Raw genomic sequence first — 71,237 nt, 5'->3', positions numbered from 1 at the left:
ATACTTTATTTATGAATCTAATGATATAAGGAAGATATTGGATAACGAGAAATTAAACGAGTTTTATTTTTTTAATTAAGATTTTCTATACGAGATGTTAGTAATTCTTTTAATATGATTTTTAATAAATATGTTTTCGATGAGTTACTTTGATTTGACACATGTTTATCAAATATTTTGGAAATGTAACAAATTATATTATATTATTGAGATGGATTTGAAAATTATAATTTATTGTGTGTGATATTTTAGAAGTATGGTCTTCTAATAAAATATATAAATATAAAATTATAATTTACTTGAAAGTTGATTCTGCGCCAAACAAAAACAATCAAATGATATAAAATAAATAAATTGGAACACACATATAGAGTTCGATAAGTTAAAAGAAAAAAACTAATCTAAATCACCAAAAGATGAAAACAAAAGAGGGAAACTACTTAAAAAAACATCTTTCTTATTTACTTAAACATGTGAAAACCTTAAATTATTCACATTTAAAAGGAATTAGGTAAATATTTATTATTTTAAAAGAAAATTTAATCAATCAAGAATGGTCTTCATTCTACTATTGTCTACTAACTAATAGGATCTTATTAAGAAAAACATTATAATAAGTTTTTGAATGGGATAAAAAACACACAAATAATGTAGAGAAATTTTTGTTTAGAGATTATGTGATTTATGAAATAAATAATTAAATAGTTTATATTAGATTTTATATACTTAAATATAATTAAAGATTTTCACTTTTATTCACTCAATAAACTCAGTCTTTCTAAATAAAATAAAAATGTCCGAATTTTTCAAACATGGTTTCAAACTAATAAATATATGTGGTGAGATAGAGTGTAATTTTGAAAAGTATTTAAAAATAATCATAAAAACATTATTTAACCTAAAAATGACAATGTAAATTGACTTTCCCAATATAAGAATTTTGTGGACTAATTTTGTTGATTCGCAATACATAACAAATAAATATGTTAAATACTTCATTAACAAAGATACATATAAATAAATTATTATTTAAATTAAAAATTTCTATAGTAGTTAATTAATACTAAATACAGACAATATAACTGTTTTAAGAATTCAAAGAATGAAAAAATAACAGTTGTGTGTAACTTAAAAATGAAAATAAGATAAAAAAAGAATTGTGAGTTATATATATGAGCCCACTCTGTCTCGTCATGACTCACGGATTGCGAATTGTACATAACGGACTTGTACGAATCAGCATCAGCATATCAAACTACTTGACATTCTCATCCACTTGATATATAAAACTATTCAATAATACATTCACATATTATTTTTCTACTTTTCAAGATTCCAAACATGAATTGTAAGTGTCGAAGAAAACAAACATCCTTTAGATTAAAATAATCCAGTTATGATCTTAAGAATTGAACCGGTGCAGACTATTTTTAATAATATAATAATATATATTATGATTTTAAATTACTTGGGTCGTACTTTTGTGCAGGAACATGTCAAGTTTACATGCTAGCTGTTTTTTTATTTTTTTTTAAATATAAAAGTTTATATTTTTATAACCATTTTCCTTTTATTTATATGTCTATATAATCAAGCGTTTCTGGCAAAACAGCAATACCAAAAGCCATGATCTCTTTCGTAGTGTTTGGGTTCCTCACGCTCCTTTTCACCTTCACATTGCTCACACAGTTGAGAAAGCCCTCTGCTGAAAAGAGAAGGCTACCTCCGGGGCCAAAGAAACTACCTTTCATTGGCAACCTCCACCAGCTTGGAACGTTGCCCCATCGATCCCTTCAACACCTTTCACGTAAGCATGGACCTCTCATGTTCTTGCAGCTAGGTTCCATACCAACCTTGATAGTCTCTTCTGCTGACATGGCGAAAGAGATTTTCAAAAACTATGACTCTGTTTTCTCTGGGAGGCCTCTAGTACACGCTGCAAACCGCCTAGGATACGGCTCAGCCGTGAGTTTTGCACCGTACGGTGAGTACTGGAGGGAAATGAGGAAAATCATGATCTCAGAGTTACTGAGTCCGAAGAGGGTTCGATCGTTTGAAGCTGTGAGATTTGACGAGGTCAAACGTATTCTTGAGGCTGTTTCTCTGTCCCCTGGTCCTGTCGATCTGAGTGAACTTACTCTCTCATTGACCAACAACGTTGTTTGTCGAGTTGCTCTTGGCAAAAGGGAAAAGGGTACGGGTGATTCAAATAAGGTTTACAGAATGCTTAAAGAAACGCAAGAAATGTTGGGAGGGTTCTTTGTGGATGACTTCTATCCACATTTGGGGTGGCTGAACAAATTCAGCGGCCTTGAAAGCAGACTAGAGAAGAATTTCAGAGACATGGATCGGTTTTACGACGAAGTGATCAAGGAGCACGTTGATAAGTCTCGTGAGACGGCAGGAACAGAGCATGAAGATGTTGTGGATGTGCTGCTTCAAGTTCAGAAGGATCCGAATCAACCCATTGCCATCAGTGACCAACAAATCAAGGGAGTACTAGTGGTGTGTTTATTAACAAGAGAAATTATTATTTCAACATATAACTTTTTTTTAGATTCTTTTTACACTATCTTTCCTTATTTTTTTTCTTCTGAAAAACTATAAAAATTTATTTTTTTAAAATTATTTTATCCTTTTTTAAGTACTTAAATAAATCTGTGTCATACTACTCTTACTCTATTAATTACTATTATACAAAGGATGGAACACCAACAAGTTAATAACTATTATATTAATATTTTTATTATTTTTTAATTAGATTACTTATATATATATATATATATATTATAATTAATACGAGTTTTAAAATGGATATTAGTTTAAGGATATCAAATTATCATTTCTTATTTATTATTTATTTTTTACCAACATATATTTCACATGTAATAGGATATCATATCTTTGATTATTCTCATTGCATCTCTCTATATATTTTATAACTCAGTCTTATTTAAGAGTAAAACTTGATAACTTTTTTGTATCTGAAGTTAAGATGTCTTATTTTATAATTTTTTTGAGGATCACCTTCTTATATAATTTTTTAAGACTATCTTACTAGTTTTGTTTCAATATATGAAACTTATAAAAAACTTATACTTTTATAATTTTCACTTATATCAATAATTTGAATTTTTAGAAAACAAACGAAATTTTTTAATCTTATATTCTATAATATTATTTGAAATTATATCATATTAATAAAATTTTAAAATTTAATTCTTAAGCTTAAAACTCTTGGACTAAAATTGATTATCCACTTATATATATTTTTATCACTTTATTTTGTTACTACGTGTGAAATAAATAGATGATATTTGCTTGTCATTTCTGGGATTTTTAATCGAAATCTTGTCGGCCAGAAAGCACAGAAAGCACGTGGAACAAATGGATGACAAACAAAGAAATTAGAAATCAAATGAATTTTTATGAAATAATGCAAAAATAAAATATAATTTTGTATAAATATGAATAATGATATATTTTGACACATTTTTATATTTATATAATATAAAAGTAATATAATCATAAAAAATATTTTTTTATATTTAAAAAAATAAAATAAAAAGCTTAGTATCGAATGTAAAATATTTATGTTTCTAAATATCATTTTTCATAAGATATTTGTTTCATCTAAAAGAAAAATACAAAGCGTCGGCGTTGATTTCTGTGGTCCTTTCTCTTTCAAAGGAAGATGTGGAAGGATTTGATTTCCACTCTTTTGTGGATCTTTTCTTGGAGACTTTTTTTAAAAGAATTTCAGCCACAAAATAAAGTTGACTTTAATTCAATTAGAATTAGGAGAAAAAAGAAAACTAGGCATGTTGATACAATGATTAATAGAAGACATGACACTTTTGATTGGTTAGTACAACTGAAGTAGTGCTCATTACTCACTAATCTGATACAAATAATAATTTTTGTGATTGAAAATACATGTAGGACATATTTGTAGCAGGAACTGATACTGGTGCAGCAACAATGATATGGATAATGTCCGAGTTGATTAGGAATCCGAAAGCAATGAAAAAGGCACAAGAAGAAGTAAGAGAAATTATGGAGGGAAAGGACATGGTAGAAGAGATTGACCTCCCAAAGCTCTTGTACCTCAAGTTAGTTGTGAAGGAGGCACTGAGACTCCATCCCCCTGCGCCATTGCTTGTACCAAGAGAGACAACAGAGGCCTGCATCATCAGAGGGTTTCAAATCCCTGCCAAAACGAGAGTGCTTGTCAATGCAAAATCAATAGCAATGGATCCAGCTTGTTGGGAGAATCCAAATGAGTTCTTACCAGAGAGGTTCTTGAACAGCTCAGTAGATTATAAAGGGCAACACTTTGAGATGTTGCCATTTGGGGTAGGCCGAAGGAGTTGCCCTGGAGTGAACTTTGCCATGCCTCTTGTTGAGTTAGTGCTTGCAAATCTTCTGCTTCGTTTTGACTGGGAACTGCCTGTTGGACTTGGAATACAGGACTTGAATATGGAAGAAGCAATTGGCATAACCATGCACAAGAGAGATCACCTTTGGCTGAGAGCCACCCCCTTTCACGTGTAGCGCTTTTCTTCTTTTTCTTCAATGTTCAGCTTTGAAAACGGTGATTGTTCATGTTATAATTTAAGAAATTAATAAATATAAATCTTTCGTTAAAAGTTTCAAGGTAAGTTTGTTGATAAGTGGAGATGGAAGAAAATGCTGTGGAGAAGTTAACATTTAGATGTGTCTCTCTTGATCACATCGGTGTAATGTAAACATCTAAACAGCTTCTGTCTAGTAGAGAGATCTATGGTTAATTAAGGTTGATTTTTGGTTGGTTATACTCTGCTGGAAGTGTTGTGTAGGTTGTACACGATCTTTGAAAAACAAGAATGCTCTTATTGTTGGTATGGGAAAGTGAATAGGTGATGCCTAAAGTGTTAAGTAGACCTTTCTTTAATAGTCAATTAAAGAAAAGGAAAAATGGTCTTGTGACTATAGTCAAGTCAAGTAATGTAATGTACATTTAAGGGAAGTGGTTGAGATGAAAAATGTGATGAAGGCGAAATCATGGTTTTGAAAAACAAAAATTGAACCTTTTTAAAAAGTAAATCGGTCTTCTGGCTGATAATTTTATTAAGATGGTATAATAGGAGGTGAGAAGGGTGTGCAAAGATTCCATTAAATGGGTTTACCAATAAATTCCAGCACCATTAGTCCCATTAATTGCAGCCAACTAATTTGCACATGCAATTGCTTTTAGTTGCCAAAATTATCCAAGAAACATATCTATTCCCGTGATTACTAACGACCAATAAAGGCATTCTGATGCATGGTAGCTCCGCAATGGCTTCAGTAGGCAAACCATCTTACAGAAGACTGAAAAATGAAGAATTGGAAGAAGAGATAGTAAAGAAAGAAGTGAAAAAAGCAAGGGCGTGGCTTAAGTTTCGGGCTCTAGCGGGTAGAAGAAGGCCAAGGCTTCGTGTTGCAGCACTGAGAATATTTCTTAGAAAAAGAAGCAAGTTTCTTTCTAAATTCAGGGTTCGGTGGCGCAAGGCCTTGAAGAGATTGAGGAATGGACAGAGTCACATGAATGATCTGTTTGGAGGAAATTTGTTGCTGATGCAGGCAAATCTTGCTCCTTTCGATTGCGGTAAGAAACCTTACATGGCTCATGGCCTTCAACGATCACCCACGATCATCCTCTAAGATTTTTAGTTTTCATCCTATAAGAAAATTTATATTTCTGTTACTCTCTCCCATTACTATTTATGCAACAATCAAAGATAACAAAAATAAATAATAGTGTTCTAAAAAGAATTCTATAAATTATAAACTATCGTTTTCTTTTGGGGTAGATGGGTTATATGCCATTTTTTCTTTTCTTCTTCTTGTTCCTTAATGTGGACATATGGAACCACACTAAGAATAACTCACTTTATAACCGACAAGTTGTTTTGTTAAAAAAAATATAAGGACATACAAATATTTTTAAAGCTTAAACTAAAATAGTTAATTGATTAAAGTTTTGTGGAGGAAAATTTATTTAATAATAAACTTATTTAAACCTAAAAAGTATGTATTTAATACAATATGTTATTTACCTTAAATAAATAAATAAGTTATTTTATTAGAGAATCATAAGTCTTTCCTTAATTGTATTTATTTGATTTAGCTAAAATAAATAAATTAATTTATTGGAGAATCATGCTATGTTACACTCTTTTTATAGCTGTATTTATTTAAGGGGATATGGTAGAAAGAAAAGAATTTTCAAAGAATATATTATGGAAGTGATTGATAGGTTAGTTGATATGTGATAAACTCTTATAAGTTTCAAGTCTTGTTATATTATAAGTGTTTAATAAATTAGTTAATAAACTAATTAAAAAATGTAAAGTGATATAAAATAATATAACGGCATAAGTTTTAAAATATATAAATGAAAATTTTGTTTCAAAATAAAAATATACTATTTAGATTTTTTTAAACCAGTTAAATTCTAATTATTTTTTTAATATTCCTATTTATATTTTAAAACTTGTATAATTTTTTTTTATTTGTCTTCTGTTTAAACAAGTTGTATATATATATTTTTTAATTTTTATTGTTCGTAATTTTCAAATAACAGCATTTCATAAATTATTTATTTCTTTATTTAAAATATTAAATCTTTTTAATTTGAACTGTGTTAAAAAAAGTTATTTAAATAAATCTGGTATTAGAACACAACAATACTGAATTGCATAGAAATGATTCACTTTTATTAACAGTGATCTTGACTTAATAGCCAATCAATGCACCTTTACGTTCGCACTACAATTGCAAAATAGTCCATTTAACGAAAATCAAGGCTAATGGTAATAGAAACAACAATAATTTAAAATACATAAATACTCTTAAAGACTAAGAATTCTTAGTAAACTAAGATATTATTCAAAACAGAAAAACTGCACCAACACTTCTTATTTCCTCCCTTCAACTAAGTTCTATGAAAGGTTTAGTTTATGTCAGAAATGTCACTTCGAATAGCTTTCGAAGTTTTTGAAAAAATTCAATCTTATTCTTATCCGCCATCTAATTTTGACTTTTCTAATAAACTAAGTCAATTGTATCTTTTTGGTAAGATTTTTTAATAAATGAACTTGTGGCCACACATAATAGGATTTTTGGACAACTTAACGATTGAGTTGTTATCACACATCACAGTTGTAAAATCTTCATAAAAATATCCCAACTCTTTCAAGATTTTTTTCATCCAAATTCTTTGACAAACACCGATAGCAACTGCTACAAATTATGCGATGGTTGATAAATAGACTGTTTTTCCTAACATAATGAGACAACAGTTGAACTCATTAGAAATACATAATCAGATCAACTCATCATCTCTTATGGTATTGTAACAAATTTCATAATGCACGTATGACTCTGTTTTTAGTTGATACATTTTAACAATGTGTATCGAGTTTTAATAGATAAAAATATTCTCATATATCATAGATTCTAAGTTTTAAAGTTAAGGTATTTTAATAATTTTCATTCTCAAAACTAAAAAAAAAACCCAAACCCTTAGTCATCTCTCTCATTCCTCTTAACCATTTTTCTTTCATCTCTCTCACTCCAACATTTTCTCTGTCATCCCTATGTAGTTCCAATTGAAAAAATCAGAAACACTTACACTTAAACAATCTTACAAAAAATGATTTTATAATGGATTTTCATTTTATAATTTTTGTCTTATCTAATTTTATTCAATTTTCACAAGCGTAAATGAATTGGTAATTGACCAGGAAAAAATCAGAAATACTCGCTATTAAACAATTTCTTACAAAAAATGATTTTATAATGAGTTTTCATTTTATAATTTTTGTCATATCTAATTTTATCTAATTTTCACAAGCATAATGACATCAAAGGAATTGGTAATTGGCCTAGAAAAAAATCAGAAACACTCATTGTTAAACAATTTCTTACAAAAAATGATTTTATAATGAGTTTTCATTTTATAATTTTTGTCGTATCTAATTTTATCTAATTTTATCTAATTTTTACAAGCATAATGACATCAAATGAATTGGTAATTGGCCTGAAAAAAATCAGAAACACTCGTTGTTAAACAATTTCTTACAAAAAATGATTTTATAATGAGTTTTCATTTTATAATTTTTGTCGTATATAATTTTATCTAATTTTCACAAGCATAATGACATTCGAAGGAATTGGTAATTGGCCTGGAGGATTTTTTTTAGAGATGATGATTCAACATATGCAAATGATGAAATTAGAGAGGTTAGTGAAGATGGTGAAATTGAAGAGATCTTGAATGAACATTTGCCTGAAAAAAGGTTGAAGTGAGAAAGATGAAAGAGAAAGGGTTGAGAGAAATGAGAGAGGTGAGTAAGGGTTCAGGGTTTCTTTCTTTTTTTTAGTTTTGAGAATGTTTAACCTTAAAACTTAGAATCCATGATATATAAGAGTATTTTTATTTTTGTCTACTAAAACTCGGTACACATTACTAGAATGTACCAACTGAAAAACAGGCGCGTACACACGTTACCAAACCTCTATCTATATATATAAATATATATATTATTCTTGTTTAGATATTTTAATCAATTAGTATACTTGTTAAAAATACTTTGATATTTAAATTAATTTATTATTTAATTGATTTAAAAATTAGTGTTGTAATAAATACATAATAAAAAGTTCCAACCATCCTAACTTTTACATGCATTTATAGGTTTTTTATGAACTTATTATTAAGATCGAACAAATTTTGATCTAATTCTGTTAAACCTAATTATCAATTTATTTAGTTTAACTGAAAGATTATTTAATTCTAATAGATACTAATAAGTTTTCCCTCAACTTAAAAGATAGAATAAATCAGTTCATAGATACCATTTATGCATATACAATATAAAATTAAAAAAAAAAACTGACATAACCTAAGAGAACATTAGTGGGGTTCCAATCTAACATATACTAATAAACATGTTTTACTTAAGAACATAAACTCTTTAACAGGGACCGCAATAATGATCCATCACTAATACTATTTCAGAAGGAGAAAAAAATGGTTTTGTTTGACTTTAGAAAATAGAGATGAGAAATGTGTGAAGCTTATTGAGTCCATATTGAGGATAAATACGGTAAACAATTACATAACGTAATTACTTTAATAATGGGGGAAAGTCAAATAGATATGTCCACTATAATAGGTTGTATGCTCAACAAAATCTATAGTGTGCATTGTTTTGGAAACTAAGCTGATTTAACAAATTCAATAGATTAAAAAGTGACTAAAGTGTTAGCAAGAGGATAAAATCTATACACATAATCTAATTTCTCTTTTTTTTTTTTTCTAAATCAAACCGTCTTAAAATATTATTTCATTCTCTTTTTTAAAAATCAAACAAAAACCTCTTTTACCACGTTTTTGTATATGTTTCTGTCTGGTATTTTCATTCACTATATTTCTTTACAAATTGTTCAAAACAAAAAAGGGTGTTTCACTCTACACTTATAAGGATTTCATCTTGTATCCTCAATTTTTATAAATTAGGTTGTTGTGCATTAAAATTTTGACCGTTTGATGATGCATTGAATGAATGAGTGTTGAATATATATTTCAGTATTTACTTTTTTTCATTGTACCCCATTTCATTTCTTCCTCTCATTCCTTCTTTTAGTGGTCTTTCAGATAGATTGAGAGAGACTTTTCGCGAGATTGTTCATGTTCGAGACAACTGGAGTGTTAATGTTGGGTTAGTGGTTGACATTTGAGTTGGGAAAATGTTTTTTTTTTAAATTCTTACATAAAACAGATACCTAAATTTATAATAAAACTCTCGACTTATAGTCGAATATCAAAATCCGATTTTTTTATGAGATTTCGGTATACAATAGAGTATGAATCGACGTCTAAAGAAGAAAAAATCAAATTTAATAATAAAACATATATCGGATACAGAACCCAAAAAAACAAAATTGAATCTCGAAATATGATTCTCCTTGTAGATCCATATGGGTTTTGAAGTTCTTTTATTTAAAATGTTATGCATGATTTAGACCAATCTATTTGGTGTGTCTATGAATGATATTAAATAAATTTAGCATAAATTTTCTAAAAAAAAAGCCTCCATTATATTTGGCTTATGCTAAAAAAAAATTGTATTTTGTCATGAATAACACCTATCCATTCTTTGTACTATAAGTTGACGATGTACAAACTAGCTGTACTCATAATTAACCATGAACTATAATTGATATTATATAATTCATTTGACAATAAACCTAAAATTTGGTGTTTTATTTTTAAGTTTTGCGATCATTCAATTTAAGTATTATTATTTTGGTGTTTTATTTCTTAAGTTTATTACATTATTTTATTAATTTTATAATTTAATTATAAATTTTTAATTTATTCTATTAGTTTTTCATTTTTAAATTTTTTTTATAAAATAAATTGTATGACTTTCTTTAATTTATTAAAATAAAACTGGTATGTAAAAAATTGATATGAAAAATTTAAATAATTTTTTAGGTAGTTTTAAATAAATATTAAATATTAAACAAATCAAACATTAAATTCTATAAAATTATAAAATTTTTAAATAAATATTAAATAATTACAAACAATTAATTTTAATTCAAAATAAATTTAATTAATTAAAATATTTATATAATTATAAAATCCTAATATTTCATTGAAAAAAGTAACAAAATATCTTAAAATTATAAAAAATTAAAAACCTGTAAAACAAATAAAACATTAAATAATTAAAAGCAAAAATTTTAATCAATTTAATTAATTCATTAATATATTATTAAAAATAAAAAACTATAAATTCTATAAAATTTTAAAAAAATAAAATAAATATTAAATATTTACAAACTAAATTATTTAATTTAAAATAAATATAATTAATTCAAATATTTATATAAATAATTAATTAATTAAAATAAAACAATTTAATTAAAATTAAAATAAACAAACTAGAAAACAAAAAACAAAAAACAATTCAAATCAACAAAATTTAATCAAAATATAAATTATTAATTAATTAAAATAAATATATGCATCAAATAATAAAATTTATTAACAATTAAAAAACAGCTTCTACAACCCACATCTACAGCCTAATTTTACATATACAAATATGCTATAAGGAAAAAAATATTAACAAAATGCACTTAATAAGCTGAAGCTGGAAGCTATCCACGAAGAAGAAGAAGCGAACCTGGATGTGGAGAAAAAACCAAAGTTGTATTTGGAAAAAAAGAAAAAAGCAAAGAAGAAAGAAATTGAGATTCGAAAGATAAACAATAGTTTTCGAAAAAAGAGATATTTGTTGAAAGGTGAAAGTTGTTAAAAGAATCTGAAAAAAAAAAATCTTCTCCTTTTATTAAAAATTAGGAAAACATTTTTTTAACAAATTTTTTTTACAATTTTTTTACAAAGGTCACATGTAGTTTATTATTGATTCGCTTTAAATATTTTTTTTAAAAATAAATTTAAACAAACCAATAAAACAGCCTCTATTGTAAAAATTTTGGAGCTATGAATATGACTTTAACTTTGTTTTTATTTTATAGAATTTTGATAGGTTAATGCATCTAGAATAAACTATAATAATATGACACAAAAATTCAGACATTTAAGTTTTTACTATTTTAAATTTTATCATTTTCATTCATGTGAGATTTATATTTTTTGTTTCTTTTTCTAATTCAAAGCATTGATTTTTGAATTGATAAAAATATGCACATGCACTGTGGATGAACATATTTTCTATCAAACAACCACATTTGTTTATGCACTGTGGATGAACATATTTTCTATCAAACAACCATATTTGTTTTTGTGGTTATTAATTTGTGTTTAATATTTTTATATGATTATTAACCACACATTCACTTTCTTTTAATATGTTTTATCTGTACTAGGTTTGTTGAAAGAAGTTAATGTCCTCTTTTTTTTTTCCCATAATTTAACATAAAATTATTTGAATCTTCCAATTGTATTACAAGTCGCCAATGCAGGTTTTATTTTAAGTCCTAGACTATCAATTTTAAGTCAGATATTTTATTATTTATTTTTTATTTTGGAAGTATTTATTATGTATTGGAAATTTAAAATATATATTCGGTTTTGAAAATTTGTGTATTGTGTAGGTTTTGGTTTCGTGCCAAAACAAAATTAATTTAAAAAAATACTTAAATTCGTTGTTTTTTTATTTAGAAATTTATTAAAATTTAAGTTAGTTGATTTACACCATATTTTAAATTTAAATATATATATATATATATATATATATATATATATATTATTTGGATACTTCAATTAATCAATGAAATATATATGCTAAAAATAGTTCAATATTTAAATCTGTCAGAACTCATTTAAAACCCACTAAAAACTCTAAGTAGTGGAAAACAAGTGTCAAGAAAGGGATTTGGAAATCAGAAAGTGGAAAACATGTGGCTGCAGGAGAGTGGACGTTCGTTTTTTATGACGGCAGTAGTTAATGCCAAATTTCAAATGTTGTGCCATTTCTCTGCATGCTTACCTTCTCCTCCAAATCTCTGAACCCATTTTTTCCTCTTTCTCTCTAAAACCTTCTTCATCTTCTCTCTAAGAAATTATCATCTTTTCTTTCTCCGATCATCACTTAGGCACCATTTCCGCTCTTTCGGTGTCAAGGGCTTTCGATTGAACCGATCGATTTGCGAATCTGAGCTGGAAAGTTCTTCTCTTCACTCAGCCGTGCGGTTTCCTGGACATGCAAACCAAGTTCTGATTTCATATGTTGATCACTCTTCTAAAATGAGTGGTTCTGATAGTGTTTTGATTTTTACTTGGTTTAGTTTTGGAAATTGTTGAGCGTTGAGGGTAGAAGGACTTATAGAGGTGCACCAGTAACCATATCTGGAAGCGCTCAGTCACGTAAGAGTTAAGGGAAGCTTATTTAATTTAATTTTATTCTTGCTTGGAATGATGACATATTTGTGTGAATATTGGATGAATATGAAGTATGATTGTTACTATGTTTTGGCTGTATGAATGTATGAAGATAAATGTTGAGAAATGTATTGATAAGAGTATGAGTTCTAAGTCTGGAGTTTCATGTGAAAATTGATGTTCGTCAATGAAGGTCTTTGACCGTGGGGTTTTCTTGTGGACTCGGTTGAAACAGGATTCTTTCATTTGGAAAGAATTCTAGTTGAGGACGAATGTCTTAATTTTGTAATATTTGTACATGAGCGTTCGGCCAAGGGTAGTCGTTCCTTGGTATTTGGTTATAAACTTAAGTATATCTATATGTATTTGTATATTTCGTTCGTTTGTGAACACTATTTAAATGGTATCTTATTATATTTATCAAGCCTTTCTTCTATAAGTTTAATAGTGCTCAGTCTTACACCAAGCGCTCGTACTAAGTAGTGTTCGGTCTTACACCAAGCGCTCGTACTAAGTAAGTGCTCGGTCTTACACCAGGCGCTCGTTCTCGTTTCCGTAATCTATCTTTATAATAAGAGCGTTCGTCCAAACTCCATAGAGTTCGCTCTCTACAATGCTCAGTCTTCAACTGACATTCGGTTTCCTTGAGGTTTAGCTCATTAAGAAGCTAAGTATTTATTGGCGATCGATTTCTTCATATGATTCCGTCAAGTACTATTATTTGGTGTCCTTCAATACCTGTCTCAATTGGTTTCGGCCTAGAGTTCTAGCACTCGGCCTAGGCTTTATGGTGTTCGGTTTGAACTCTCAAGAGTCAGTTTATTAAATTGGCTCACTTGATAAACAACATTCAATTTTATTAGTCTCTGAGAAGTATTATTATATTCGGTCTTTTTCACAACTAGTGAGTAACTCTCTCAATTTGATTATGTTTGAGTTGGAGACATCTCGGTCTCACTCCAAGTGTTTGGTCTTGTTCTGGATTAAAAACTAACATGCGATATTTAGTATCCTAAGGAATCATTATTCAAATTGGTTTAGTTGAGGTTTTAATAATGAAAGATGATAGAATACGATATGGATGAAATGATTTTGGTTATGGAAGAGTGTTCCGGGGAGGAATATCTCATGATTTGATATTGGAATGGTAAAGTATGAATGTGGGCACGCTAAGCTGGCGGTTCATGTGTGGGAATAGCAGGAGGTCCTCGTCCTTATGGTTAATTTGGACGGAACAGACTAACCTCGGGTGGCAGCTGTTGAGGGTATCTCAGTTACTACATCACCCGGGTGCACGAACGTCGTAGCTACGCAGAATTCATACAATCCGGACAGTCAGAGTCTAGTATTAGGCTTTGCATGAAAGAGTTAATGAGTTATCTTGTTTAAATTGATTGAGTGAGATATATGTTGATAATTGAATTAAATTACATAAGCTTACCCTATTTCCTGTCTTGTCCGTTTTGTACGTTCGGTGGTTGTCCTTCTGTTGCAATGATCATCCGTGTGGATGTGAGCAGAAGGAGAAGCTTTGCTGGAAGAGGCGCTGGAAGAAGAAAGTTTGGTCGAGGTAGATGTTAAGACCGAACAGTCGAGCCGTTCGGTCAATAGTTAGTTTCTTTGTGTGATAACCGTTCGATCATCTGTTGTTTTCTTCTTTTGTATGACCGTTCGATACGTCTTCTGTAAACTGTTCGGCCATAAGCATACGTCTCATCTTTTGTAAGACTGAAATATTATTAATATGTGATTATTCCCTTATATAGTTTTTATATTGTATTTTTGGAATGTTACAAAGTCAGTTTAATATTTAATTGGTTTAGGAATTAATATTATAAGGCTTAATACCTCTTTTGGTCTCTCGAGGGAGGGGTTGTGTTCAAAATGGTCCTACCTTTTTTAAAAAGTAACAATTGATCCCAACTTTTGAAAAAACGGTTCAAGTTAATCTTTTTTGCTAACGGCGTCAAAAATTAAACGGTGCAGCGGCTCCCTGGACAAAACTCAATGATGTGTCAATTTTATGTGATTGCGTGACCTTATTAGATTTATTAATATGTAAAATTGAAATTGAGAGAAAATAAATTGAGTACGTGACAACAGGTTTTACGAGAGAGGTTAAAAAAAAGAGGAGTTAGGGTTAGAATGAAAATCGCCGTTTGAGATTAAACTTTTTGGTGAAAACTTTGTTGAAATTGAAGTCTCGTTGAAGGTGAAATTTTAAGAACAAATTGAAAAGCGTAACTCAGGTTAGAGCGAATTGAAAAGCGTAACAAGTATTGCTGGCACGACATAAAGGAAAAGGGAAAGGATCTTGGAAGGGTGGAAAATCCTCAAAAATGAACAAAGATCGCAAGACTAGTGATGTAGGTGAAATAAAATAAATTGAAGCACAGAGCAACACTGATCCTGACACTGTATATTTGAAATTAGAAAGGAATTATTTTTTAGGAAGGCTAGAATAGTTTTGCTAGTTCCGGTGCAATAATTCATGAGTAAGGGTTTTAGCTTCTTCTTCTTCATCATTAGAGTACCCCAATATTCAATCTCGTATCTCCTAGTAGGGCTTTACCCATGGATTCTCTTCCAAAACTGCGCCACTCTAATATCACTCTCAATCACCACACTTTACCATTTCCCACGGTCTTATCATCTTCTCTCTTTCCACTCTCGACCTCCATCACAGTTTTCCTCTTCGTCGTCGTTCAGGTTGCCTTCCATCAGAGCCTCCATTTCATGCTCCTCAAACGGCCCCGCGTCTCCCTCCTCCAAAAACGCCCTCTCTCTATCCTCATTTTTCCAAACCCTAAACTCCTTCCTTGCCCCCCTCGCCCAACCACAACCACCTGCATCGTCATCGCTGCCACTGCCTTCTTCTTCATGCACTTCCACCACATGCTTGCCACCGCCGTCACTCTCTCCCCGCCCGCTGCCGACTCTGAGATTGCGCTCACCGAGGAGGAAGCCGAGAGAGTTCTGGAGGAGCTGCTCAGCGCCAACCTCGTAAAACCTGTTTACTCAATTTATTTTCTCCCACTTTTAATTTACACGTCAATGAATTTAATACTGACACGCAATCACGTAAAATTGACACGATCATTTAAGTTTTGTCACCGTTTAATTTTTGACGTCGTTAACAAAAAGAATTAACTTAGAACCGTTTTTTCAAAAATTGACATTAATTGTTATTTTTTAAAAAAGATAGAAACACAACCCTCTTTCGAAAGACCAAAAGAAGTATTAAACCATATTATAATAAAGGTTTGATAAAAATTTCAACAATACACATTTAATATATATTTAAAATTTTTTCATATATACTTTTGGTTGAGATCAACCTAATTACAATTCAATTCTATTAAATATGATTATTAAGCTATTTAGCTTAACTTAATAAGCTATTTTTATAGATATAGTTAATTATTTAACACCGATCATTTTCCTTTCAACTATGTACCTACTGCATTTACACAATAATATTATTAAAATAAATAATCTAACATAAGATGTCTAATACGAGAGAATCACTGTCATCAAATCAGTTAACGGAAAACTTAACGGATTTAGCATAAACTAATAAAAGTATTTTACTTAAGAACATAAATTCTTTAATAGGGACCGCACTAATGACCCATCACTAATACTATCTCAGAAAAAAAAATGTTTGACATCAGAATATAGGGATGAGAAATGTGTGAAGCTTATTGAGTCCATATCGAGTCAGGATAAATATGGTGAACAATTGAACAACGTAACTACTTCCACAGTCATTTATAATGCCGGAAAGTCAAATAGATAATGTCCAATATAATTTATTATAGCCTCAACAAAATCTATTAAAATGGGTTAAAACCTGAAAGTTAACTCGGTCCATCATGGATTCGAGTCGGGTTAGGTTTGAAAGTTTTTTTTTATATCAATTAATTTTAAACCTGACTCGCTTAAAATTCGGCTTACTCGAGTTGAATTCATGGTGAGCCGAGTTGACTCATCAACCCATCTAGTTTAATTTAATTATTTTTTATTTTTTGTTTCAATATTATTTGTTAGCATTTATTTATTGTATTGTAATTGAAAATAAAGAAAAAGATGTTTTAAGAAAGTAAAATATTATAAATTTATCTAATATTATGAATGGACAAGTGACACAAAAATTATTAATATTATAAACTTATTTATTCGCCTTTGAGTTTGTTTTTAGATTACATTTGAGTTGTATTTTAATTTTTTTATTTTGAATTGACTTTGGACTTTAACATCATTTTAGGGTGAAATTTATTTAGATTTGAATTACAAAAAAAAATGTAATTTTTTTGGGTTAAAAAAAAACGTGTAATTAAATGAGTTAGTGAACCAACCTCTTTAACCTACCAACCCGTGATGGATCGGGCCAGATTCAAATTTTTTCGACTTGCTAATAAATAAGCTGGGTTGGATTAACTCACAGACTAACCCGTGGTGGGTCGAACCGAATTGGACTGGATGACCCGTTTTGACAGTGCTAACTGTGCATTGTTATCTTTGGAAACTATGCCGATTCGACAAATTTCAATAGATTAAAAAAATATTCAAATGTTAGCACGAGGATAAAATAGTATCTATACACAATCTAATTTTTCTTTCTCTTTTTTTTTCTAAATCAAACTGTCTTATATTTTATTTTTTTAAAAATCAAACAACAAACCTCTTTTACCACGTTTTTGAATATGTTTATGGTATTTTCATTCACTATATTTTTTTATACATTGTTCAAAACAAAAGATTATGAAGGAAGTGTTCCATCAATATTGAGCTCAGTCAAGGTTATTAACCCATTGCTCTCACTCTCTTGAATAATTGAGTATAGAGCACTTTTTAAGTGAGAAAAGAGGGTTTGGTTGGGAAATAATGATATAAATATTTTATTCATTCGATAATTTTTTTTTTTAACTATTGAAGTTCACCAATTATTTATATTTAATTTCTGCATACCTAATTTTAAGTGAAATGAAGGCATACGTGAGATTGAGATGAGGCATCATGCATCTGCAAAGAAATGATACTTTTGGATGTTGTCAACTATCAACCGAACTGCTGAAATCGTGGTTGCTATTGTGAGAAGAAAAGAAAAAACAATGTTGAACCAGTGCCACGCCTTCTTCTCTATGCTAGCCGTTCTTCCCTTCACCTAAAATTGAAGCAAAGTTAAGCATATAATATGACCAAGTTTGACTAACTCTAGTATAGGTAAAGCTTGGTTCTGTGCGTTGTATTTGTAACTATAAAATAATAACCTTGATGAAGAGCATGCTGGGGAACATGAATGTCAGAGGAATGAGAGAAAATGAGCCGAGAAAGTTTACAAAGTCACCCATAAAAGGAAATGCTGCAGCAACGAAGGTGTTCCCAGTAAAGAAAAACGCACGTAGGAGAAATAAGCGCTTTAAGTTCTCCCCTGAATGCATTGGCATGTCGATTTCTAGGAACTTTGTGTCCAACGCCTCCAGAATTGGAGCCACAAACATCTGCACTTTTTTAAAACATCAAGACATGACATCCTTGGATTTGTCACGTGTTTTAGTTTTCTTAAAGTAGTCAAACTCAATTAACCATCTAAAACCAGCAATGGTGAAATATGTACGTACATGTTGGGAGACGATGGACTGCAAAAAGACGATGACATTGATGAGAACATTAATCCATTTGGGACCACTTAGGTTCTCAGGAAGGTATGCCGACACCGCTGATCCATAAGCCCAATATCCCATTACGAGAACACCATAGTAGAACACAACTCCCACTGTATATTGTAAATACAAGGCCTTCCTCATGTTCTTCACTGCTGGCTTACGTAGAGTGGACTGCATACACATTGTGCCAAAAGACAACTTCTAATCACACTTACAAATACCAAACCCCGTTTTTCTATTCACAAAAGTATTTATGGTACTTTAACAAAATTATTATTTTTAGAGAAATGATAACATATTCTAGATGATATGCCATGGGTTTGTTGTTTTCTAAACGATCGAAAAAATGTATATGAAATTGTTTTATTACTAAATCTAATATGTCCTTCGAAAACTAAGTATATTTCTTAATTATTAAATAAATCTTAAAATATATATAAAAAAAATGAGGAGTAATATATTTTGAGTTCAAATGGTATAATAAATGATTAAGTTAAATTTGTAGAAATATGACCTGTATCTCCGGGAGCAAGCCACTGGTGTTGGCGACAACGATAGCAGAAATGGCACCAAAGGAATTAAACACCTTACTCACTTGACTGCCACTGATATCGAAATCCCTGTTCGAATTTGATTTCCCTACCAACCAAAAAGATCGGTGGGGCTAGCACAATTTAACATATGGTTTTTGAGGAGAACAATCATTTTAAATGCGAAAGCCATGCTTAGTTACCGTACCATCCTTTTCTAAAACAAAGAGAAGAAATACTATATATGTGAAGGTGAGCCCCGCGGAAACTCCCAACCAATTTTTCATGGCAGACATTGTTGGGATGGAGAATGAATACAAGAAGTAAGCTGCTCCTGTTATCACTATGTAGTATTGGAGCCTCAAGGGAGAATCGCTAAATTCCGAGTTGATTTCCTGCACACAATATATAGCAATTTTTATCTTTTTTTTTTAAATTTTAATATCTTGAATTAGTTTCTCTGAAAAATATTTGACAATGACTAAAAAAAATATCTCTGGGTATTGAGGCCAGCTCTGAATAGAAACAGAAAAAAAAAATAAAAACTTCAGACTAAAAAACATAAAGAAGACATTCTAGTAGGAGTAAAAGTCAAACAATTTTATGCTTGGTGATGGTAAAATGATGTACATTATTTGTCTGTCATAAATTTTGTTACCTTTAGTGCCTTGCCGCCAAGGAGGATGAAACCCATATTTCCAAGAAGAAGGGTCAAAAACTGGAAAACCCAGGTGATGTGGTACATACCCTTACCTTGACAGAGCAAGGAATAGTTGAGTTGAAGTGTAAATATATGATGCAGAGAAAATGAAAAAAAAAAAATACCGTAAACATATCCCATAAGGTCTCTGTATCTAATGAATCTGCGATTATCAACGAAATGAAATGCTGCCAAGAGCCAGTTTGCATAGGCGGTGTAGAGACCCACAAGAAGAAGGCATATGATACCCCAAGTCCAACCCAGTGGCCACATGATCAGATTGGAAAAACTCAATATCCACCCACAGTTGAAGCTTGTCACCAGCATCAGCCCCACTTGTTTCCACGAATCTGCATCTCGTAACCAAATTCATCATGAATAGAAAACAAAACACAATCTCATGAAGTTACTGGATACAGTTTCACAAAGTTAATTCACTACATATACAGGGAATTACCACTATCAATAGTATGAGCAGTAGCCAGCCCAGAATCATTGTTCTGGGTACCCTTTTCTTGACCTTGTTCGATATTCAGAGTGCCTCTTCCTTCTACATCCATGGCCAATTCTTGATCTCTAAAAAAATGAAAGAAGCTTTGGCTCCTTTAAAATATGAAATTTTTTAGTAGTGGAATGAATATTTTTTTTTCTATATAAAAATGACAGTTTTGACATTTCCTTCAATGGAATGGGATTATTTTATATTAGCAGACACAGACAAAGGGATTTATTTTTTATGAATTGTAATGAAGACCCCTTACTTAGAAAAATAAACCCTTTTTTAATCAATGAAACAATTAATTTTTCTATTTTTTTATATTTGGTATACTAGCTTTGTTTTTGTAAATAAATTGATTTTAATAAATTTTTCTTTTTAGAGTTTTGTCAGAGTTTGGTTCAAATTTTTATTATGAGCAGTAATACAATGACACGCTTACGTGTCACTTACATTCATTTGACACGCTCCACGTCAGCGTTTTCGAAAAAAACTTGCAGACTGAGTAAGGGTAAAAGGGGAAAGACCAAAATTTGGGTAAGTTTTCTTTCGAGGTTCGTTCAAACATCCCATTTAGGCCATTTAGGTTTGCTTTCTCTGGCGTATTGTTTTCCATCGTTTTTCATTGGCGCCTTCGATTTCCATTTAAAAAAGCTTGTTCAATCGGCGATTGTGAAGGTTTTTGATAGGTGTGAAGGTTTCGCTCTCAAAATCTTGTGCGTACTCGCTCTGCTTCTTAATCTCGTGGCCAATTCGTTCCAAAAACCTAACCCTAAAACGCCAAAAATCACGCTTTCGCAGGCTCACGTGTAACTCGTCAGCTACGGCTTACCCTCCAGTCTTCTTCCCGCCACCACCGTCCTGGGGTATGCCGTGAACCGGACCAGCGGGGAGTTTACCGTCAAGCTCGGTGGCGCGTGCAAAATCAAGCTCCCGGCGGACAACTACGTTGCCACCTACTCCGACACCATCTCTTGGAAAATCGTGTAGGGGTAAATTGCGGAACTTGACGGAATTAGGGTTCGCGCATTCTTCAAGTGGCGGTCGATCATCGGAATCCGCTCCTCCTCCGACGATATCGTCTTCGAGGTCGGCATGGTGACGGCGAAGTATCCATCGAAGAATTTCGATGATAGCCTCGCGTGCGGGGGCCAACACTCTTCTTGAGGAATATGTTAGTTTTTTTTTTTCGCCTCAGTTTCATCGTGCTTAATATTTACTTTGATTATTAGTTGCACACATATTTAATCGAGTTCTTCAGTTTATTGTTGTTGTAATGTATTGTGAATTTGAATAAAGTTTTGGATGTGGATAGAATGACTGAGAAAGCTCCACTGTTATATGGTTCTTTCATTTTTCATGTCTTGAAATATTCCACGATTGTCTTTTAATGTTACAAAAGCAAAATGTTGACACATGGCCATGAAAAAAAAAGTACTTTGTTGGTCTCTATTATATAATGAGTCTGATTAGTTGCTTGTAGTGGATGTGCTCATTAGAATTGCAAGCCTACGTTGCCCTTTTTTCTGGGTTTTAGTGTAGTTTATGGGATATAGAATTTCAAATGTCATCATTAAAGTTTTGGAGAATATTGGTACTGGGTTTTTGTTAATATGATTATAAGCATAACAGTTATTGTTAATGATTTTACTTGGTGTGTAAGATTTGACTACTTTTTTATAGACTGTGCCCTCCTACCAACCATGTTTTTATAGACTGTGTCCTCCTACCAACCATATACTGCACCAATATATTTGATGAAATCTAACCTCAAAAACCACAACATGTTCATAAGCAATTGAGTATAAAACCACATAAGACCTAATATATAACAATTTACTGCACCAAAGAAATGTGATTATTGTTATTGAATTTAACCAATTTTATTGTTGTAGAGAACATCTTTCAAAAATAACCACATAGGACTTAGTAGATAACCACATACTGCACCAATAAATTTGATAAAATCTATCTTAAAAAACACAAACATTTGTTGTTCGTAAGCAATTGAGTAAAATACCACTTAGGCATGAGTACATAAGTATTTACTGCACTAATAAATGTGATCATTGATATTGAATTTAACTACTTTATTATTGTTTATTTGTACATAACTACCTTAACAAATAACCACATAACACTTAAGACATAACCACTTACTGGACCAATGCTTGTGAAATCAGTTTTTCACTCACCAATGCTACGAAAACTAACGAAATTTATGACCATTAGGGACCTTATCTTCCATGGATGTGAGATTCAAGAGGTAAGTAGTAGCCATGTTTCTATGTGTCTTCTGCCATCTGGCTTTGGCAAGGCTTTTTTTATTGGCTTTGTTTACTTGATATTGGAATATTGCAGAGTAGCATATTTACCTTGCCTTCTAAAGATTGAAGGGTGGAAAATTTTGTTTTTTAGTATGTGCTCACTTGATTTTTCTGGATTTTGTGATGTGCATCATCATTTATTGGCAATTGGGGTTATAAGTATCATTCTTCTTTTTCCTTCTCATCCCACAAACCACATTTTTCCTCCAACCTCAATTAATATATAATTACTTTTTTCTTTTCTAATCAGACAACAAATCTTGTGTATCATCTATATAAAACAATTTTGCATTTTCATTTAATTGTTTCATCTTGCAGGACTCATTCCTCATCCTCATCTTCCTCCTTTGAATCATTGTATTTCCCTGAGGATCCACTTCTTAGTGTTGCATCTCCCCTTAGATTCTCGTGTGTTCCATTTTCTTGGGAACACTTGGCTGGAATTCACAAGAAACAGAATTCCAAAAAGAAGCTGCAGGAGTCAAAAGAAAGAGAATTCCAAATGTGCTCTACTGGCTATTCTTCCCAGCTTTTTTGATGTTGATATGGTGAATACTTTGTTGTCTATATTTTTGGCAAAGGGAAAGTTGAGCTTGGCTTGCAAATTGTTTGAGATTTTCAATGATGCAGGTGTGAGTCCAGTGAATTATTGTTATAATTCAATCATGAGTTCTTTTGTCAAAAAGGTTTATTTCATTGAGGCTTGGGCTGTTGTGGCTGAAATGGGAGAAAAATTTTATCATACTGATATAGCTACATACAATATGATACTTCAAGGTTTAGGAAAGATGGGACGAGCTAATCTACCTAGTGTCGTTCTTGATTCGTCTTGAAATTCTAGCAGTCTATGAAATTGGAATCTATAATTTAGTTTTTGCATTATCTGAATTGTGTTGTGATCATAGCTGGTGTACTTCACGATCAATTCTGTAGTATTGTCTTGGCTTCTTAGCTGGCAAATGGCTACTCAATGTTATACATCCTCTGTTTTAAACCCAATTAACCAAAATTTTATGTCCTTGGAACAATTTTGTTCTGATTCAATGTTTTAAAACACTTTATACTTGAAAGTACTTCTTTTAGAATAGATTGGGAGAATTTGATCTGTAAATTAAAGAAACACTATAAACCATCATTCTTTCTATTAAAATTGTTGCATCTATTTCCCCAATCTTTTCATGGGTTTTTGAGGTGTTGTCTACAAATTAAGGAGGGATTATGATCATTATTGCTCCTGCAACAATATTAAATTAAATGTGTATATTTGGTTTCGTATTCAGTGAAACCAAACACAAATTTTTATCAACTTTTTTGTATTTAAAATATGAATTTGAAACTACAAACGTCAAACATATAAGAGGTTACATTGACGGTAAGAATAATAAGATTACTATGAATGCATTACTTGAAAAAATAAGATTACTATTGAATTGAATCACTTTTATTGTTGTACAAATCACCTTTCTGGAATAACCACATATGACCTAGTAGATAACCACTTACTGCACCAAAGAAATGTGGTCATTGGGATTGAAGTTGAATTAAACCACTTTTATTGTTGTGCAAAACATCGTTTCGAAATAACCACTTAGGACTTAGTAGATAACCACTTACTGCACCGAAAACATTTGGTCATTGGGATTGAATTAAACAACATTAATTGTTGTACAAGAAAACCGCTCTGAAATAACCAACCACTTAGAACTTAGTACATAACTACTCACTGCACCAAAAAAATGTGGTCATTGGGATTGAATTAAACAACTTTTATTGTTGTACAAAACACTGTTCTGAAATAACCACTTAAGACTTAGTAGGTAACCACTTACTGCACCAAGAGATATGTGGTCATTGAGATTGGATTAAACCACTTTTATTATTGTACAAAACACCGTTATGAAATAACCACATAGGACTTAGGAGATAACCACTTACTGCACCAAAAAGATGTGGTCATTGGGATTGAATTAAACCACTTTTGTTGTTGTACAAAACACCGTTATGAAATAACCACTTAGGACTTAGTAGATAACCACTTACTGCACAAAAAAATTGATAAAATCTCACATAAAAAACCACAACTATTCTTGTTCATAAGCAATTGAGTATATAACCACATAAGCACTACAAAATGTGATCATTGGTATTGAAGTCGATCACTTTCATTCTTGTACACCACAAAAATGTGATCATTGGTATTCTTGTTAAGTTTTGTGAATGGGAAATAAAGGTTTTATTCTTTAAGATAGCACTTAAAATCAGGTTCATCAATTTATTATTGTACAAAATGTCTGTGACAATCAACCACAAATTTTGAGTGTAATAACCACTTATTACAAGAAAAAATCAGAGCAATTAAAATGAAATATAATAAAGTAAAATAAAATAGAATTAAAATAATGAAATCAAATAAGATAAAAAGAGAAATAAAAATAATAATAATATTGTGTTAATAAGACGAAATTGGATTACGTCAATACTATTATTATTTGTTTTCTAATATTTTTCTATAATATTAATAAAATATTATTTCTTCACTTTAAGCATTTTTATACGAATATTCAAGAAAAAATATAATTTAAAAATTTTATACCACATTTATGATTTAATAAAACAAAAATAGTTTTAATAAAAAACAATATAGTGATTAATTTATATAGATTTTTGAAAAATCAAAATTAATTTATATTTACTTTTAAGAATGTTCTTTTTGATTCTCCTTCATTACTGCTTTTGAAGCAGCTGAATGTTAACTTATTCCTCTTAGTTTTATTTATTCATTTTTCCTTTATAATGGTAGATATATAATAGCAGTAACTTTTTCCCTTTAATAAAAAGAAAATTACAGTGAGTGAAACAACTTATTTTACGTAGAAGCTTTGGATTACATAACAGTAACTCATAAATCACCTAATGCAGTACTATATTTCAATAAACATAACTGGTTGATTACATAACAGTAACACTGTTTAAATGTCTAATACTTGGGAACACCCCATTACAATATCTTTGTTTCTTTACAACATTTTCTTTCAAATTCCTCAGCAAGACCACGGCTTTCATGCAGACAAATTAGTGATCCTTTTAGAAAATATGAGCTTTAAAAATACCATCCTTCTTGCTAATAAGTTCAAATACACAAACATCTCCTGCTTTCAATTCATTTTCTGTCAAAAACGCCAGCACCGAAACTATGACGACCAAAATAACTTTTATTAAATAACAACTTTACTTTCCACTATCTTTCCCCACGCTGCAGCACCGCACACTTCTTACCAATAATGCCTTCCAAATCTGGTATGCACTGCATAAGATATATTTTTATAGCAAGAGTTTGAATGTAGAGCAGAGAACCGAAGACTAAATCAACATGTGTTTCATGTTTAAGATTTACCCACCAGCCGATATTCCATCTCATGAGAAGGTTTGATGAAAACAGTGAAAAAGGGATTGCATGAAACGAAATTACATAAATAAAATAAAATAATAAATTAATTTTAAGATACGTACTCAAATTCACCATGAACATGTGTGTACACTCAAATTATAAAAATATTTTACTCATCATGCTTCTTTTTAGAAAAGTTTTGGGTAATTGATGTGATATGAACACACAATCAAATTAAGTACACGTAACATGCAAGAGAGAATCCAATCAAGTACTTATCAGAGCTTGTAAAATGTACTTAGAAGCATTCAGAGGCAGGGTATGAAGCAACTTGTATAGGCCACCACCACTAATTCAAAAAGAAATAATTAGAAACAAAAAGTTTAACATGAATAATGCCAAAAGTAACACTAACAATTGCCTACATAAACTAAACAACATAAAACTATAAACAAAGGAAAACTTGACCACTGAGTGAAAAAATTTCCAAAAATTTTAGAATACTATTTTCACTCTCCAAAACTTCTGAGATTTATAATTTGGTAACCGGGTAAGAATAAAACCTCAGTCATTATTTTAATAAAACCATATACAATTATATTCTATAATCCTCATCATCATTATATAGAAAAACATTATGACCTAATATAAATATGAGCAGAAAAAATTCGAAGTAGTTCCTCATATGTTTTTGGTGATCTTTAATATAAATATTTAGTATCCAGATTAAAGGTGATAGAGACTGATTACAGGCAGCATAAAAACACTTGAGGAACTGCATGCATGTTTAAATTACCATCAGTGATCCACATCTCAACAAACCATCACCATAAACCACAATACAAGCAACTAATAGTAGCTTCTGCATCTAAGTTTGTTGTATAAATATACCAAAAAATTTATTCAAAGAACTACGATTATACTCAGTCACACACTTTCAGAAAGACTATAAGAAATGTACATCCTTCGGCAGAATGGTATATTTGGTCATGAAAGTGTAGTGTGATTCCAAGTCGGCATGACCATTTCTAACTGATCTACAAAAGCCCTTAGGAACTATTCAGATTTACACATTATATCAGAAGCTCTCTATATGCCAAAGAATAGTAGGATTCCATTAGTCTACCTTAGATTTATATCTTTTCATGACAACCCACATAAAGTTCTTCCTTATTACAACTTCCAATTTGTCACTAAAGCTCTTGGTTCAAATGATATGATTATTACAAAACTATGAAGAACACAATCATTCTCCTGTTGATGATAAACACAAGGTAACGAGCTAAGTCTTAATCTAAAGGGAAAAAATGAAGAGTTGTTATCATAGAATAATTCACATTCCAATCCAAATTACTGCTAACAAGCAACATTTATGATTTCAATAACCCAGTGTCCCAACATTCAACCAACTAAAGATGATAAACTATGCAGAAAACTTTGGAAAAAACTAGTATGTATACATTAAGGTTGAACTTGTCATTAGAGTGATCCAAACATGTTACTAGAGTGATACATTAAAAACACATGCAATCAACTAAAGCATAAACTTACTTATTGAGAAGAAAACTTAGAAATCCATGTAGGAAGCAGACAAGGTGTGTTGTTCAAAGCATCCTACGATGTTTCCTTAGAAATCCTTGACAATATTTTTCTTACTCCAACCAGGCTCTTCAAATATTAATCTCTGCATATTGCTTATCCGTTATGTATATATCTAAATATTAACCATAAGTGCCAAGGAGACAAAGACATTCAACCTTTCTTTGGCAAACCATGCACAAACATATGGGTTGTGCAATGCTCATCCTTGAGTTTCTCTTAAAATATTGTTAACTTTTTCATATACTGAAATTGTGTGTAGCACTTACCTCTTCAAATAGCCTTTAGAAAGAAATATAGTATAATCTACTCTTTGGCATGCTTATCTGATCATATATAACTCATTTAAACACAATCCGATACTATAATATTTGAAAATACAACAATTTGAACTACAATTATTGATTCGAAAAACAAAAATATTGCGATACCTTCGAAAGATGACGACAGAGTATGGTAAGGGAGAAAGCATGCTTCCAATTCCTTTTCATTGTTTCGACTTGGGACAATATAAATTGGGTACCTATTCAATGATGAAAACTCAGTATAACATTTATGTACCATGGAAATTAACAAAGGCTAATCATATGATAGAAAGTAACATAAACAAGATAAGATGAACTTTGCAATGAGATCAACCACATTATCACATTTAGAATGGTTTCCATACATAATCCAGCATATACTTCCAATATGAATCATTCATTATTCTTCTTCCAACCTATCAATCAAGGCATACAAGATTAAGGGTACAAATTAGAATGAATAATTGAGAAAAATGTAGATCATTTTTATATATAATAGACTTCAAAGTAGCCACAACTGCCTCTTTTGTTGACTTTGTTAATTTAGACATGGTCTTGCTCTATAGCATTTGCTCTTCTTCCATGTGGAGGATACATGTAGTAAGCAAGCAACAAATCAATAATTACATCATATCTAAATTTTATATGCAATTTGTTTTAGAAGAATTAGAATTGACATGGGTATAATGAGGTATTAAGTTGTTCTGTAAGACACAGTAAAATATCTATAATCTCCATCATCCAAAGTTACAAATAGTTAGTTTATGAGTGCACCTTCTCCGGGAACTTCTCACGGTTCATTGATGCTTCAAAATAGTCTCCAAAATCTGTGTAAAATCTTCCCACTGCAAAACATCACAAATATTTGACGCCCGAAAAACATAACTAGTGACAATATACCAAAATTTCTTTATCAAATGCTACCTAAACCCTAGGTATTTTTAACATACAAGACAAATCAGCATCACCAAAAGAAGAAATAGAGAAAATAAAAATAACCAACTTGATATTCGATGATAATTCGAGAAAACAGGGCAAGAATTTGAAGAAGCACATAGAACGGGCTTGGAGCATTCCAATTCGAACAATATGCGTGCATCCTCAGTCTGGTGGACAAAAACCTTCTCCTTCGCAACCATAAAAAAGTGGTCACTAGGCGCATTGAACTTGACCAGAGTAAGTTCCTTGTTGAGGCGCAAGCATCAGTTGCAGCGGACGAAATTGACGACGGCAAGGCAGTTGTCACGGGCAACGGTGATGGCGCGTTGATTGGACGAATGTAGGGCGAGGTCGTTGATAGCAGCATTGCGGTGGACGGAGACCATGGTAAAAGCCTTCCGCGCTCCACACCGATCATCTACTTTGACTTCGCTGGTTCGAACTTTTCCGATCAGGTCCAGTCTCCGGTTAAGTGGCAGTCATTAAGTCCTCCCTTTTTTTTTTCTTTCTCGCATTCTCTCTCAACCCTAACCCTAGCACGCACACGAAGAGTTCCTCTTTCAAAATCAAATGGGCGACCTGACAAATTCAAATTTGAGAGAGGACCCTAACGCAGCAGCTCCCTTCATTGAAACGCACAGTTTCATTTATTCTTTTACCAAACCAGCGCATGCAAATGACAAATTTACCCTTGATGACATTGACAGTGAATGGGCCCCACTGCGTGTCAAATGAATGTCATTTACTTAAACCGTGTCAAAGAATCATTTTTCTTTTATTATATAACACTATTTAATTAACAAGTGTCTAACAACCACGACCAACTACACTAGTCTTAACACTTCGAATCATCCAAACGAAAAAAAAAATGTTTATAAAGATTAAAAAGTACATTAAGTTTTGCTTTTGTTTATTTTTATAAATGGATGAATGAACATATATTATAGCACAAAAATAATGACACCTTTTTAATAAAAAAAATCATCTGTAATATGTGTTGACGGTAATTGTTATATTATATATAGTGAGTTTATGATTAATTTAAGAATAAATGACTTCACCGTTTTTATTTATTTTTGGATAACATGTCTCCACATTAAAACTGTTTTTATTTAACTTATTAGATAAAAGAGTTCAAAGTAGTAAATATTAGGAATGAATACGATGAGATAATGTGAGAGAGTTCAACTTTAACTATCTAAAACTAAAAAGTTCAGAACTGATTTATTCAAATAAAAATGATAATGGATCAAGTTAGATATAAATAGTTTTTCTCCATAATTTGATTTATAAAAAAATTTGACTTATAATATGTCTGTTATCTCTACGAATATCCCTATAAAAAATATCTACGGATTGATAATTTAATATACATTCGACCCGTTTAAAAATGAATACTAAAATATCAATTATCTATTACATGTCATAATAAATACTCACAAATAGCGCAGATTTCTTCTCTATCAGAGAAGAAACTGAGGAATACAAGTTAAATAAGATTAAGAATGTAGAAGGTGTAGTAGAAAAAAGTTTGAAAGATTGGGCAATGCCACAATTATTGCACACCCAAGTCAATTATATTTCAATTAAATAACTACTTCCGTTGGGTAGACGTTATTATTCAGTCAATATATTTTATTCGTAGATTCACCCAACCAACCTCCTTCGCTTACTCAAATATATTTTGGGAATCATAAGATTTTGAAACTTAACTTTTATATCCACAAAAACTCTAAAGTTTGATTTTAGTGTAACATTTTATTAGAATCACATTCTTTTGCACGCTTACAATTTTTTTCAATTCCAATAAATTCAAATAATACTAAAAGGTACTCTACTCAAGAGAAACATTAAAGTTTAAAAAAGTTATTTTATTCTTTTAAAAGTTAAGGTTGATGGATATCTTGTTCTATAATTGTCACTTGTTGTATGATACCTAATTTCGAATCCATATTTAATATGATATTTTAGGATATTTTATCTTATTAATAAAATATTTAATTTATAAATAAATAATAATAATTTATAATTTTATATATTAACAACTTTAATATATATGGTTTTAAGTTAAACTTATATAATAACAATCATATTATTTTTAAAATAAATGTATTAACGTATATAGTATAAATTGACCTTCCAACACACCCCCTTCACGTCACGTCGAGGTATAGACATCTCGTTCGTGATAGTAGAAATTGGGTAACGGCCCGATAGTGGGTGGGATAGAAGAATAGAATGCCCACTTAGAACTTGCTAGGATAGGCTCTAAACCATGGCTCTGATACCATATTAGAAAGTGGGTTTTAAGCCTAACTCAACCCCATAAAACCGGCTTGTAAGGTGAGGTTTGCACCTCACTTATATATTATAAATTGGCCTTATCTCTAGTCAATGTGAGACTTCCAACAATTGTCAAAACAATATTGGAAAAACCAAGAAAAATAGGTAGAAATTAGACTTAATTATCTTTTTTTCTCTTTCTAAAAGTAATATAAAAGAGTGATAGTAGAGTAACAATGATTTATTATCCGTTTTGTATATAGAAAAGTTCAGTTATGTCATATGTCTACCCACATGTTACTGAACCTGGAAACACCCCTTGCCTTCTTTACCTTTTTATTCTTTTTTATTTGTTTCTTTCCTACAATTCTCTCTAGCTCTAAGCGTTTCTCTTCTCTCCAGCGTCTCTTTACATCTTTTGAAACAGTTTTTCATTGTTTTTATTTCCAAGAAATTCGAACATGAATGTCGTTATTTCTCATTATGTGGACAATGATCAAATTCTCTCGTGATTTTCAATTTATGACATTTGAACTCACTTAGTTGAAAGGAAAACACACTAACAATTACAAAGGAAAATTAAAAATTATATTATGAAGATATGGATTAAGTTTTAGGATTTTGTGGTGTGTACTATACGTGGGACCGTATGGGCGTGGTGAATGTTTGGTGGGTCAAGATCATTGAAGACAAGTCCAAATGATCAATATCATTAAATATCATCTTATCAAGATTATCGATAAATACTGTGAATGAATTGTGGTTAGAGATTCGTTAATCATAAATTCATCTTGAAATTTATAAATACAAGTTAAAGATAAGAAGATAAATAATTACATTTATTATGAATTTAAAAATTTAATGTAATCTCCAGGTTAATCACTTACTTGAATGTCAAAGTGTTTTTGAGAGATATACCCAAAAACTTAGATAAAAAAAGATTTTAAGTAAAAGTATTCATAATAATAACCTAAGATGATTTGAAAGAAACTCTAAATAAGTGTTTTGTGGATATCCTCACCCTACATCCAAAAACAATTATATATGTTTGATTAGGAATTTTAGTTGTTTTTGTATAATGAGCAGTGGAAGTTGACATGGGTTGAGGGGGACTGTTTGCTCTATGTAGCATGCAAATTATAATGCTTCACAAAACGAATAATAGAATCCCAGACGTATTTCACACCATAGTTGGTGATGGTGTGGGCTACAGTGTACTTTCAGTTTCATTTTTTTTTCTTATGTTCTAATATGTATTAATTTATTATTATTATTATTTATCTTGCTTGAAATATTTTTTCTTATTTTCTTATTGCAGATTAATTTTTTATTATTACTATTATTATTTATCTAGATGATTGAAATCTCAACACACTGATATTTTTTTGTGTACTTGAAATCTTATTTAACAGTCAATATTCTTAGCACGTTTTTTGTGGCGTAATCCTAGGCTTACTTTTTCTTAGGTACAATTAACAAATTAATATTATGAGTAAACTTAATTATTCCACTAAAAAACAAATATCCTTATTATCTATGCATTTTCTGTCACTTCTTATTGTCTTTTATATATGTCCATGCTTATAAATTAAAATAAATTTGCAGTCGCATAATATGTTTTTTTGACCATTCATATTTTTATATATTTTTTTCACAAGAGCGATGCTATTGTGGTCATGGCAAGGATTGGAAAGAAAAACAAAAATTGACATTTTACTCAGTTATTATTTTCCTAGTTTTTCTTTTTTCAATAGTAAAATAATACGATGATTCTTATAGTAACTCATTTTTTATTTCTTTATCATTTATCATCGTTAATACATAACTCATTTTTACTTTTATTAAAGTAAATTCCTTAATTTTTACAGTGAAGAGTAACATAATTGCCCAACTTTCTATTACCATATTACTTATTACTTATAGCTCTGAGTTTTTTAAAGATGGACACACACCAAATATACAATTCGAAAGTAAAAAGTAATACTCTGTTGAAACAAACAGTTTCTGTATTTCCTTATTATTAAAAGGCTACAAACCTTTTTTTTTTAAATAAAGAATGTTCATTTCATCTTTCATATTTTAAAATCAAAAGGAGATTGAAGCAAACCTATATAGTTTTTTCCGATAAAATCCATAAATGTCTTGTTTTTCTTAAGATAATGTGGAGGAGATAAATTTAGTTTGCAAAGTAGTAAAGACAATATATTCACTTAACATTTTTTAATAGTATTCATTGAATGAGTTATATTGGATTGGACTGAATTTATTATTTAATCAATTAAAACTAAACAAGTTTCATTCAATTTTTGTAATTTTATTTTCAAACAATCGATTATAAATAGATTGGTTTATGTTAGATTAATTGAGTTTTTTTAACTAATTATATTAATATAGCTTTGTATAACTTGTAAATATGTCATTCTTTCATAGAGATAAAAAGGATATTAGAAAGGAAGAGTTCATGGTTAAATTGTTTTATCAAAATAGAACAAAGAAAAACAAGAATAAGGAATGGGAGAAGAGGAAACGGGAACCATGAGAATGATGTTATACAATGTTAGATGACTACGGTCACTAACAAAGAAATTCATTACATAAGTGACTTAATAAAAGAAAACACGTATACTTTGTATTCAAGGGTAAAAAAAGACAGAGATGATATAAAGTTATACTAAGACTTAAGACTTATGGGGATAAAGATGTGCATTGAAAATCAACCTTATCACTTAAACGGAGGATTGTTGTCTATGGATAATGATGTTTTTCTTTTTTATGAGAATGGAAAGATAGCATGATAAATATTGTGATTGTTAATATAAGTCATCCTGTGATATGGAGAAGAAAAAAGAGACTTTGAATGATTAAGAGAAAAGAAAGAAGCCATAAAAGTCTAAAATACATCAATTAATATTATAAACTATAGTGCTGTTAAAATGAGTCATCTGACTCGACCCGACTCACTATGTGTTTATCACTTATTGAGTAAATCCAACTCGACTCATTTATTAGTGAGTCGAAAAAATTTGAATCTGGTTTGACCCACCACGGGTTAGTGGGTTAAACGAGTTGGTTCACTGACTCATTTAACTTTTTTTCACCCTCTTCTTTCAGGATTCTTATAATGAGTTACTTTGATCGAAACATTAATAATTGGACCAATTGATATAACAAAGGGTTTTGCATAGGCAGAATAAGAGTTTGAGTTGCAATGTTATCACATAACAATTTTCTTAAAAAATAAATGTAGTATGTCCTCGTGGTGAGAGAAACTACATCGTTTATGTTTAGAACAGATGTTATATATGGTCTAGTGATACATAAAACATCAGTTTTAGACACAACTGATATAGTCTTCCTTACAAGGAAAACATACTACATTAGTTTCCTAGGAAACCAATGTTATATTTCTTTCTTTAGTTGTACAAAAATACTACATGTCCTACTATCAGTGATACATATTTATAACAAGTTTTTCTTATTTATATTGTTTTGATCATATACTTTTTTAAATAGTTATTCATTTGTACTTGTTTTAAATATATATTTATTTTTTGATAATCAAGAGTGATTTAAAACACTCCAATTTGTTTTGTTAAGAGAGTTAAACGGTATTTTAGTCGATTAAACTGTTGTAAACCAAAACTAGTAAAAGTTGTTTGTAATTTGTTGAAGTTAGTTAAACTTTTTAAGAATTTTTATAAAAGAATTTAACTTAACTTAGATTGAACGAGGTACTATAAAACGAACTTTTATTTCTATCCTCTTTTTACTGTGTTTTTAAGTGATTTTAAAAATTTCAAATTTTCAATATTCGTAAACCGTCTAATTCCAACAAACAATTCTCACACTCTTTGCAAAAAGAAATTTAAACTCTATTCAAATTTTCCCCTAATAAAGTTTACATATTATTTCAATATTTGGAGTAAACATGGTCATATCACTGTAAATCATCCATCATGAAACATTAAAATAGGACTAAATAGATTAATCACAAATATATATATATATATATATATATATATATATATATATATATATATATATATATATATATATATATATATTTTGAGATAAAACAAAAACAAAAATATATTTCAACTGTGTATTCTCTTTTGTGCAAAGCAAAATCTTCGAGCAAAATTTCTTCTGTTTGGTTTCAGTGACTAAAATAAATCACTTTGTATTTTAAAATACTGAAAAAAAAACTCATTTTATGAGTAAATCAACAATACCTCGTTAATTAAAAGACTAATGTTTACTTAGAATATTGAACACCAAGATTAATTCGCATGAAATTTTTATTATTTATTGACAAACTTATTAACCTGGACAATAATAGTTAGGACCAATTTTAATATTTACTTAAAAGAAGTTATTCGAAGTAAGATTTCTCCGATAGAAACAAAAAAAAAAAATCTGGGGTATTTTTGATTGTACTTCCTAGGAGCAACCAAAACCCTCCACTTCTAATGTTCAATTATACCCCTTATCCTCTCTTCTCCTCAATCTCGGTGTGGTGCTTCGGTTCTTCTGTGATGTCATAAACTCTATCCATGTCTATGCCCTTCTCTCTCACAACCACGTCTTCCTTCAACTCTCTCACAATGGCGGAATCATGCATTCTCTCTCTCCCTTCTCTCTTCCGCGTCAATAACAAAACCCTTTCTCTCTCAGTTCCCTCCAAGCGCCTCAACCTCAAGCTTCCATGCTCCAATTCTTCTTTCTTTCCCCTCACCACCAACACCACCCGCCTCCCCTCTCTCCTCACATTCGTCGCCCAGACATCGGATTGGGCCCAAGGAGAGGAAGGCAACGCCATATGGGAGAACGAAGGCGAAACCGCGTGGGGAACTGAAGAAGGTGGCGATGACGGCGCGGAGGAAGTCACCGGAGGGGGTTTCGCTCAACCACCCGAGGAAGTTAAGATCTTTGTCGGCAACTTGCCTTATGATATTGGTAGCGAGCAATTGGCTTTCCTTTTTAAGGAGGCTGGCACCGTTGAGGTTGCTGAGGTGAGTGAGTCTTTGTTTATGTTGGTATTTTCTTTAATTTGATGTTTCAAACGTTTGATTTCAATGTGGGTGTCCGTGGTTTCAGGTAATTTATAATAGGGTCACTGACCGGAGTCGTGGCTTTGGATTTGTCACCATGAGTACACTTGAAGAGGTTGAGAAGGCTGTCAAGAAGTTCAGTGGTTACGTAAGTTGTTATGTTGCTTTATATTTTGTTTTTGAGTTAGTAGGGTTATAATTGTGGTCCAATATTCAAGTGGAAAACTGTGTTAGAATTTGGATGTTTAATGGTGGATGTGTAGAATTATGGAATTTAAGTATTATTCTGTTGTTTGGGTAATTTTGTGATGGAATGGAACAGTAAAAAGATTGAGCATCAACATTATGTGGTATATTCCCAGATTGTCATGCCCAAGATGTAGTCAGAAGTTTGATTCCTTTGTCCATGTCTATGAAAAAACATCTTTTGAGAGATGTTAGTGTGGGTGCTTTTAGTAATTAGTTTGTGACTCTTGGCCCGAAAAGAATCTAGGTTCACAAAAAATCAATTGAAGGGGAAGAAAAAGTGGTATTGGATAAAATGGGATGGGATGTGTGTGTCATCTTGTTATACTTCTTTCCATCTAGTTTTAAACAATCCAAACAATGGTGCACAGGAGGGTAGGATCAGTCCACTCCATTCAAATGTGACATGTTGACACTATTCTTATTCTCAATGTTAAGATCCCAGTGTAAAAGTATAAACAAATGTGTCCAGGTTTGGCTACTTATGGATCCTGAATTCTATGACTGCACATTACTATCTCCCTCCTTCCCCCTTTATTTTCCCCAAATGAAATAAAATTTGGGGTGAATGTGAGAAACTATGATGATAGATTTGTATAGACAAGAAGGGGAAAATGTTATTAGTATAGTTGCTTCTCTTTGATTATCTTCAAAGTGGTTAACCTATGACACTATGAGGTTTGGCCTTGTTCTAATGAGGCTTTGTTCTCCTTGTAATAAATGTCTTCAAGATTTAAATTGTGGCAAGGAATTGGTACAAATGTTGAGACCCAAACTTGTAATCGATAGATTTTACCCAATGTCATCTGAATATCTTATTGCTTCAGTACGTGCGTAAATAGAAAAATTGGGGCCTCCATGCTATTGTATTTGAAATATTATTGTCTGTGTAGACTGTTACTTTTACTGAACGAAATAAAACTGAATTTTATATTTTAATTTTGTTCTCATTAGATTTTGTATGAGTATGGACACTTTTCTGCACATACAAAGGCCTTTCGACTAAGCGGTTCTTCCAAGTTGAAATGTGTCTTTTGGGTGACATGTCCTTTGCTGGAATAAGCATGCCTATTGATTTTCTTATCTTCTAGTTTTATTGTGGTTTCTTGAGTTGTTTTTGATCTTATCCATCTTTCCGTGACAGGAACTAAATGGAAGAGTGTTGACCGTAAATAAGGCTGCTCCAAAAGGAGCACAGCCTGACCGCTCATCACAGCCACCACGAACCTTGAGTTCTGGTACAAGAATCTACGTTGGGAACTTGCCATGGACTGTTGACAATGCTCGGCTAGAGCAAATTTTTAGTGAACATGGTAAGGTTGTGGAGGCTCGGGTGGTCTTTGACAGGGAGAGTGGTCGATCACGTGGATTTGGCTTTGTCACAATGGCCAGTGAGGCTGATGTGAATGATGCGATTGCTGCTCTTGATGGTCAGGTAAAACACAAGTACTTTATTACTTGATCATTTGTGGTAACATTACAAGGACTGCTTGTGTGTTTCATTCTGGGGAGTAAAATTCTGATATAGTGGTTCTGATATTATTGCAGGAATTGGATGGGAGACCAATCAGAGTGAATGTTGCAGAGGAAAGGCCTAGACGCAACTCCTATTGAGTGGTAACTTGAGAGTAATCTTCCATGTCCGACTGATTGAGTTCCCTTTATACAGTGTCAATTTTTACCTTCTTTGGCAGCTGGTTTCAGATTGAATTTGCAGATCTTACTGTTATTAATTCGATGTCTAGATGAAAATGATTAAAAGTTACAATTCAAACTCTAGGGATTTTGGAAAAACTATTCATTTTCTTTTCTCAACCGTTTCGTTTGCTATTGATGCTCGAAAATATAATGTTCCTTTGAATCTTCTGGTAAATAGAAATTGATGCGAGCATATTTAAGACTGACTTCATGCAATATAGATGCCAATCTGTCACGTCATCTGGTGGATTCCTTATTCAAATGGTTACACCTTTTACAGTAAAAGAAATTACAAGCACAGATAAATCGGCTTGTCCCTTCCCTTTGCATGGGGAATTCTCTTGTCTGAAGGACCAGGCTTTTCTCCTGCCATTGCAGCATAATAACTAACCAATGGTTACAGTGTAAAAGACTCTCTTTGAATGAATATTTAGTAACAATAATCAACACTGGAAGTGATTAAATACGTGTTTAAATCTATTTGTCAATAATCCGTAAGGTTAGTGTAATTTCTAAGCACCAATTCTCTAGAAAATTAGAAAAATTAGGAAATATTTAGAGCACCGAGGCCTTCAATGTTTGTTTTCATGAAAGAGGATCGTCAGTACAAAACTTGGCACAAAAATCCCAGACACATGCATGATTTTTCACGAAAGTCACTCCGGTACGATGATTTAATCTTTGAAATTATAAGATAAGTATGGTTGACTAATTTTGCCTTCGGTGCCAAAAATATTCTGATATCTGACAACATTGCGATGTAAGTGCAGGATTTTCTAAAAGGAACAAAAATATAAGGTTTTATAAAAGCAATAAAAAATAGCCTATGGGTCTTTTAAAACAAAAAACATGTCAATTGATTTGTCTCACTTTCAAAATTAACAAAAGAAACTCAAAACTATATAGTCCTTTCAAATGGTTTCTCTAGCCAATAAGTTCAGAAATATCAGTTCTACCTTATTCATTTTAAACCTCGAATTAAATAAGTTTTAAGTTTCGATATTTTGAACAAACTTATTTACAAACACTTCTACTGAAGAAAAACATGAAGGAAAATAAAATTAGTTTTTTCATAAATTAGAATTAATTTATTTATAAACTAATTTGTAAAAGTTCATTTATATTGTTCTAATTTTTTATTTCTAATTTATGGGCAATAGGAAGAAGCATTTTTTTCTTTACTTGAAGTACTATGAAGAAAATTGTTAAAATAGATCCTTGATCAACTCAGATTCAAATGATAAAGACTAAATTTAATTATCATTGATTAACACTAACTATTGATAATTGCTAGCTTCAATAATTAAACTAACTAGTAATATATATAATTTGCTACTGATTAATATATTACTTCATAATTAAGTCTAGATTTTTTATAAGCCAACTGATGATTATCAATGCGTAAAGAATAATAAGAGATGTGTCATTATAATACATCCAGATGACACAAGACATACAAATTAAACACCCACATCCCTACCAATTTTAACAATCACAAAAGCATCTTAAACCCTTCTACTAAGAAGCATTAAACATGCCCCAAATATGTACTCAATTTATAAGTTAACATCTCAAACTCAACCGATGTTGCAGAAAAAGTGTGAATATGAATAATAAATATGATTTTAACCTATGCTGCTACATGAACACAGTAAGTTAAAGTTTAAATTGTACGTCAAGCAATCAGAAATATTGTGATAATAACTTCATGATACAACAGTTACCATATATAGCAGGTTTTTTATTTTTTTATAGGAAGACATTATCAAAACTGTATTCTGTCAATTGTTCAAAATCTTTTTCTCAGAAAGTGCATAATACGACACAACTGTTCAAGTTTTCGACTCAACTACTTACATAGAAAATAATTTTTTTATATATTATTCAAAGCCAGAAATTAGATTCAGATTTCAGACAAAGAATGAGAATATTTATGGTGTAATTATTACTACTTACTACTGTTCTGAAGGACCAACATGAATAATTTGTTTTAGGGCAAGAAAAGAACAGCAGCTTCAACTATACAAATTCTTACAGCCCGTGGTACAGACAACCAAAGCCTTCCAGACATCCATTTCACTAACCACGTAACTGAGCTTCTCTGCTAGTGAGAGGCACATACCGAACCGAAGTCTCAGTCCGGATACTGATAGAACCATCGGAGTTCTTGTCCAAGACCTTTAAATCTTGAAATATGTTCCCAACAGGAATAACCATTCTACCGCCCGGCTTCAACTGGTCAATAAGTGGTTGAGGAATTTCTGGTGCCGCTGCTCCCACATGAATGGCATCATATGGAGCAATATCAGGCCAACCTTGCCTCCCATCTGTCAACACAACAATCACTCAAACATTTGAAATTATTGATCCGCCAACTTGACATAGCAAATTATTTAAGTGCTAAAAAAGCATCAATAACCATGCAGTTACCACCGCAGAACAGAGGACAAGAGTTACAGAAAGTGAATATGGACACTCGCAATCCACGATATCTAGGAGTGTCACAACATGAATGCTTATGAATAAACTCTACTTTCAGATGAAGTTTACTCAGTCACATTAATCAAAGTCCAAATCCTAACCATCAGGTTACTTGAGTATATTCAATCACTTCAAACTGATGTCAAATCCAGATCATCAGGTTATAATTTTTTGTTTAACTGAATGACTCGTTAAAGTTATTCAATCCTTTGCCTCACATTAAGCCTTCGACAGCCATATCTAACAAATGGACTAGGTTAAACCGTCATTATCGATTACATCAAGTGAAGTTGTATTTTGTTGTGGAAAAGAGTTTCGATATTTCATATAAAAGGAAATCATAGAAACCGTACCACCACAATGCACTGAAAGGGAACCATCTTTCAGTGGTTGAGCTGCAGCACTTTTTTTAATATTCTCAATTGAAAAAGAAACCAATTCAGGAATATGTTCCACACCAACAGCACGGCCTTGAGGTCCTACCATCAAGGCAAAGCATCCAGTTAGGTATCCCGTTCCTGCAAAGGGTCCAAAGTATGAATAGTTTGCATCAAATGCAGAGAATAAAGAGAACGAAGGCACTAGAAGTTTGTTCCTGTTATATAGAACATCATTTAATTCTGTATTGCACAAAGGAACGAACAACATTGCCACATTGAATTGGGATTATGCAAATCTGAGAGTAATGGTGCTATCAGTACAAAAAATCAAGGATTTTTACATTATAAATCTCCACATCTACCTTCTACAACCTCATTAAGGGAAGGAAATAAAGCATTCACTATTTTCTGCACACCCTTGCCAGTACAGCCACCATCAACATTTTATGTAGTCTATCCATGACTAGTAAACAACAAATCCACTACACCGATAGTAGTTGAATAAATTTATTTCAAATAAGTTTTGTTTTTTTCATTTCTCTTTAATAAATTAGAAAAAAAATATAATAATAGTAGCAAGAAAATAGTTCATAGACTATACCAGAGCCAACGTCCAGAGCACGCATCCCAGGCTGCAAATTCTTCTCCAGCAACTGAAGGCACGTTGCATGCATATGTGGCGCAGAGATAGTAGCATTGTAGCCTATCGGCATAGGACTGTCAACATAAGGTTGAAGTCCACCAGGCACAAACAAAGCTCTATCAATGGTTTCCATTACTTCACCTACCTTTCTGGAAGAAATAATTCCATAACTCTGCAAATTATCTACCATCCCTTTGTTCTCGTTGAGGGCACTTCCAGACCAGTATTGCTGTAATTTTTTTGAAAAAAATATATTTACTTTAGATTACTTCTAGTTTTAAATATTACAGAAAATAAGAGGATAAACTAAGAAAGCACAAGCATGTAGCTCCCGTTATTCCTTTTATCTGAACTGCAACCCTATGGTGAGCAATCAGAGAGAATCAAAAAACTAAATTTATGGTATAAAAGCAGAAGGGACCCAGAATCATCATCGGCCCTAAATGAGTAAACAGTTCATACAAATACACTGTAATTGAACATGCATAACACTGGTCAACACTAAAAGGAAGCCCAATAACCATTGTAAGTTATAATACGGAAGACGATGTTTATACTCCTAAACGAGAATTAACATAAAATTCCAGTCATGATGAGTATGTTCAAAATTCAAACAGAATGAGTTTACACACACTCAAGGAGCCGCTCCTCAAGTAATGCAGTTGAAAGACGGAAACAAATTCATAATTTATGAATTAAGTAGCTAAGTTTTAATAAAAGTTGAGAGCAATACAAGGATTCGACGTAAATGAGGGAAGAAAAGACAGGAAGCTGTTTCCGTCGGTGAGGAACTATGTTCGACGATCGATCGCAGTGATAAACGACGAAGAAAGAGAAAGGGGTTACCTCCATCGTATAGAAAATAGCGTTCTCCGGAGCGAAATTAGGGTTCAGGGATCAGTAAGGATTTATTGTTACAGAGCGACACTGATGCAGTAATTGGGACAGGTTTAGATCATTGTTTTGCGTTTAAAGAACGTCGGTGTTTTTCGGTGTCTTGTTCAGTTGTAGTGCTGCAGTTTGGTGCCGTTGGCATGATGCCATCTTTCTTTTGCCACTTTACCTCACGCTTCCTCTTCACTAAGGGTACGTGGGCTTTTTATTAAGTTACATTTGGTGCTGGCTTTTCCTGCACCTCCTCTTTTTCTACCTACACCCTATAATACTTATAAATCTCAAATTATTTCTCATGAAAATTATAATAAAAGATAAAAATATCTCTACACCTCTTATTTTTTAATGTATTCTAAGTTCTGAAAATTAATTTTGGATTTACATTTTCAAATTATTATATAATCCCTGATATATTTTAAATTGTGTAATTTAAAAAATATTTTTGAATTCAGATGTATGTTATGAATTTTAAATATACTTTTTAAATATATTCTAAATTGTGCACAAACCTTATAGAGATATTGCATTCTAAAACATTCCGTGTATTGTTGAGGAAACAGCCAAAGCAAAGGGAGAGAGAAATTGAGAAGCCATTGGCCTCTGCCTTCGCGTTCAAAGACCATCTTATCTTTAGTCTTGCTCGTGCTTCCCCAAGCAACCCTTCACCTTTGGTTAGTGTTTCCAGATTTAAAAAAATATTTTGAATTATATAATTCCAAATGTATTAAAAAAAAGTTGGAGGAGGATTTTTGTCTTTATATTAAAACTTTAATGAGGAGTAATTTGGTATTTGTGAGTATTATAGGGTGTAAGAAGAAAAAAGGGAAGTGTAGAAAGAAGCAACCTCGTTTTCATAGAGATATTGGACTTTATATAAGTTGGGTTTACCTTCTCTTAGTTTGATGATGAAGGAGTTTCTTCTTGCATCTTCGTAATTTCCTTTAAGCAATTTGAAAGTATAAAATGCTTTCAAAAATGCACAATTTAAAAGTAAAAAAAAAATAATTAAAAATGGTATAATTCGAGAGTTAAAAATAATTTATAAACTGAGTAATTTGATTTTTTTTTTCAAAAAATATTTTGGAATTATATAATTTGGACGTTATTTGGCTTTTGAATTAAAAATCTGAGTCGTTTGGCTTTTAGATTACATAATTCAAAACTTATTCTTTTGACTTTTGAATTGTATAATTTGAAATTCTTTTCTAATAAAAAATGGCTTCACGATTTTGACGTTATTTTTAATTAATGATTTTACTCTTTTTTCTTCGGTATAGCAAAAAGAAATTACACTTCTTACATGAACTAAATGAAAATGTAGACTTCAACTTCAAAATAGTTAGATAAAGCGAGTGAAGGAACAACTTCAATAGTCAGTTTTCATCCCTTTAAATGTCCCTGGAAAGAATTAGTTGTATACGACATCTTCAGACCAACCAATCTTAATGTCCTTTCTACTAAATTGATGATGCGGGGAAGTAGAAATTGCATATAAGGATTTCAAATGAATTAGAAATCTAATAGTAACTGAGGAAGAATAATCTCAAGATGAGTTGGCTCTATTTCACTAGCACCCTCCGCTTCTGCAACAGCAGCAGCACGTTGAACAGCCTCTGCATTAAGAGAAAGGTTTATGTCAAGGTTAAAAAGATTATGAGCAAACTTATAGTCAAGACCAAGCAGGCACAATGCGTTTCTCTTTTAAGAATAAACCTGTGATAAATAGCCGGAGAAGTTCACAGGTAAGCTTCAGAGTATTGCCATTAGCTGGATTAGAAACGATGAAGAAATGAGTAAAACAAGTCAATGTTCAATTTGCAATAACAAAACCATGGCGTGACGTGATCACAGAACACCCCCCAGAGAATAAATCCATCAATAGAATGAAAAATGGAGACATGGCATAAATACCAGAAGTTGTGCGACTCTTCTTGGATGTTCCAACTCCTACCTGTAGGAGTAAACCCAATGCAACAGTGAAGCAAGGGATATCATGTAGTTGAAGAGAATAACTAAAATATTAGAGAATGTAGATTCTACTTAGGATGTTATTGCTGTTGATGGCACCCAGTCAGCTATAGATTACAAAATATACTATGAAAAACAAGATATTCGTTGAACTAGATATATACTATGAAGACAAATATAGCAAAACCTAAAAAGTGAATACAAGAAATTGAAAGGGGAACAACCAGAGCCAATTCCCTCGCCAAAAATTTGGGGAAGGTTGTATTTTACAATGTGATGTGTTGAAAAAATTACGCACTCCTTGTATTTCATGCTTGCTACAGAGATCTCTCATCTGACAAAATCCAACAAAAAGCTTCCTTGCATACACAAAATAGCTTCACAACTATCTCCAAACATTTATCAACGGCCAAAATTTCTTAATCAGATAGCACATTCTCTACATTGAACTTTTCGGTTCATTGTCATTCAGGGTTATATGATCAGAGTTTCAATTATAATTTTCTTGAAGAATGCGACCAAAAGTAACGATTGAATAAGATTTTGTGACAAGCGTATTCGTATGCACCAAATCAACAGACACTGAAGTATGATGTGTAGGCACCATGTAGCTAATAAAGCGGTTGAACTTGAAATACCTCACGAACAAGACTTACAAAACAACAAATGAACAAAGCATGAGATAAAATAAAAGGGAAGAAACAAATGGTAAGTTTGCATTGCCAATAAGTGGATCACTCTTGAACGAAAAACAAATCATGGGACTGTACCATATGTCAATAGGGACAATAGAAGAGACCATGGAAATAACCTAAATCAGTAACAAAAAATGACCTTACGTCACTTCACACTACTATAAATAAGAACAAGGACACTAATAAGGACATAAATGTGATTGCCAAGGTTTCTAAAAAGCTACAGAAACGTAGTATCAAAATTAAAATCCAATGCAGTAAACTTAACAGAATCCTAATATATGAGCAGATCTGCTTTTTTTTTAATCGTAAGAATCGGGTAGTTTAGCGAAGTAATTATTGGAAATAATAGCACAAAACAATCCCAAATTTTCGAAGTCCCACAGCACAACAAGGGAAATTCAGAAATTATATCGTTGTGAAGAAACAAACACAAACAAAAGGGTTACGAGGAATAGAAAAAAAAAAGAAATGAAATGAGAGGAAATTGCAAAGAACCTCGGAATCCGGAGCGTCGTTAGGTTCAACATTTTCCCGCTCTGAAAATTGGAACAGAAGAAAAAGAAGTTAGTGATTGGGGTAAAGTGGGAAGGAAAGCAGAGTAAGAGAGAAGAAGTGTGGGACCAAGGGTTCGCAGTGTCCAAAAGCGCTTCAAAATGGAATGAATGAGATCCTGTTACCCAATTTGAAGGAAGAAGTGAGGTATACAGAAAATCAATACATCAATTGCCTTGTAAAGAGAGAGTAGGAAAGGGTTTTAGGGCTGTACACACTCCAAGGTCACTTCCTCCATCGTAAAGCTATACTTTCTGTGCTATTCCGATCACCGCCACAGCCTTCACCAAACACGCCTTTGGATTTGGAGGCAAATAAAATGACACAAGAGTCAGAAAACTAGCTACTGTGCGGTTACTTCCTCAACATGTTTGGATGGGAATCTCATTTTACTTCGCATAGTTTGCCGCCGCGGAAAATTAGAGCAAAAAAAAAGGTATATGAGAAAATAAAATAACAGCGCTTAATTAAGTTTAAAATTTATGATAAATTTATATTTTTTTATTAGGTTTTTATTAAATTTTCTTAAAATTTATTAAATATTAAAATTATATTTTTAATTAATTTTTGTTGTTTAATTCTTCTGCTAATTAAGTAATGTTGTTGATGTTTTGTTTAGCTATCTTATTTATTTATTTTTATATATTTAGAGGTGACTCATTATGTAAATACTATATTTTTATCTATATTTTTATTTTTGTGGAGGTGATACTAAATTAGTATTTTTTTTTAGCATCATTGCATCAAATGTTTTACTTTTGTCAATGCAAAATTTATTAGAAAATAGTGTACTTTAAGTTTAACTTGTACAATTAATTTGTAAGATAAGATTTGTACAAATATAAAATCGTTTTATTTATAGTTAACGTGAGATTTCTAATACAATATCTTAAACCAAGACATATGTCTTTTAAGTGCGAATGAAACATTAGTAGGTGATTTGATAGCAAGAAACACGATAAATTTATCAAATGAAAAATTTCACTAAGAGTAGTTAAATCCATAATTCTGACACCATGTTAAAAAGTGAATTTTAAGTTAAATTTAATTTTACCAAATCAATAATTAAAAAGATAAAATTAAAAAAACAAAAAGTATGTAGAATTATAAATATATGTATAAATAAAATAAATTTATAGTTTTTAAAATAAAAATATTATAATAATATTGTGTAAATAATTTTTTATTATTAATAATTATTTAAATTTGAAAAAATAGTTACTAAAATTATTAAAGTATAAATAATTATTAGGGTTAAATATGTTTTTAGTCCCTAAACTATTGGCCATTTCTGGTTTTCGTCCCTCTTCCAAAGTAAGGTACAATTTGGTCCTCATTCTTTAGAAAAACGTTCGTTTTAGTCCTCAAAATTTTGTTTTTAGTCCTCGTTTTAGTCCTCAAAACGTTCGTTTTTCGACTAAAACGAACGTTTTTTAAAGATTGAGGACTAAATTGTACCTTACTTTGGAAGAGGGACGAAAACCAGAAACGGTCAATAGTTTAGGGACTAAAAACATATTTAACCCTAATTATTATATAATGAGTAATTATTTGAATTAAAAAATAGTTATTAAAATGATAAAAGTGAAAAATATTTTTTTATTATAAGTAATAATTTAAATTGAAACAGTAGTAATTAAGAAAATAAAATAAAATAAAAATGACACCAAAAAGTGTATCCTCTTTAAGTATAATTATAGACGATGATTTGTAATTAAAATTAGATTTCTATTTCAATTATTTATTCAATATTAAAAGTATTTGTTGCTTATCATTAGGATGTAGTTTAATTTTGTTAAAAATAAGCATTAAAGTCACATATGATATTTATTTAAATTTCATTGTCATATTTCTTAATGGAAATTTGCTATATGGAACATTTGGGTTTTCAAAAACCCATTGGAAACCAAATTATAACCCTAAGCATTTGATCCTCTACTAGATTGATACTTAATGGCTATTAAAGAATATAGTATAAAAAGTATTAATTTATATACCCGAATTTAAAATTCACGAACAAAAAAATTAATTTAATGCAAGTTAATAATGCCTCGCTATACTTCCAACAAAACCTCTTCTATAGATACTCAGTATATTTTCTTGCCCAAATAGGAGAGACAGAACGTAAAGGGGGAAAAAGTAGTTCATAAATAAATTCGTGAATGCATTCGATAAAAGAGAAATAAAGAAGTTGTTACTTGTAACGCATTTTTTCATATTTTTATTTATTTTCCCTATTTCCACTCACTTTATTTATTTATTTCCTTTTTATGAAGTCAATCCATAGGAAAATAATTGTTTACCACTCTGAACTGCTTCACTGCAACAAACAATTCATTCAATCTTTACCAAACACAGTGGGCGAAGAAACAAAATAAAGAAAACAGAAAGGCATATAAATAGTATTATTTTTTTATGAATAGAAAGTTACAGATTTTTTTCTTTTTTTCTCATCTCGATTCTACTCTAGCTCACGTAGCCTATAGAATTACTTTAGAATATCAAATTCGAGTCCGAACTATTTGAAACTAACTTTCTCATTCAGCTTTAAAAAAAAGAACTTTTTGAATTAAAATTCAAAACAGTCTCCCATTTTTGGGAGAATATTTGGAAAAAATGACATAGTGTAAGAGGTTATGAATTCAGTAAGAGTGGCGCAAAAGGGTAAAGGAATCAAAAGCTTATGATTCCCAAGGAAGTGGGAGGATTACCATGGAAGCATGAATTGCAAGCTGTTTCCTCCATGGTCTAGGGATATGTGGTGATCCATGGTGCTGGAGTTTAGACAACGGATCTGCTTTCAACACACCCAACCGCTTTTTTCTTATTTCTATCTAATCACTATTTAAATTTAATTACATTACATGCATATTAAATACTAAGAAACAAGTGGTTGGTCGTATCTTTTCTGGACAACATAGAACATTTTAGTATTTCAGAATTTTCAGACTGTAATCTTGTTTTGTGCTTTTTTCAATTGTTAATAAAACCACAACCGCCACCACATCACGTTTGTTGCATGCATTTTTTTATGCTGCATTTTTTCAAACTCTGCACAGATCATTTTCTTCGAGTTTTGTTTTATCTTTTAGATTTCTGCAACCAATTTTCTTTCATCTTACAACAATATTTGCAGATTATTTATTTAAAGTTCACTGTCAATGTAAATATAACTTTTACAACAAGATCGAGATCTACTTGAAATTGGAAAGAAAATATAAGCATGCATAGCATCATATCATATCAGACGAGCTAATTACAAATTTTCCTAATTATTTTGATGTAATTTACGCACAGGAACATTCCTTCAGTAGCACAAAATGGACTTAGGGAGTCAGGTTAAGTTCTGGATTTAACTATTATGTATTGCACACTCACAATTCGTATCAGAGTTTTAACCTAGCCAACTAAGAGCGTGCTCAAACGGTGCATTAGGTACGCACAATCAGGCCGAACCAAACAACTCCCACACCTTAATCTCCCCGTCTAGGCTTCCACTGAATAGCCTAACGACGCCGTTTGAGTCATCGTCACCTCCCGCAAAGGCCACCAACGACTTCACCGGTTTCTCGTGCCCTTCCAACACCGCCCTGCAACTATACCCACTCCTCCCTCTCTCCCGTTGCCAGATCCTAACCGTTAGATCCGCGGACGCACTCGCCAACAAACCCGCCACGTGGATAAGACACAGTATGGCTCCACTGTGACCCCTCAACGTCTCCATCTTCACCGAGCCGTTTTCCTCGCACCCCCACTCCCATCGGCATATCTCGCCGTCGCAACCGCCGGAAAACAACCCTGCGCCCCCGCCGTCCAACGCAAGCGCATTCACCGTCGACTTCTGCCTTCCAATGGTGCTCACCAACACGTGCCGTTTCCCCTCGCAGTCTCTTCTCCAAACCTTGATGCTCCCATCCGCGGACGCGGTGTATACGACACCATCTCGATTAACAACCAGAGCGTTGATCGCGTCCTCATGCGCTTTGACGGACTCCAAACACCGGAAACTGAACAAGTCCCAGACCTTAAAGCTCTTATCCCACGAAACCGAATACATGAGCCTCTGGTTCACGGCTAAACCGGAGACGGTGTCGCAATGCTGGATCCAGAGCCTGGACTTGTGGCGGCGCACGCTGACGTAGTTTCGGGGAACGATGCAGCGGCGGAGACGGTCGGTGACGGTGGGGAGGGAGGAGAGGAGACGATGTCGTTTGGAGGGAGTGATGAGCCAGACACGAATCTTGCGGTCTTGGTGAGCGGTGAAAACCCTCGAGTTGGTGAAGGCGATGGACTTGACAAAGCCTGAGGCAGGGCTTTGGTTGAAGGCGTCGATGTGGGAGTAATGGGAGAGGTCGAAGACGTTGATGAGGTTTAGGGAGGCGGCGTAGAGGAGGTTACGGTGGACCGCGAGACAGGTAATGTGGGGTGTTAGGGTTTTAAGGGAAGCCACGCACCGTTGTTGGAGCGTTGCGGAATTGTTCATTTTGGAAGTGAAGGGTGGAGGAGGGTGGAGTGAACGAAGAGGGAGTAGCTGAAGCGGGAACATAAGTAGTGGTTGGGATTGGTGTTGTAATGGCACGTGGCATATGTGTGAGGCTATACACTTGGCAAATTCCGAATGCTCCGCTCAGTACCTTGGTGGGGTAATAAACCAAGTGGTGGGCTCCACATACGATTTGTTGGACCCTACAAATCACGTTAGTCAACCTGGTGCTTCTGCCCAATGCAAATAAGGAAAAAAATGCAGAAATTTTATATGCAATGCAACAGTGTTTCGGTTTTCTTATGTATTACATTTATTCAAATTATTATCTTGCAATTTAAGGAACATTTAATGTCAATATTAATTGCATTTGTTATTAATAAAATATAGATTCATCCAAAACTCTTCCGGACTATAAACAATTAAATCCACTTATTAAACAGAGATGTTAACATTTAATTGAACTAATTTCATACGAAAAGTAAAAGTAAAAGATGAAAACAAGTATCTTTTAGCTAATTCATTAATTGTGACAAAATTAATTAAAAATTACTGAATATATGAGAATCTTTTTCTTGTTATCTAAAATCTAAAGAAGTATTATGAAAAATTCAAATTCTTTCTGGGCATAACCATAAAGAAAACAACCTCAAGGGTCATGTTGTATCTTTTAGTTTTATACATTAAAAAATTATCACCTAAATCATATATACATAAATTTAATATTAATATAAAATTATTTTATGTATAATTTATATAGATCAAAACTAACATAATGTAAAAATTTGAAAATATTTGGAATAAGTTATTTAATCACTTTATGACTTGTTATTAGTGTTATATTTTAATAAATTTTGTTACGAATAAGTTAGAATTTAGGAATCAATTGATAAAATATATTTTAATAAGTAATTTGATTTTCCACTTATATATATATATATATATATATATATATATATATATATATTCACTTTTATTAATTTTATAACATTTTTTTATTAGATTATCGTTTCTTTCATACCTAATTGAGAGAATAATTTTTTTTTGCTATAAATCATAGGTGTAAAATTTTGTATTAGTATAAAATTATTTATTGTTTCATTTATATAAATATGATATATTATATACATTTTTAAATGGTTATATTATATACATTTTGTATTAATTTAAAATTATTTTATGTCACAATTATAGTATATATACATTATATTTGATCATCTGACAGTTTTCATTTAGTTTTAACATGCATAATAATATAATTTTCTTAACGAATATCAGAATTCACTTTTATATAAGTTTATTATAATATGTAAAAAAAGTTATAACAGTTTAATTTGATCTGTATATTACCCTGTGTAACAAACCAGTTGAATAAAAAATAGAATACTACTAAGTGATCAATTATGATAATTTTTTTTAAAGAATATCATAATATAGTACAATAACTATTTGGATATAACTTACCTTATTTTAATATATAATTAATGTACTAATATTTTTAATATATTATCTAATTTCCTATTATATCACTTTTATACTTTATAGACAAATTTGACGGTTATTTATTACTATTCTTCATCTCTCTTAATTTTATGATAAATGGATAAAAGAATCGAAACGTTTATTAGTTCGACAAGGAAAGAACATGAATGAAAGAATGAAAAAAAAAGTAATTTTAAGCTTAAAATTAAAATTAAAAATCTATTTTTTTTTAAATTATAGAAGGGTCTAGGGTGCTGTCCACAGTAGATAGGATTGTAAATTACATTATTATTGTTGTTATTTAATGACGTATGATATTGATTAAAATTGTACCAATATCAAGAAAGCGTTTGTGCTAAAAACTTAAAAAAGTTAAACTAATTAGCTGTTAGCAATAGTTGTAAAGGTTATTAGTTGGTAGTTGATTATAATTAGTGAATAAATTAATCAATGCATATATATAATTGGATAATAAAATTGGAAAATGTTGTATATGTATCTATATGTGGGAAGTGAAAATGCCATAATACATTAGGATAGCTCTATTGATGTTTATTCGATCTAGCTGGCTAGGTCGTCCATTATTACTTCAAACAATGGAGACACACACATGATAGTGAGTTAAATTCTATTCTTTTTTAAAAGTGTCATCATTACTTCTCTTTCTATATACTGTTTTACGTTAAAAATTTCCAACCAATTCTAACTTTCTTATTCATCCACTTTAATTTAACCTTTCTTCATTCTTTACAATTTTCACATCTTTCTCTTTCTCACGTAATTATGCTCATTTTCTCTTAGCTTGTCAACCCTTTTTCATTGGCAAGTTTCTTTATCAACCTTCGTTTTCACTGAAATCACATTATTCTGTGTTCTAAGAGGCATCATCATATACCAAAGGCGAATGTAAAATTTTATAAAATTTTCTTGACTAAATGTCTTAATTATGTTAAAAGTTCCATATTTAAAAAATTTCAAGTCCTTTTCGCTATAGTTAAAAGTGTCACCATATATTCTTGCATTACCTTAAAGAAATCCCTAGACATCGACAGTTACTTTATTTCTTTTATTTTTTAAAAGTTTAACTTTTATATATATTATTGCTGTAATAGGTATTTTCACCTGGTTATAACCATATAAAAATCATTTTAGATATGAGTTAATAATTATTACAAAAAATTATTCTATTTTACACGGCAATGTAAAATTAAATAATACATGAAAAAGTATTTATATGATGAATGTATCACACTTTACATTCAAACCATGAACGTATTCCAATTTTAATACTTAGTCTCGCAAGATGTTTCCCTACGTAACTCATGTTTCAGCTTTCTTTTCTTTTTTCTTTTTTTCTATAAGATTCATTTTTTTTAGCAGATAGAGGTTACGTTTTATTTTTTTTATTTTTTGAAAAAAGAAATATTTTTAAAGTTCAAATTGCATTATATTTTCACTTTTTTTGAAATGTTTGATACTTCTTTTACCTTCTAAAGTATTTTACCATTTAGATCACCAATAATGATACTTAAAGTCGTACAGCTAGAGTATAATTGTATTTTGAAGTAACGAGGGTGACAACACAAAATTTGCTCAAAACTACGTCATATATCTTTTTTGTGAACACTAAAATCTACACAAATTATCGTGAACTCTACAATCAAACTTTAATTGTTACTATTTCTTCTTTCTCATTGGAAGAATGTATATGCTTTGAAATTACCATCTATTATGTTATTTGAATGAACTTTTATATTTATGAGTCTTTATGGTGTACTTATATTAATAACCCTAATATGTGATCAATTGTTTAATCATCTTAATAGTAGTTTGAGTGTTTATCAATATGTTAACTAGATGTATTAAGACATTAATTATAAATTTATTGTCGAGATATTCTTGAAATATTATTCATACAATTCTCAATATGGTAATCTTATGTTTATTTTGATAGTTCTCAATTATAAAACTATCTGTGCGTGAAATTTTGTAAATCACACAAGTTCATTTTACTATATATATGTTTATTACATTTAAACTATCCAAAACATATGGATCATAAAACCTAAAATAGTTAGAAAAAAACTACTGCTTTTCAAATCTCATCAAGTAGTTTTTTATCCTCTTTTAAATTTGCAATATCATTTGTGTTAAAGGTGACATCACATAAAAAAAACTCTTAAAGAATATTATTATAAATAATAGAACGTTATATATAAATATATATGTATTATATATTTATCATTATATATTTTTTATTTATAAGTTTTTCAAAACCAAAAACACGTAATCATTCTTGAGTGTATGTTATATCTAGGAATGACAATAAGTCGGATCGGATACAGATAGTGTCTACCCGCAATCTAACCTGCAAAATGAAAACTTCACCGACAGTTCGTGCGGGTACTATTTTAAAGAAAACTCGCGGATATTTTCAAATCTGCGGATACTCACAAATATTAGAAAATATATATTTTATATATATTTTAAATAAAATTTAAATAAAATTACAAAAAAATATATCAAATTTAATATAAATGAAATAAAATATAAACTAAAATTTAATTTTAATTAAATTTAATAAAATATAAATTAATTTTATTTTAAATTAAACTTAATTAAATGAAATATAAATTAACTTTTGGTTTTTATTTGTGGGTAACGGGTACCTGTGGATCGGGTAGTATAATACTTGCACCCGACCCGTTTATAAGTGCGTATTAAAAAACATGCAACCCGTAGGTAGTAAATACTCGCAGGTACCAACTATCTGTCATGAATTTTATCTGTGGACATTTGTATACACAAATTTTTTTGCCATCTCTAATTATATCTCATCCAACATTTAGTTTATACTCATTTGTTAGATATGCACATATATTATGCACATATATCATCACATAACACTACTCTTCATCATCCCAATGAAGTATTTTGAAAAAAAATAAGCATTACATATAAGCTTTTTTAGAATGACATTTTAACTTGAATAATATATTTCTTACTTGATTTATCTTTCAATTGAGTGTTATGTTAAAACTTAAATGATATATTTGTAGAGCTCTTAAAATAGATTAAAACTCGTGAACTAATTTGACATATGATGGATTTGAGTGAGGTTGGGTTAAAATAATTACAAATTTTAATATGGACCAAAAATGAATTTGGTCCACTAAGAACTTGGTTAATCTGGATTGAACTCGTGGTGAGCTGAGTTAACTCAACATCACAGACATAAAAAAACCCACATCACTCTTAACTTAATTGTTCAACTAAAAACACAAGCAAACATTTTTATTTAGATTTTGGAAAAGAGATTTCCACGCTCATTATACTTCATTCACTCTTTACCTTTGTATTTATACTTTATTGAAGTTTGAGCTTTATTAAGATGAAGTCAATATGTTGGATTGACTTTTGAGATTATTTAAAATTATGATTTAGTTTTTGAGATGAATGACTTATTTATTGTTTAAAATGAAAAAAAAAATGAACATTTTGAATTTTGGCTACATACTAAAAAGAAAGTTAGATTAAAGAAAAAAAGTTATAATTTTTTTAAAATAAATGTATTTTTACCTGTTTAATCTATCAACCCGTAGTAAGTCAAGTTGATCTTAAATTTTTTGAATTTACTAATAAATGAGTTTGATTGGATTAACTCACTAAATAATCAATTCATAATAAGTTGGACCAGATAACATATTTTGATAATTCTACATAATTGAGTCTTTTTCTCTCTTAATTAAACAAACAAGTGACTGAAATAATTAAAAGAGAAAAAAAGTCATTCTAGTCAATTTGTTACTCAAACTATCACCAACCATGGCTTAGATCTTATCCCTTAAAAATTAAATAGACATTTAAGCCATTATATATACACTATCACAACATTAATTATCACCTTTTAACACTTTCTCAAGCAACATTCTAATTACTTGAATGATATAGCTTTGTCTCATGTTTTGAAATAATCAAACATTTAACTTATTCATTAACATATGAACTAAATCCCTTGTACAACATATATTAACACACACGATGTGAATCAAAGTATAATATACATATATATATATATATATATATATATATATATATATATATATATATATATAAGTTAAAGAAAATTTATTTTTATCTAATGGAGTAAATAATTAAAAAAATTAAAAGTTTAATATGCAGGTTGCTATAAAGCATGGGCCTGAATAAGGGTTAGGATAACTGTAAAATTAATCTCTTAATCATTTATAAAAATCCTATTAATAGCCTCCTTTAAAATACTCTCTTTAAGTTTATAATATAGAAACAAAAAACTTGTTTTAAGAAAAGTTAAGATTACTTTAGCTAACCCATGAATTTTTGTAAACTTTTAAAAATTAACAGTGAATTTTGTTATTCATCCACTATAATGCAAACTTTATCATATTTATTCTTATTCTGTGATCTTTCTCCGCATACGAACTCTGAATCATATTTTATTGATTATCTGTTACTTCCTCTATGAAAAGTTGGTTTGAATAAATAAAGTATACATACATTTTTTGCGTCAGTCATCAAACTATATATGAATAATTTTCTATTGTTGGGAGACATTATTAGGATACCTGTGCAAGAATAGGAATTAAATATGTTTGGTGGCCCTCGAATATTACAAAACATGTAAATGGCAATCACAAAAGCATTAAACAAGGGTGAATAGTGTATCACAGGGTTCCATTTAAAAACTAGTTAATGTGCTTACGTGCCTGCACAGAATCATATCATTGCCATAAGGTTCGGTTTAGCACTCTAGCTATGAAACGTGTCATTCTATGTCTCATTTTTGTCATTACTTCCCTCCAATGGACTTGCACCCAAAATTATATTCTTTTGGGTTCATGGAATGCAGCAAAAGCTTCTGTATATTTTATAGTGGGATCAAACTTAAGTTTTCTTCATTCATGATTATGTGCATATATGTAACAGACCACTTAGGTTGATTTTAATATTCGAATAATATGGAGCAAAACGCATGTATATCGTTGATTACGATTCCTTGGTGCCTTTTTCTGAGTGAACAAAAAGGTCATGGAGATAAATTAGTGCGCTGACTTAAGTGCTGACCACATCTCTAGGAACACTTAGGTTTCTAGGCATTGTGTTTAAGAGTTTTGAGACTCTTCCTTTCATGTTATGGTTTAAAAAAAGTGTCAAGATTTTTGCTTTTTGTCGAATGTAGGTGTAATTGATGTTATATATATATATATATATATATATATATATATATATATATATATATATATATATATATATATATATATATATATATATATATATATATATATATATATATATATGTGTGTGTGTATGATTACTAGAGCAGGCTAAGTTTGATTGAGGCAAAGTGCAGCTTTTGTGTCTCCATTATATACTTGCTCAATTAGAATGTGCCAAATATATAATGTACTCTTCCTTCTTGTGCATGTGCTTGTTTATAAAGCTTTATTTTTTTTGCATTTTTAAAAAAGAAAAATATTAAAAAACTTGAGCGTACATCCCCTTGTCTCCACCATTAGAAATAATTACATAGTGCTTGATTAGAATATATAGTTTAATAGTAACACTTATCACATACATCACATAAATTAATTTGTTAAACTATATAATAATTTTTAAGTATATAATGATCTCTCCTAAGATTTAAAAGTGAGATTCAGATTATATTCGCCTCCATTCACCTCTATAATTAGAGCGAGGAATGAAACATTTAATTATCAAGCAATAATCATAGGTGGAAAGAAAAATAAGGACAGAGAGAATTAAGACAATGATCTAACAAAAGGCGATGAAGAAAAAACCTGAAGAAGTTGTTTGAGAAGTGTTGCTTTGAATATATGGGCAAACAGATGTTTACCATTGGCATGAGTTTAGTTTTTTCTTTTCAGCGAAAACTATATATATAATTATTTATAGATAGATGTAACCCTGGATTGAAGTTGCATACATAAATAGGCTCAAACTAAACCAACATGCCTTTCGTGTACAATTAATTTATAAGACTATATGTTTTGTTATTGTTCGTATTAGGAATGCAATTTTGAGAGAGAAAAAAAGAGTTATAGTAAGTTGAAAATATTAAATATATATGAATATTAAGTAAGTACTTTCTACGAGATTAGTGTTTGTGCATTTATAAATTTTTTAACCTGCTTAAATAATCAAAACCTAATAATAACACAGTTTATAATAAAATGAGTAAGAGATTACAAATGTTGAATAATCAACGTCTTCATATAAGCCTTTATTTTTCTAGAGGTTTATAAATTCAGACTAATTTTACATAGAGTAATTATGCAATTATGCAATTCTTTAACTTAATACTTATATATAAATAATGTTTTTAGTAGTTTTTTCTAATTGAGTATCAGATAATCTTTTACAAAACCTGATTGGTTTTTATTAACAATATTGTAGCTATATTACAGAAAATAAAATTTGAATCTTGAGAGACTTCATTTATACTTCGAAAGAAGAATACTCTTTTCCAATAAAAACAAAAAACTATTCATTAATAAAAAAAAACTATTCATTAAAAAAACTATTCATTACGGGCGGTTTAGCCGTAACCTATTCAATAAAAAATATTTATACTTTGAAGATTTTTTCCACATATTTTTAATAAAAAAACTATTAAAAATGATTGTTTTTGAACTTTTGAAAGTTTTTATAAATATTAATAGAAAAATATTTTTTGATATATAATTATCGTAAATCGTTCAATATGAATTTAATTTTTATAAAGAATTAATAATTAAATAACTGTGTACTATATTACATAAGTGTAACATATTACAGTATAAAATGGATAATGATTGTCACTACATGACCATTAAACACAACTTTTAGCATAATTTTATGTTCATTAAATTTAATGAACAAAATACGTATTCTTATACTTATTCATATATAAAATTTTTAATAAAATTAATAACAAGGAGAGGACACAAAAGAGATGTCCAATAAACTGTGTTCTGAGCTATATTATCATCCTAATTTAAACCATTATATTAAAATTAGATAAAGAATATTCAATAGGTTCAATTTTATAAATTTAGTATTATACTAGGTGTATCCTTCTTATACATTTAACTTTTTAGGGTATCGTTAAATATATTTTTAGTTTTTAAATTTTGATATGAAATTAAAATTAATATTTATTAAAAAAATTGATCTCAAAATTTAAAAATAAATAGATATAATCTTTTTAATTTAATTGTGTTATTTCTTTTAATGTGAAACTCATTTTCTAGTCGAAATTAAAGTAAAAATGTGTCAAACAATCTCACATATTAAAAAGAAAACTAACATTATACATGTTATGTTCTAATGCCTACACTAAATATGAACTGAACCCAACTTACATATTACTTTAATGGACAAACAACCCAATCCTTGGAACATATCATAGCCCTAGGTGGTGAAGAGCTGATAATGAAGTATCAAACTTTCTCGTCAATGTGAGTTCTTATGAAATATTAGCCTATACTATCCCTAAAGTAACTTTTATCTATTGAACGATGATCATGTTACAATCGTGCAGTGGAATGTTGATAAGTGTGAAAAAGAGTTGTTTTTATACTTATAAATGAGCTCAATCTTGTAATTATTCATGTTGTTCCTCATTGAAAAGTTGTAATAGGTAGTAGATTGTTATATAAAATATTATACAGGAAATGGCGTATTATTTAGACTCTGTCAACCAATTTTCGCAAAGCTAAAGCCAAAATTCGCACTGCCAGAAGAAGAAAATTCGCATAGCGCACCAGTACTTGTGCGCTGAGCGAATAACATCAGTTAAAGTGCAGTAGTCAAGAAAATTCGCATAGCGCACTAGTACATGTGCGCTGAGCGAATTAATGAATTTAAGTGGCTTTAAAAGACGTGACAGAGCGACAAAACATCTTCTTCGGATAGAAGTTCCTGACTAAAGAAAGAAACGAAAACATCTCACGAACTTCCGGAGACTACTTCAAGGCATCAAGACACCATTGTTGCAAGGGATTGCTTCAAATGTGTACGTTTTAGATGACTAGGAGTAGTTAAATTTCTCTTTCGTTGGGATTGGATGTAATGAACTCACTGTGATGCAATTTTCCTGTTCAATATATTGTTGTTCGTTCATATGCTCTTTCTTGAATTTATTATCATTGTATGAAAATATAATGTTATTTGAATGTCTTTGATTATTGGAAAGTAACTTTTAACATGAACGTAGATAGAGCACTTAAGTGATTTGGGATCAAGGGATAGACTCAATAATTTGATCATTCTTAACATCGGACTTAATGCAAAATCTCATAAGTATTATACCAAATCCCATCAATTGAATCGCTTTTTCGAGAAATACGAGACATCTAAGTCATCCAAGTAAAGCAATCTATTCCTTTATAAGAAAAATAAAAAACGTGAATGATGATTGGATTGATGATCAAATAGAATCCTGGGTCTCGAACACTGATTCGATTGATGATAAAGAAAAAGAATTCTTGGTTCAATTTTCTACCTTAACAACAGAAAAAAGGATTGATCAAATTCTATTGAGTCTTACTCATAGTGATCTTTTATCAAAGAATAACTCTGGTTATCAAATAAGTGAACAACCGGGAGCAATTTACTTACGATACTTAGTCGACATTCAAAAAAAGTATCTAATGATTTATGAATTCAAGTTTCTTTTAAATATAATTTCTTGCACACCAACTGTTTGATAAAAATACCAAAAAGAGTTTCTTGTGTTTTTTGTACACTTTGATGTCTAATTGAGTTATAAAAAAAATAATTGTCATGTGTTGCACAAGTCCCTTGGGAGAACGATACTTTGAACTTACTCTATATTACTTGGAACGATTTGGTATACTTGCCAAAAAGTTATCAAATGTTTGTATGTGGACAAAAAAAGAGGGGGTGAATTGATTTATACATAAAACTATGCCTTTTAAAAAAGTTATCTTTTTATAAATTGATTTATAACAAAAATCGATTCTTTATAAATCATCAACAATAGAAATAAATAGTATAAAAAAAAGAGAAATTGCACAAATATTTTATATTGGTCTGGATAAAAAAGACTCCACATCCATTTGTTAATCTCTTAAAGAGGAATTAACTAATCACTAAGAAATAACCAAAACTTATAATCACAAAGAATAAAGTTAAGGCATCTCCTTTGAAACACAAAGGATGAACAACACCTCATTCGACATAAAGGACGAACAACTTTCCTAACAACAACAACAATGTTTAATCACTCAAGACATACTTAGTGAAAGTTCTCATTCTACCCAAATTAGGTTTTTCAAAGTGCGAAAATTCTCACTTTACCCAAACTAGGTTTTTCAAATCCCCATTTTTATCTAGCACACAACTCTTAAACCTCTAAATAAAAAATTGTATTAGAAATCAGGTTTAGTCAAAATATATATAAACTCTTATTTTGAAGAGTAAGTCAGAAAACTAAAGTCTTTTCACAACTATCACTAATAATCAATTATCACAAATGTCAATCGATTGTTTCATAAACTTTTTCAAAAACTATTTTCTCGATGTGATAATCTATTACCAGAAGGTGATAATAAATTATTCCAAAGACTTTAGGAAAATATAAAATTAATTGTAAGAATCGATTATCATTCACAAAGATATTTAGAAAATTAAAACTTTCATTAAGTGTTCTACAAATTACAATACTTTAACAATTAAATTCTTATTTTTCAATGTATTTGTTGAACCAAACATTTTTTAAATCTTAAACACTTCTCCATGAGTCATCATTACCAAAACTCTTTATTTGAAGCATGATGTCAATCTTTTTCTTTTGCTAATTGACCTTTCCACTTGACACCACATCATTAAGGTTGACTTTTGTCCCTACTTAATGGATGGTCTTGTAATCAAGCTCCCTTCTGCTTTTGCATTCGAGGGTCAATCTTCGTTTGGCCTTAGGAAATCTTTGTACTCCTCTATTACCTTTAGGGAGACGTATGTCCTATATAAACCTTCTATTTTAGATTATCCTCCAACTAGTAAGTTGTGACACAATGTTAGAATTCTAGCTTTTTACCAGTGGTATCTCACTAATGGCTCTCTTCTCTTTAGAAGAAGACCTTCTTTGTTTTTCACCTAAGTTGCACTTTAATGTTAATCGAAAAACACGTATGATACATCAATAAAATTTAAAATAATTGTGTTAAAAAAGTTATAGTTATTCAATTTTAATCTTTAGAATCAAAATGTATCAAATAAGGACAAATTAAATATTTTATCAAAGTTTAGAAATTTAAAACATTTTTAATCCTTCAAAAAGTATAACAAGAAACAAATTTTAATAAAATTAAGAATATAAATAAATTGTTTCTAAGAATTTTCATTTTATTAATTCCCTTTATTTTTCTTATTTTTTAACTCAGGATAATTTAGGAAATATATGAAATTAAATAAATTTTAATAAAATTAAAAATATAATTAAAATATGTTTTAAAATGCAATTTCTAATAATCTTCATTGTATTGTTTCTTTATACATAGTCCTTTCGATCCATCCACACCTGGAGAGAGACTACTGCAGCGTGTTCTTTCTTCTCTTCCAAAATCCATTCCCTTCTACACCTTTTCTTTGCCTGTTCTCTCCCTTTTTCATTTTTCATATTCCTACTCTTTAATTCGCGAACGGGGAGGGAGGAACTCGTCGGTGGCTTCCAAGGAAAGAGGGGATTTCCTAGACGCAATTTGCGAAGTGTGGACCAACTTTATTATGTTTCGATGCTAGTTTTAAGCTTTCGTTTTCGTTGTTGGTTAATGGGTAATCTTAATCTTCGATTGATTGATTGATTGCCTGATTTGTCCTTGTTAGGATTATGAATTGATGAAACGCTTTAGAGTGTTTTTAATTTCTTACTTTTGGATATTTTTCTTGAATGGTGTTTGTGTGCTTTGCCAAATGTCTGTTTCTCAGGTGTACTACGTCACTATTAATTATGTAGTTATACATATGGGTGGTTGGGAAGAAGAAAGTCAAGGGGTGTGTTTAGGAGGGTAGTTTGGAAAGAAAAAAAAACATGGGGAATGAATAAGTAAAATTGGATGTGTAAAAAGTCAGGCCTTGTTCATGTATTGTGAGACCCAAGATTTTGATGGTAGGGATTTGGGTAAACGCCCTTTGTCGTGGGACCCTATTTGCAGGTTTCTACTTTAAACTTGAAAGATTTTATTGTTATTTTTGTCGAAGTCCCTATTCCATTCGATCTTAGACTTTCTTAGCGGATCCTAAATTGTAATCTCTGCTTATATTTTCTCTGGATTGTAACTTTCCAGGAACCCAAAAGGTTTATGCTTGAATTCTGTTTTTGTGCTAGTAATGGCGAAAACAAACAAGTCGCAAGAAGAAATTGCGTGTGAAGCTATTAAACACGCTTTGAAGGCACTGCGGAAGCGCCATTTGCTTGAAGAAGCCGCTCATGGTCCCGCTGTTCTAGCTCTTTCTAGACCCTTTGTTTCTCAGGTCTCCTCCCTATCATTTCTCTGACAATATTCATGCTTCTTAAGAATTACCTAATTTGGGGGGTGGTGCTTTCCAATTTCCCCTAATTTTATTTTAGAACTTTGTTCAATCATCGGTTCCAATAGAGTAGTTCATGTGTACAATTTTCACTGTCTAATATTAATTGGCCTTTGACAATTGACAATTTTCCCCCTTTCCTTTACAACTATTAGAAATTTGGGGGCGGGTGAAGATATTGAGTATTATATTTGTCCGGATCATGGTATGTGTCTAGCAGTTTAGCAAATTGGAAATCTTCTACTGAGGTTATTGTTGGATCTATGGTTGTTCTTGAAGGGCTCTGAATGGAAAGAGAAAGCAGAGAATCTTCAAGTGGAACTTCAGCATTGCTACAAAGCTCAATCTCGGCTGTCTGAGCAACTTGTTGTGGAAGTAGCTGAGTCCAGAGCTTCAAAAGCGTTGGTTCAAGAGAAAGAAATTGCAGTTGCTGATTTGCAAAAGGAATTGACCGAATTGAGGTTGCGCCATGTTTCTTATGCATTGTTACGGCCTTTTTTTTTTCAATTTGTGGCAAATGATTATGAGTTAAATTAACGTTGCAGGGATGAGTGCTCTCAATTAAAGGAAGACTTGGAAGAAAAGTTTAAATCTCTAGAAGTGCTTGTTAGTGAGAATACTGAACTTAAAGCCCAACTGGAGCAGATGACTACTAAAGCAAATAAAGCTGAAGCTGAGAATAAGATGTTGATTGACCGCTGGATGTTGGAAAAGATGAAGGATGCTGAACGCCTAAACGAGGTACACAACATCTTCTTTATTTTCCATTTGAACTTTTGGAATTAGATATCTAGTATTGGTACAATTCTTGGAACTAAGTTCTGCCTATACTTACCTGCTTCTGGTGCTGGCTTGCTTGCCTCATTCGGCACTGTTTCGCCAATATTGTTTGTTCTTCTGAACTAACTTTTTGGTAGTTTGAAATCTGAACCTTGTCTTTTAGGATAAAAGTACTATGATAGTTACATTAGTAGTGTAAGTTTGTTATGTGTAGGATCCTAACAAAACCTTGATTATACTTACTAATTTTTGTTGCACATGCTAATTAATAATTTAGTTCCTACCACTTTAGGCTAATGCACTGTACGAAGACATGGTCGAGAAACTAAAGGCCAGTGGCTTAGAGCAACTTGCAAGGCAGCAGGTGGATGGCATAGTTCGCCAAAGTGAAGAAGGTGCTGAGTTTTTTTTAGAGTCAAACATTCCTTCCACATGTAAATACAGGCTTCGTGCACATGAAGGTGGTTGTGCTTCCATGTTGTTTGAGTACAATTCCAGTAAATTGATTACTGGGGGACAGGATCGCTTAGTTAAAATGTGGGATACAAATACCGGATCCTTATCTTCTACACTTCATGGTTGCCTTGGCTCAGTATTAGATCTCACTATCACCCATGATAATCGATCTGTCATTGCTGCAAGCAGCTCGAACAACTTGTATGTATGGGATGTCCACTCAGGCCGTGTCCGTCATACCCTTACTGGCCACACAGATAAAGTTTGTACTGTTGATGTGAGCAAGATTTCAAGTCGTCATGTTGTCAGTGCTGCTTATGACCGTACCATAAAAGTTTGGGACCTAGTGAAAGGTTACTGCACTAACACAATCATTTTTCACAGCAACTGCAATGCTCTCTCCTTCAGCATGGATGGTCAGACCATATTTTCAGGACATGCTGATGGTAATCTTCGGTTATGGGACATTCAGAGCGGAAAGCTACTCAGCGAGGTTGCTGCACATACATCTGCAGTTACATCAATATCCCTTTCTCGAAATGGAAATTTTGTACTGACCAGTGGAAGGGACAATTTGCATAATTTGTTTGACGTGCGATCTCTTGAAGTTTGTAGCACACTAAAAGCGGCAGGAAACAGAGTTGCTTCTAACTGGAGTCGCTCCTGTTTTAGTCCAGATGACAATCACGTTGCTGCTGGGTCTGCCGATGGATCTGTGTATATTTGGTCAATTTCTAAAGGTGATATAGTCGGTACGCTCAAGGAACATACTTCTTCTGTTCTATGTTGTACGTGGAGCGGGATCAGAAAACCCCTAGCTTCAGCTGACAAGAATGGGGTAGTTTGTGTCTGGACATAATGGCCTTTTGCATACACTCTGCTTTGATTCCACTAAAATTGAAAAAGGCTTCAATATATATATGCAAGGAAGTGTGTGCTATGGCTCAGTTGACTGCCTCAATTCTTCATTTCTGTTTTATGTTCATACAAGGTATATTATCAACCATGTATATTCCATTTTTAACGAAGTTTCATTTAAACTGGTCTCAGGGATTATTTGGATGAACTTCTTCACAATAACTTTTAGGAGAGAAAAATAAGAAAACAATTTAGAATTTATTTTTCTATTTAGCTAAAATTAGGTTATATAGGTAAGTTAATTTGTAGAAAGTTTCTTATATGATTTCCTCAAATCATTTGTGTATAAGTACATTTAATTTGTCATGAAGTTAATTTCAATTTCTTCTTTATTTTGAGAAGTAGTTATGATGAATTTTGTCCAAAAAGGTTCTTGGTCTCAAGTGAAATGAGTTGGTTAATTTGTGACGAACGTATGAAGCCCTTCTGCTAGATACAAATGTTGAATTGACAAAATTTGTCCAGAAGTCACCAGCCATCTGCCATTAATGTGTATAGATAATGGCCAATTAAACGATTATCTGGTAACTTGGTTCCATATTCTGTGATTGCAAGTTGTCATTCGTAACTTATAACGTTAACTACAGACTTACATGTATGCTCTGGTACTGTAATTGGTATTTTGACGACATTCTGTGAGCGTAACCTTTTATTTTGCACGCGCATCTGTACTCACAAAACTACCTTTGCATGGTCAATCCACCAGTGATTCCCAACCAACCCGATGAAGTGTCATCGATGAAATGCAGAAACAGATTAAGTTGGATTTTTTGTAAGGGCGGGGTTGTGGAAAATTACTACTTTATAAGGAATTCTTTTTACATCCTATAAAAATTCGAGTCACTCTCTTTCATTCTGGAATTGGGTATTCTGAAATATAATTTTTACCCTTCAAAAAACAGCTCTACTCTAGTGAAAATGCATGGTTCAAGAATTTTATACGATAGGAGAAATTGGGTCCATGGTAATGAACATAGATTTTTAACTCCTGACCCTTAGCAGAATAGAAGTAGACCTTCAGTTTCTTAGATCACCGGTTCCATTGAGCTAAATAAGGTGCTTGATTGCTCTAATGTCTGTGTACTCGACTGAATACGTAAGAAGTTAACATGACTTTTTAAAATATCAATGTTCGTAATATACTTCTTGAAGTTTTTGTAATTTATTTAGATACAGAATCTAACTTCATTTTTTGTTATACTTTGAATGTTTTTTCTTTTAAAATTTTAGGTACTAAGTTTGTCTCGTACAGAATAAAATTTGTGCTACAAAACGAAAATAGAAGAGAATGAGAATAAAACATCTTCAAACCAGAACTTTGAGCAATTATAATTTTAAACATCTTCAACTGCTCGGCCATTCGGTCTCAGGTACTTAGTCAAATTTGGCATCGGATGTTCGGCCCTTCGGCCTCAACTGCTCGGTCATTCGGCCTCACAGGTACTTAACCAAATTTGACATTGGATGTTCGACCCTTCGACCTCACAGGTACTTAACCAAATTTGATATCGGATGTTCGGCCCTTCGGCCTCAATTGCTCGGCCATTCGGCCTCTCAGGTACCTAGCCAAATTTGACATCAGATGTTCGGCCCTTCAGCCTTAACTGCTCGGCCATTCGGCCTCACAAGTACTTAACCAAATTTGACATCGGATGTTCGGCCCTTCGGCCTCAACTGCTCGGTCATTCGGCCTCTCAAGTACTTAGCCAAATTTGGCATCGGATGTTCGGCCCTTCGGCCTCAACTGCTCGGCCCTTCGGCCTCACAAGTACTTAGCCAAACTTGGCATCAGATGTTGGGCCCTTCTGTAGGGAACATTTTTCAACTCGGTGAGGCAGACTCTTCGTGAGCTCTCACCTTGGTCTTAGGGCACGCTCCTAGTGAACTCCTAAGACCTAAATCGAGCAGGTGAGACAGATTTCTTTCGTGAACTCTCACCTTGGTCTTAGGGCACGCTCCTAGTGAACTCCTAAGACCTAAACCGAGCAGGTGAGGCAGATTTCTTTCGTGAACTCTCACCTTGGTCTTAGGACACGCTCCTAGTGAACTCTTAAGACCTAAAACGAGCAGGTGAGGTAGATTTCTTTTGTAAACTCTCACCTTGGTCTTAGGGCACGCTCCTAGTGAACTCCTAAGACCTAAACCGAGCGGTGAGGCAGTTTTCTTTCGTGAACTCTCACCTTAGTCTTAGGGCACGCTCCTAGTGAACTCCTAAGACCTAAATCAAGCGGCGAAGCAAGCTCTTTTGTGAACTCTCGCCTTGGTCTAAGGGACACTTCAAAGGAATTCTTTGCGCAAAACTCGTTCGGATGATAAAGAACGCATGCTAGTATGAATTGAAACTCAGGTAAAATCCTCTGCCGATCGATATAACTTTATAAACCCAACGCAATATCAAAAATTTTGCTAAGGCTTGGGAGGCTTATGTTACTATGGGCTCATAGCCGACCGAATGGTAAAGGTGCAGAAGAATCGGCCGACCGATGATACCTCTCAGGTCAATGAACTGATCGGTAAAAACAGTCGTTAAGGTAATCAATAATAATAACTGTCGGGGAATTAATAAAAATAATTGTCATTTATTGACAATTAATATTGTCATTCATTGGTGATTAATGAGTCAGACCTAACGGTAAACTCATTATAATTTATAAATATTTGTCTCACAAAGAGGAAGGTAACTTTTGAACTGAACTTTGAATTCTCATAAAGGGAGAAGACAACGCAACTGGATCATAGAGCGGATAACTTTAAATGTTTTGGATTGAGGTTCTAAATCCTGCCGAAACAAATATGAAACATATTTTGCCTTTGTTATTCTTATAATGTTTTGAATTTAGTTAGCCCATCTAAACTTATCCAGTAAAAGATAAGTTTGATTAAATGTATATCAGTAAGCCGAGCTTATACACCCATTAAAATGTTCCTACTACAGAATGTAAAATTTACTTATGCAGAATATACACTTTTCCTCACTAATGTTTATCACGCAGCACGAGCCACAATTTTATATAATTATGTTTCAGGAGGCATGTATATGCATTTTTTAAAACACGAATAGTGCTAGATTTTCTATCTCTTTACAATGGCCATTAAATATCCAGGGTCTGCAGAAGTCTAACTAAAGACAAAATTGAATTTTAGGCACAAAATACATAATCCAGTAAGAAAGAAAAATACACGAAAGAGTAACAAGAATTACGATGCTTTGACACGTAAAAATTTTCTATAATAATTTTACACTACATTTTTTTACTTTTCACTTTTTTTTTATAAATACAAAATTTTAGTCTTTTTGTAACTATTTTACTCTGTTGTTAAATGAATGCAATATATGTTAAAATATACTTTTATTCTACATGAAATGAATGGAATTTGGAAAGAGCGAGTCTTGATATGATAAACTAAGGCACGCGACTCATCTCTGGCCATTTCATAAAATCGATTATCACCGAGTTGACCACACTCCGTGAACATGGCCTACAATTGTTACAACCCAATAAAATGCCTCTTCAGGAATTCATTCCGTTTTAATTTAATCTTTCAAGCGATTTGTTAGAGACCAAAGCATTACGCTAATGTATTTCTTTGCATCAAGCAATTAGCAAGCGTGAATAGTTGGAATCAAATGATAATCACTGAATATCACAAAAAATCTTTCACATGCCGTCATGGGAATGGGACATAAAACTTCTCCTAATACAAACCAAAGAAGCATTTTCCATTCTCCTAAAAAGATCAACAAATGCAACCCTTTTTACTAATTAGCTTTCCTCTACTGTAACAACATATTAAACATCAATTTTACCGGAGAGAAGTGATATATTTAAATTTTACAGAGAAAGTACTTAACAAATGACAACATTGAATTTATTGATGACACGCTAATTCTCATATAAATTGTAGAGTTTAGTTTCAAAAGTTACCAAATTCCTGTCCTAACTGGTGGACTTTCACAATCTTACTACACATGCACTGCAAGGAATCATGCAGTTGGAAAGTATACCTGATTGCACTTTGAATTTGTTTGAGTTTGTACATGTGGTACTGCACTGCTTTCACAAGCGATCGCGTAAGCTACAAAACCGTTGCCATTACTTTCAACTCCTCCATGATGCTACAAGCACAGTGGCTCAAAACCAGAAGCAACCCATGCTCTCATTTTGCACCCTCATTAATTATTAAAGGTAATACCGTGAACCGCATGCAACCCAAATGTGATCCTTCGAGCACACAATATATAGCAGTTTTATAAAAGCCTTTAAATTTGGAACTTATCTGCCAAATTATTTTTGCCCCAATAAGATAAATCTCTTGACTTTGCTTATAAAATCTAAGAAATGTACGTAATTCAATTAATGTCCGTGTAACAGCCTTGCATGTTCATCATTATTGATTGTTGATGCCCTTAAGTTACTTCATTTTTTTTCTGCCAGATTGATTTTCATTTCTCTATATAAAGCATGTCCTTGATCTCTATTTCTCACATCTTCCATTTGCATTGATATAATATTAAGCAACGCAAGATGGAAACAAAAAAGGTTTTGTGGGCTGTTTTATTGTTTGGTTTTGTTCTTGGAATGGCCGAGAGCTTTGATTTTAACGAGAAGGAGCTAGAATCGGAGCAAGGGTTGTGGGATTTGTACGAGAGATGGAGAAGCCACCACACGGTTTCACGAAGCTTCGATGAGAAGCAGAAGCGCTTCAACGTGTTCAAAGCCAACGTGATGAATGTCCACAACGCGAATAAAATGGACAAACCTTACAAGCTGAAGTTGAACAGGTTTGCTGACATGACCAACCATGAATTCACGACCACCTATGCTAACTCGAAGGTAGGTCACCACAGAATGTTCCGAGGCATGCCACTTGGGAACGGTACTTTCATGTATGAGAACGTTGATAAGGTTCCTTCTTCGGTGGATTGGAGGAAGAAAGGTGCCGTCACTGATGTAAAGGATCAAGGCAAATGTGGTAAACCAATTTAGAATTTCATTTTTTTCTATTGAACAAATCACTTCGGTAATCTTTATTTGTTTTGATGAAGTTGGAATAATGTCTGTTGTTTTTTAATGTCTTGATGTTATAGGTAGTTGTTGGGCCTTTTCAACGGTCGTAGCCGTTGAAGGTATTAACCAGATCAAAACAAATAAGCTGGTGTCCTTGTCTGAGCAAGAACTTATAGATTGCGACACTAAAGAGAATCAAGGATGTAATGGTGGGTTAATGGAAAGTGCATTTGATTTTATCAAACGACATGGCATAACTAAAGAAAGCAATTACCCTTACGAAGAAAGAGATGGAACATGCGATGCATCAAAGGTTCACGTTGATATTTTTTTTGTGCTTAATATTAATTTACTTGACTTCATTGATTAGGAATTTAAAGATGAAAAAAAATGATATTACAGGTGAAGAAACCTGCAGTGTCAATCGATGGGCATGAAACTGTCCCAGTGAACAATGAAGCTGCATTGCTCAAAGCTGTTGCTCATCAACCTGTATCAGTAGCCATTGATGCTGGCGGATTTGCCTTCCAGTTCTACTCAGAGGTCAACTCTTAATTCTGAATTTTTTTTACATTTTTTTCTGTTTATGAAAAAATTTATCTGATCATTTTTTCAAGGTTTCTCTTTTAAACACCTTTTTTTTCATCCACAAAACTTTAACACAAAACCTGCTAAATTACTTTTACTCAAACAAACCAATAAACTATTAGTATTATTAATTCTA

The 71,237-nt window shown here is 31.5% G+C and overlaps 8 protein-coding genes, 1 long non-coding RNA gene and 1 pseudogene across 16 annotated transcripts in view; 5 read left to right on the top strand and 5 right to left on the bottom strand.

Annotated features, from left to right (window-relative positions):
* Positions 1-1,603: 1,603 nt before the first annotated feature.
* On the top strand, positions 1,604-4,656 carry LOC124841348 (cytochrome P450 71A9-like). The gene is made up of 2 exons (XM_047317604.2): positions 1,604-2,505; positions 3,943-4,656. The coding sequence occupies exons 1-2, from the start codon at positions 1,627-1,629 to the stop codon at positions 4,552-4,554; spliced, it is 1,491 nt and encodes a 496-aa protein (XP_047173560.1). The 5' UTR covers positions 1,604-1,626; the 3' UTR covers positions 4,555-4,656.
* Positions 4,657-15,313: 10,657 nt separating this feature from the next.
* On the bottom strand, positions 15,314-20,464 carry LOC124841349 (proline transporter 2-like). 3 transcript variants are annotated; one of them, XM_088104944.1, is made up of 8 exons: positions 20,303-20,463; positions 19,971-20,195; positions 19,804-19,898; positions 19,354-19,540; positions 19,130-19,254; positions 18,571-18,786; positions 18,220-18,450; positions 15,314-18,113 (listed from the first exon to the last, which is right to left on the bottom strand). In XM_088104944.1, exons 1-8 carry the CDS (start codon positions 20,403-20,405, stop codon positions 17,964-17,966), a joined length of 1,332 nt encoding a protein of 443 aa, XP_087961070.1. In that variant the 5' UTR covers positions 20,406-20,463; the 3' UTR covers positions 15,314-17,963. The 3 variants fall into 3 exon arrangements, with proteins under 3 accessions (XP_087961070.1, XP_087961069.1, XP_087961071.1); XM_088104943.1 differs by having other exon boundaries at positions 19,804-20,195; positions 20,303-20,464; XM_088104945.1 differs by lacking the exon at positions 15,314-18,113 and having other exon boundaries at positions 18,225-18,455; positions 19,804-20,195; positions 20,303-20,464.
* A 302-nt stretch (positions 20,465-20,766) lies between these two features.
* Positions 20,767-23,550, top strand: LOC148206925 (uncharacterized; annotated as a pseudogene).
* A 2,024-nt stretch (positions 23,551-25,574) lies between these two features.
* Positions 25,575-29,525, bottom strand: LOC148206924 (uncharacterized). Its single transcript, XR_015783802.1, has 4 exons — positions 28,735-29,525; positions 28,087-28,178; positions 27,608-27,740; positions 25,575-25,972 (listed from the first exon to the last, which is right to left on the bottom strand). It is a non-coding gene; the product is annotated as an uncharacterized LOC148206924 (long non-coding RNA).
* A 6,148-nt stretch (positions 29,526-35,673) lies between these two features.
* CP31B (chloroplast RNA-binding protein 31B) lies at positions 35,674-38,294 on the top strand. The gene is made up of 4 exons (XM_047322094.2): positions 35,674-36,194; positions 36,280-36,381; positions 37,624-37,914; positions 38,028-38,294. The coding sequence occupies exons 1-4, from the start codon at positions 35,736-35,738 to the stop codon at positions 38,091-38,093; spliced, it is 918 nt and encodes a 305-aa protein (XP_047178050.1). The 5' UTR covers positions 35,674-35,735; the 3' UTR covers positions 38,094-38,294.
* Positions 38,295-40,030: 1,736 nt separating this feature from the next.
* On the bottom strand, positions 40,031-42,746 carry PIMT2 (protein-l-isoaspartate methyltransferase 2). Its single transcript, XM_047322104.1, has 4 exons — positions 42,528-42,746; positions 41,640-41,910; positions 41,012-41,176; positions 40,031-40,504 (listed from the first exon to the last, which is right to left on the bottom strand). The coding sequence occupies exons 1-4, from the start codon at positions 42,531-42,533 to the stop codon at positions 40,257-40,259; spliced, it is 690 nt and encodes a 229-aa protein (XP_047178060.1). The 5' UTR covers positions 42,534-42,746; the 3' UTR covers positions 40,031-40,256.
* Positions 42,747-43,928: 1,182 nt separating this feature from the next.
* Positions 43,929-46,200, bottom strand: LOC124845059 (centromere protein X). The gene is made up of 6 exons (XM_088104941.1): positions 46,008-46,200; positions 45,863-45,911; positions 45,737-45,777; positions 44,487-44,526; positions 44,289-44,342; positions 43,929-44,188 (listed from the first exon to the last, which is right to left on the bottom strand). Exons 1-6 carry the CDS (start codon positions 46,029-46,031, stop codon positions 44,085-44,087), a joined length of 312 nt encoding a protein of 103 aa, XP_087961067.1. The 5' UTR covers positions 46,032-46,200; the 3' UTR covers positions 43,929-44,084.
* Positions 46,201-48,997: 2,797 nt separating this feature from the next.
* On the bottom strand, positions 48,998-50,496 carry LOC124845066 (protein JINGUBANG-like). The gene has a single exon (XM_047322099.2). It carries the CDS (start codon positions 50,337-50,339, stop codon positions 49,239-49,241), a length of 1,101 nt encoding a protein of 366 aa, XP_047178055.2. The 5' UTR covers positions 50,340-50,496; the 3' UTR covers positions 48,998-49,238.
* Positions 50,497-62,329: 11,833 nt separating this feature from the next.
* LOC124845062 (Transducin/WD40 repeat-like superfamily protein) lies at positions 62,330-65,859 on the top strand. Of its 6 annotated transcripts, none has more exons than XM_088104940.1 (5): positions 62,330-62,528; positions 63,148-63,293; positions 63,630-63,811; positions 63,896-64,091; positions 64,423-65,859. In XM_088104940.1, exons 2-5 carry the CDS (start codon positions 63,150-63,152, stop codon positions 65,443-65,445), a joined length of 1,545 nt encoding a protein of 514 aa, XP_087961066.1. In that variant the 5' UTR covers positions 62,330-62,528; positions 63,148-63,149; the 3' UTR covers positions 65,446-65,859. The 6 variants fall into 6 exon arrangements, with proteins under 6 accessions (XP_087961066.1, XP_047178052.2, XP_087961063.1 ...); XM_047322096.2 differs by having other exon boundaries at positions 63,107-63,293; XM_088104937.1 differs by having other exon boundaries at positions 62,330-62,594.
* Positions 65,860-69,946: 4,087 nt separating this feature from the next.
* Positions 69,947-71,237, top strand: part of LOC124845063 (vignain-like) — a 1,887-nt gene continuing 596 nt past the window's right edge. The window contains exons 1-3 of the mRNA XM_047322097.2: positions 69,947-70,478; positions 70,594-70,826; positions 70,916-71,056. Of these exons, the coding sequence (XP_047178053.1) occupies positions 70,031-70,478; positions 70,594-70,826; positions 70,916-71,056 (822 nt within the window). The 5' untranslated portion in view covers positions 69,947-70,030. The remainder of the gene's footprint in view (positions 70,479-70,593; positions 70,827-70,915; positions 71,057-71,237) is intronic.

Source organism: Vigna umbellata, chromosome 1 (assembly GCF_029865625.1).
Source record: "Vigna umbellata cultivar VRB3 chromosome 1, Vumbellata_1.0, whole genome shotgun sequence".
Classification (NCBI taxonomy): Eukaryota; Viridiplantae; Streptophyta; class Magnoliopsida; order Fabales; family Fabaceae; genus Vigna; species Vigna umbellata.
This window is presented reverse-complemented; position numbering and strand designations above follow the sequence as displayed.

Coding starts and splice junctions, on each gene's coding strand:
- LOC124845066 (XM_047322099.2), bottom strand. CDS start 50,339: ATGTTCCCGCTTCAGCTACTCCCTCTTCGTTCACTCCACCCTCCTCCA.
- PIMT2 (XM_047322104.1), bottom strand. Junction 41,177..41,639: donor TGCTCTGGACGTTGGCTCTG/GTATAGTCTATG, acceptor GACCCTTTGCAG/GAACGGGATACCTAACTGGA. Junction 40,505..41,011: donor CCTTTCAGTGCATTGTGGTG/GTACGGTTTCTA, acceptor TTGTGTTGACAG/ATGGGAGGCAAGGTTGGCCT.
- LOC124841349 (XM_088104943.1), bottom strand. CDS start 20,405: ATGGATGTAGAAGGAAGAGGCACTCTGAATATCGAACAAGGTCAAGAA. Junction 20,196..20,302: donor TGCTCATACTATTGATAGTG/GTAATTCCCTGT, acceptor TACGAGATGCAG/ATTCGTGGAAACAAGTGGGG. Junction 19,255..19,353: donor CTTTGTTTTAGAAAAGGATG/GTACGGTAACTA, acceptor TTTGGTTGGTAG/GGAAATCAAATTCGAACAGG.
- LOC124845059 (XM_088104941.1), bottom strand. CDS start 46,031: ATGGAGGAAGTGACCTTGGAGTGT. Junction 45,912..46,007: donor AGGAAGTGACCTTGGAGTGT/GTACAGCCCTAA, acceptor ATTGGGTAACAG/GATCTCATTCATTCCATTTT. Junction 44,527..45,736: donor ACGACGCTCCGGATTCCGAG/GTTCTTTGCAAT, acceptor TTACTCCTACAG/GTAGGAGTTGGAACATCCAA.
- LOC124845062 (XM_047322095.2), top strand. CDS start 62,901: ATGTATTGTGAGACCCAAGATTTTGATGGTAGGGATTTGGGTAAACGC. Junction 63,812..63,895: donor AAGGAATTGACCGAATTGAG/GTTGCGCCATGT, acceptor TTAACGTTGCAG/GGATGAGTGCTCTCAATTAA. Junction 64,092..64,422: donor ATGCTGAACGCCTAAACGAG/GTACACAACATC, acceptor CTACCACTTTAG/GCTAATGCACTGTACGAAGA.
- LOC124841348 (XM_047317604.2), top strand. CDS start 1,627: ATGATCTCTTTCGTAGTGTTTGGGTTCCTCACGCTCCTTTTCACCTTC. Junction 2,506..3,942: donor AAATCAAGGGAGTACTAGTG/GTGTGTTTATTA, acceptor AAATACATGTAG/GACATATTTGTAGCAGGAAC.
- CP31B (XM_047322094.2), top strand. CDS start 35,736: ATGTCTATGCCCTTCTCTCTCACAACCACGTCTTCCTTCAACTCTCTC. Junction 36,195..36,279: donor GCACCGTTGAGGTTGCTGAG/GTGAGTGAGTCT, acceptor CCGTGGTTTCAG/GTAATTTATAATAGGGTCAC. Junction 36,382..37,623: donor TCAAGAAGTTCAGTGGTTAC/GTAAGTTGTTAT, acceptor TTTCCGTGACAG/GAACTAAATGGAAGAGTGTT.